The following is a 59,002-nucleotide window of genomic DNA, read 5'->3' as shown; positions in this document are numbered from 1 at the left end:
AATACTGCTCGTTGCCCTGCCCCAACCCAATTACACTCTGGTGAGGCGTAAGACAACACAGGTAAAGTCCTTAGAGTCTGGCACACAACAAGCCTAAGTGAAGGTTAGCTATTGTTGTTATTATTAATAACAATGGCTCTGAACTTCCCTGGGGGTCTGATAAAAGCCATAGACTTGCTCCCCAGAAAAAAGCGCACAAGTATACACACACCTAATTTTGCAGGTGATTTCAGGGGATGTGCAGATATTTGTGTAATACTCTGATTAGGACCCACCGCGGTCAGGACACACTCTAGCCTACAGAACAGCTACATAATTTGCAGGTCCGAGTACAAAATGAAAATGCAGGGAGCCCTTGTTCAAAAATTATTAAGAATTTCATGACAACGAAAGCAGAACATTAAACCAGGTGTGGGACCCTTCTCTGCATGGGGTCCTGCTTGACTGCGCAGGTCCCACACCCAAGCAGCTGGCTCACCAAGACCTTAGAGCTCTAGGTCAGACCACTGTACCTTTGCTTTAAGCAAACTCAGTATCCCAAGAATGGAATTTACAAAATGTGCATTTGAAAGCTGGCCACCCATAGGACTCTTATTGAGCAACTACTTAGGGCAAGGTTGTAGAGATCAAACACTTGAAACAAACAAGCCAGAGATCCTGCACAGCAAAGCTTTTGCAGCCTGGGGGGAAAGACCTGCAAATTACACAGCTGTGATGACAGGAATCAGCCACAGTTGCTGTGGGAACCCAGAGGGGGCACAATTTAGGAAGGGAGGAGGTAGGAAAGCGCCCCCAGGGCCTGACTCTGGGGTCAACACAGCAAGATGAGAAGGGTGCGAGGTGTTCTAGGCAAAGGGAGGTGAGAGAGGAGACGATGCTTTGCCCAGACCTGCACTTTCTGTGCATGTGCTACATTATGCCCAAAAATTCCACTTGTGATCCTGCTTTTCAGAAATGCCGGCGGAGAGCAGGAAGCATGCCCCCTCCCTCAGACATGCAGGTGTAGGTATGGGCTGCTCCTTTACCGCAGGCACCATAGAAACAAACCATGGGGAAGCAAATGAGACTGCAAGACCCCAAAAGGGTCACCTGAGGAAATTAACCCTGGGACAAAATGCCACGGAGGCTCAGCAGCAGCCTGGGACCTTGCGATCAGACTCCTCTGGGTTTAAATCCCCTTACCTCTATGTAGCAGCTTGTGGCCTTGGGCCTCAATTTTTTTCATCTGTAAAATAGGGATAATCATAGTATTTACCTAACAGGGTTGTTGTGGGGATTAAATACGTTAATATATGTGAAGCATTTAGAACGTCTTGCTTACCCAACTGCTACATAAGTGCTAGCTATTATCATTAGCAATAGGACTGATAACAATGAAGGAAAAAACACAAACTAAAAAAAAGCAGTTGCAAAAGGGCTCCCAGATCTCAGAGATGGGAAGAGGCTTGGGTGTGGGTGAGTAGGAAGGTTGGAGGCCCTGTAACCATACCCGCTGAAGGGGCAAAAAAAAACTTTGGAATGAGATGACCTTTGATGTATTATAAAGATAGACCTCTGGGTGGAATTGGCTAAGTCATGTAACCTTTGTTGACCTCAATTTCTCCAACTGTGGAATAGGAATAATGTGTCCCACTTACTTCATTGGATAACATACGTGAAAATATTTGGTAAGCTGGAGGTGAAGGTGGTGCTATTGTCTAAGCCACAGGGTTTACTAATGATGTCATTTATAGACAGAATCCTCTTCCTCTGCCTACCCCTTAAGAGTGGGTGCTTCTCAGGTCTCCAGCCTAGACTACTTCTCAGCCCCCATAACCACACCCATAGCTTCAGTAATATCCATGCTGATGCCTAGCATCCCTACCTCCAGCCTGGTCCTCCTTCCCAACCTCCAGGCCCATGTAAAAAGTGCCCACTAGGTATGTCCATGTGGATATCTCAGGCACCTGCAAACTCTCATTGTCCATGACTGAACTCATCATGGCTCCGTATCTCAGTGAAAGGTTCCATGGTCCAGCCAGCAGGAAACCTGGGTGTAATCCTTGACCTCTCCCCCCACCTCTGACATCCATCAGCCATCTGTATGTGCTAATAAATATGGCCCCAGAGCAGCTACTTCTCTGACTTCATTTCACTCCTATTCCCATAATCCAGGACACCTCTCCCTTTCCTAGACTCCCACAACTTCATCACTCATCGGCCTAGAACACCTCACTCACTCCCGTTTGCCTAGCTCTTATTCATCCTTTGGGTTTCCCCTTAAAGGTCATTTCCTTTAAAAAGCCTTCCTCCACCACTCGTTGAGGGCTCCTAGCGCTCTTACCCAGCAACCTGTACTTGCTAAGATACTGCACCTACACTGAGGTCCATTGCTAAACTCTCAGCTCGAGGAGATCACAGGCTGAGTTTCTTCCGCTTACTAGTGTCTCAAGCAGGTAACATCAGGACAAAGAACAGGAGCTGGAAATACTTGTTGAATGTTGCTGAAAACCTTACATGGCTTGCAAAGTCACACTTAGCTTCTTAACTGACACTTCCCCAGACACAGCGCTTACTTTTACAAAACATCTGCTCCTTGCGTTCCGTTTTGGGGTGGCGCCCACAGCAGTACCACACTTTGGACAGTGGAAAGAAACTATGGAAACCATGTCAAAACCCTGATGGCCACTTAAATAGAAGCTTGGCTGGATTCACGTGGGTAGCAGTCTTCGTCGTGGAGCATCCTCAGCTGGAATACTCCTGTTTTGGAGCTGGCCTGGGAAGGGGGGCCGGGGAGAAGTAGTGGGAGGTGGGGAAAAAAGGGCCAATACATTTCACAAGGAGGGGGTTTGAACTGAAACAGCAACATAGCCTGAATGAAAGACTTGCTTGGAGCAGTTGGGAGTGGAAGAACAGTGGGGCTTTTTCTACCCGTGTGGGACCCCAGAACATTCATACTCCAGGCTTCCACTTTTCTATGTGGGCAGAATCAAAATCAATGCTCCCTTTTCAGTTCACCGCGCGGTCACTGTGAGCACCTATACAGAGGGAGGCTGGCGTTTTATAAGTTGAACGCTCTGCACTCCATCCTGCGCAGTGCAAACAGTTAATCAGAACTGCTGTGTGAACTCGCGGATTTTCATTGATTCAGAATAGCTTCAGTGTTTTAATAAATCTAGCTGACTTCATTTCCCTGGGCCCTGAATTACTCTTAAAATAAAAAAAAAAAGTGTGTGTGTGTGTGTGTGTGTGTTATATAATCTTTGAAGGAAGTACTAATACTATTCTGACAATGTTCCCCTGCAAAACACCATTTTCCCCCTGATTATAAAATAACATGCTCTTTGTGGAAAATTTGGAAGTACACAAAGTTGTAAAAGACATAATCACAATCAACATTTTGGTCCATTTCCTATCAGGTTTTTTTCTGTGCATGTAAGTTTGAAATCCTGTGGGGTTTTTTTCCCTCTTAACATAATATCCTATTATCTTTTGTTATTAAAGAAACTTATTGTTTCTTCTTCTTGCTCAAGTATCACAGCTTCATTGGAGAAAATGCTGAAAAGGAAAAAGAAAATTAAAATCATTTGCAATTACCATCCAGAGGCAATGTTAATAGTTCTGCTGTTTGTCTTTTCAATCTCATTTTCCAGGCATATATTTTGGGGAAAAAATTATTAAATGCACCAGGATATTCCTTTATTTGGATGCAGTATGGCTTATGTAAGAATCTCCTTTTGTTAAACATTAAGGTTGCTCTCCATCAATTCTGCTACAAAAAATATCCATCACGACAGCATTTTACATTGTGCTTTTTTCCTTAGAAAATTATGGATTTTCTACAATTAACTTCATACATTCAATTCTTGAAAGAAAACTGAAATAAAGCGACAGGGGAAAAAGTAGTACGTAATTTTCACTTCAGAGTCCATCTCCATTTTAAATACATTTGTTCTCCAAACAGAAGAGAGCTCTTGCATAGAGGGGTGGGGTGACGAAACCATTCTAAAATCCAGATAGATATTTTTTAATGTAATTTAAATATAGTTGATAAAGGAGCGACTTCAAATTTTTGGAAGATGAAATCCAGGGCCAAATCTTCCATGAGTCCGAGCAACAGTTTAAAATAATTTCTCAATCCTAAATTTCCCTCCACATGGCAGAACACCTACCAGTGTTTTAAAAAAAAAAAACTGGCCTGAAGAAATAAACAAAAAGGTGCCACTTCTGAAGTAACACCAAAGAAAGATATAATAAAAAATTGTTGGGTCAGTGATAAGGGTACAGACATCATATGTTTAAAGAAAACAACAAAAACAATGTTAAAAGAAACCAATGACCCTTGAACTACATCTTCAAAAGCATGCCAGAAATACTCCCGTTCTGGTATATGAGCTGGTAGAGCCTGGAAGGGCAGGAAGGATGTGGTCTAGACACTTATGCTATGATTGTTTCTAAGAGATCCATCTCCCTGCTCAGAGATCAGGCCTGGATCCTGGTGTGTGCCTTTTATTTTTCTGTAACCCAAGTACAAATGACTAAAACAAAAGGGAAACCATATGCTTAAAAAAAAAAAATCAGTTGGCTGCCCCTCTGGGGCCTATCTTCATAGAAAAGTACTGTCAGTGGGTCCTACGGATTTTACCATTTCTTTGAAAAATACCCTTTGTGTATTATTATAATTTACAAATCACCTTCACCACCACATTTGGTAACAACCTCACATAGCAGAATGGTCAGGTATTATCCCCATTTTATAGATGAAAAAACTGAGGCTCAGATATTAAATGATTTTACCCAAGTCACATAACTAGCAAGTGATGGAATAATTGCAAAGCTAGGGCTTCTCCTAGTCTGATGATCATCCAGGCCACACCATGTTCACCGGGGCTTTGGAGGAGAGAAACACTTCCAGTATCCTTTTAAAGCGCTGGATGGTGCTCCTTCCAATCTGGGCCCTGACAAGCACTGGAGCAAGGGCACTGTCAAAGGAAACAGGATTCACAGGCATCCATCTCAGATGCTGGGTCGTTTTAACAAAATGGTTCAATTATTAGGGAGGAGGTGAGGAGAAAACATATATCTGAGTTTACCTGGCCGTTAGGAGCTTGCAATCAGTCTTTGGGCAGGGAGGGGTGGGAGGGTGGGGGGGTGGTCTTTGATCTCCAATCTGGCTAGGAAATGAGCTCCTTTCTTCTTCACAGGCTTTATACTGAGGCCTCATTAGGAGTGAGTCCTAGTAGGGTTTGGAGAAAACCCTCTAGATTCAGGCCTGAGCTGCTGCCTTATTAGGGCCTTTTATCTCCCTAGAAAGTTTACTGAGCAGGATTTTCAAAACCTCCCTGGCACATCACCAGGCCCTTCAGTGCTCATGTCCCTGTGTCTCCCACTGCTGTTAGTGCAGCCAACACATAAATCTTCCTCACCCGTCTGTAAGAATTGGATCCCACCAAATGGCAAGCAAGCCCGAGTGTAAAAAGCAATGTAATCCAGTTTACCCCCTAATGTCTTACAGCGAACAAGAAGTACGAAAATGGATCCGTACAAAGTGACAGAATAAGGCAGAACTCAGGGACCTGGATCAGCCAGGGTTGTGACCTCTGCCTTCAACCATGCCATTAAATCGGAAATGTGTCAAACCACGATTGTGAATGAGAAGAGCCCCCCAAGAGCTGCCCTCCATCACTGCTGCAAGCACGCCACCGCCGAGGTCTGCTGTGCTGAACCCATGTAGGCTCCCTATCAGCTCATGCCGTGCTGAACTCGGGACAGGCAAAAGCAACACTCAAGGGAAGCACCACACTAGGGACAACATGAGGCTCAGCTTCAAACCCATGGTGGTCTGCTGGGAAGCAGTCCAGGGTGGGAGTTGGAAAGGTTTCAGACTGACCGCCAGTGATGATGGGCAGTAGGGCCTGACTTGAAGAATCTGGGTACACAGCTGCACTCAAGTCACGTTCCCCCGACCGCGGTCAGGACTCAAAGACTGTGGCATCCTTTCATGTACCCACAGTAACCACCAGCATTGCTTTCTTAGATGACAAATAACGATTAAGGATCAAGTAAGTTGCTCCGATGAGAGAGAGCTTGATCATCCACAAAGGCATAATTCTTCCCTCCCACCCGAGCCCCAGAGCTGGCTCCTGGCCAGTGGAACTCTGAGAGAGGCAGGGTACAAGGAAGAAGTGCTCTAGAGTGGAAATTAGAAAACACGGATCCTACTCCCCCATCTGCCTCTGACCAGCTACGTTAAACTGGGCAAGTAACTCTCCCTGTCTGGGCTGAGATTCCTCATCTATAAAATGATGGGGTTAGCATGTATCACTATGGTCCCTCAACATCAAATCTTCAGTGTTTTCTGGATTCCATGAAATTAGCTAAAGAGGCCTGTTTGCTGGAAATGTAAAGTACAGAGTTGCCTCTCAGGAAAAACTTTAAGTTCAAAATGAAAGCAAAGAAGGAAAAGAAAGAAATGAAAGCGGGAGAGTCAGGTCAACTTGAAACTCTCTTTGGTCATAAGAATAGCAAAGCAATGAGTTCAGATAGTTTGGGAGGAATAGAAAAGTACAAACTGCAAAACAGGAAACCCATTCTTGGCTGGCTGTCAAAGAGCCATGAGCTGCTGAAAGTTTAGATCCATTTTCATTTTAAATTTCTTAAAACTAATAAAGTCCCCAAGTTAGTGGATTATTGAGATGCCTGCTACTGAAACACAGAATTATTGTTCCCGTCCCAGGCTTTTTAACTGCTTGATTTTTCAGTCCTATTTCTGATAGTGAGGTGGTACAAGGAACCGCTGGTTCCGGCTCGTCCCTGTGGCTGGCACCGCCCCTCTACCTGCTTAGCATCATGACCACGTGTTTACGGACAATGGTCAAACGCGGCTTTGAATTATATACCTCCCCAAATAGCATTCCAGCTCTTGAATTTGCAGGGACCCAATTTCCACATCTTTGATTCCTCCAGTGGCTACAGCAAGCACTCAGGTGTTTACCGGATGATTAAGAACAGTACTTACCAGACTCCTCAGGTATCTCAAACTACACAGCCAGGTTAATCCATCCAAGCTACGTTTGGACTACAAAATCATTTTTCAAAAAGGCATTATCCAGAGACAGAAGAGCTTACAGAAATGAGCTTAACAAACACCAAAACCAGATTTCCATAGAGAGCAGAAAAATAATTTATTCCAAAGGAGGGCAGAAATAAGAAATTCATCCTGAAAATATACTTTGGTATAATTCTGGTGGGACAGATTTTCCCTCTGAACATGTTCTCCTACTGACTGCCCCACTGGAGTCTTACTATCATGTAACAGTTTTTAAACACTTCGCTGATTCTCATGTTGTGAGCAGGCAGGAGCCATCTTCAAATCCACAGTTTCCAAGGAGAGAGTAATGTTATTTCTCAGAACAACAGCATTTTCTATCTCCGAAGAGTACATAAACATTTTATAGGGGCAGCACAGTTTAGATTCAATAGGCACATCATTCATCAAAGTGTAAAAAAGGTGACAGGAAAAAATACTGCATTGTAGAATAAGATATTCAAATGTGGTGGGAACGTTTAAGGCAGCTGACAGCCAAAGTGGGCGAGTCAAGGAAGGTGGTCTGGGTATGGAGGTGATTTTGCATCTAGAGGAGTTCTCTTCGTGACCTGCAAAACAAAACCGTTCCAGTAACTGGGCCTTTCCACCAACCTCAGGAGGGCAAAAGGGTAACACCGAGAAAGTGAACCAGGCCAATTATTTTAAATACACAGATGCTCCCTAAATGAAAGTGGGCTCAGTTAACGTGCAAATTCGGGCAGGTTTTGCAGGGCTGTGACAATAAGTCCAGTTACCACGGACAATGCTAAACTGAGGATCCCAAGTCCCGGTTTGACGGTGTCATAGAAAGCAGGAAGAGTGGAGCTGACTGAGACCCGCTGCACTGGGACCTGACAAGTTCCCTTGGGCTTCAAGACTCTGTATTTGCACTTCCGCTCCCACAGGCGGGCAAGCTGGTCCCTGCGTCAGACTCCTAAAGAGCAGGCCCCTTGCTACTCGAGATGGCTCACCGTTCTTGCCACCCCAAGTGTAGGTGACAAATGAGAATTTCTTCTTCTAGAAGCTTAAAGCTGCAACACCACCTTTGCAGAGCTGGCAAACATTTAAAATAGGTATCTTCACACATCAGACTGCTAACAGCGGTCGCGTAACTCCTTCACGCAAAGCTTACTGTATAACGTCTTTATAAATAAAGCCACATGTGCTACTTTTGAAGTTAAAGAGAAAAAATAAAGAGAAAATAAAAGTTAAATAGTGTCTTTAAGAGGTGATTTCCACACAAGCCTCGATTTAGTGGATAAGAAAACAAGCTGGTTGTGGCCCACCATTTGCCAGGGTGTTGAGGGAGGTGCAGGTGGAGTGAGGGGCTAGTTAAGTGGGGATGAGGCACGGCTGTAGCAGGCAGGTCTGGAAGGCTGGAGGTCACAAAGCCCACAGGGAGACCACATGGGCCCTTGTGATTTCCCAAGCCAGTGGGCACACACCCTGGAGAATCCCCAGTGCCAGGTGATTAAATGGCGGGTTTCCCAAGGCTCCAGGGCCAAGGTGCCCAGAAGCAGACATGAGACTGCTGGTAAATCTTACTGGAGCAAGCTGGGGAGGCCAGCCGCCCAGAAGCAGACATGAGACTGCTGGTAAATCTTACTGGAGCAAGCTGGGCAGGCCAGCCGCCCTCCATGGTGGAAAGCACCGGACTGCTGGGGACCCACTAGGGCAGGACAGTGCAAACAGTCAACTGAAGATGTAATTAGAGGACCATTTCTACCACGTACTAAGGAAAATAACCGTAGCAGGCTAGGTAGGGGCAATGACCAGAGCTACCGGTTTCTTCCATGGCTTCATGAAACCTTTCCTCTAATCTCATGATCATTTTCTCTTCTCTTCCTTAGGCCAGCAGAACAGCCCTCTGCACAGACCTCAGTACCAGGCAGATTATTAATTTACTTGAGAATATGTGAAGCAGTGAATCCAAATGTTTTGTGTGTGAAGTTCCTATGAAGAGCATATGGTCAAGGGACTTCCCTGGTGGCGCAGTGGTTAAGAATCTGCCTGCTAATGCAAGGGACACGGGTTTGAGCCCTGGTCCGGGAAGATCCCACAAGTCACGGAGCAACAAAGCCCGTGCGCCACAACTACTGAGCCTGCTCTCTAGAGCCCGCACGCCACAACTACTGAAGCCTGCACGCTCTAGGGCCCGCATACCGCAACTACTGAGCTCACCTGCTGCAACTGCTGAAGCCTGTGCACCTAGAGCCCATGCTCCACAACAAGAGAAGCTACCGCAATGAGAAGACTGCAAACTGCATTGAAGAGTAGCCCCTGCTAGTTGCAACTAGAGAAAGCCTGCGCACAGCAATGAAGACCCAACGCAGCCAAAAATAATAAATAAATAAATTTTAAAAAAACAGCATATGGTCAGACTTCCTCACTGTTTAGGCCTTTCTGGATGAATGAACAATCACAGAAGGGGAAAACAGGTCTTCACTTGTGAAAAACCACACAGAAAGAGGGAATAATTTTCCCTCAAGCTCAGTGATACCAGTTTAAGATTAATGTGAACGAGCATTATGTTCTATGGCATAGACTTGTGGTTTGATTCTGGAGTGAATTAAAGCAGCACATATTCTAATCATCTCTCTGATATGAAAGAGCCATTCTGGGGTGGAGGTGGGGAACTCAACCAAAGGGTCCATGTTCTCATTTTGTAAAATAAAGGAATCACAAGGCTACTTTCAGATAAAACTGAGAATGAAGACAACATAAAAATATTAAGGCTAGAATCAAGAAATCTGTTCAGGGAAGGATGATGAGTGAAAATATATATTTTTTAAACAAAAAAGAAGAGGTCTCATTATCTTTATTTTTTCATTTCAGATAACTTCGCAAAATAATTCCTTCTTTACTCTCATGGTAAGGTATGTATTTATTGTAGGAGATTAACTACAAGAGGTATTTAAGCAACCTATAAAGGCCTGAGTGTTTCACAATTCAAGGCAAAAACAGCAGAGCTAAATACATTTAGGAGAGAAGAGATCTCTGGGAAGCCAAGTGGCCAGGAAAGGAAGTGCAAGGATTTGCAAGCTGGACACTCAGAGAAAACATCAGAAAGAATTAAGAGAGAATGGGCGAGTGGAGACAAGAAACCAGAATGTTCGCTGAATAGTGTGTTTACTAACCTGCTTTCTACATTAATGACTGCGGTAGGGGAGTGAGGCAGGAAAAGCTAAGTAAAGCTAATTAGGTCAAGAGCATGAAAATGGTATGGCTGGAACTAGTAGGTCACGGGGGAAAGTTGTGCAGAGAGCGGCGAAGGTGGTTGGAAGGCAGATTAGGCAGGCCTTGACCACCAAGTTAGAAAGTGGGACAGAATCTGCAGACTAGTCATTCTTATCTTTTGTGGCTCATGGGACCTTTGGTGACCCTGACAAGCTGTGCTGACAACATGTTACATACGGCATTCCAAGCGGCACGTACCCATTAAAATCAGGGACCTTGGGTTTAAGAAAAAGCCCTGCTGTAGCCCATGGAGAGCTACTCAAAGTTTCTGGGGCAAGCAGGATGTGTTTCAGGAAGTGCTATGTCAGGAAGATAAACAGGGTGGTGGTTTGTAGATACCTTGAGTGTAGAGGCAGGCAGACGTGATGAGGAGCCACTGCAGTAATTCAGAGCCGCAGTGACTGGGTCAGATAGTAGGGTCCCCGACAGAGGAACAGAGTACAGAGGCAGACACAAGGGACATTACAGGCTCAACTGGATTCAAGGAAGAGGAGAAAGAAGCAATCGAATGGGTTCTAGGTGACAGGGAACACTGTGACAGGCTTTTTAACCATAAAACACCTTGCACTGTTTTAACTTTTCACAAGTATGGCTTAATTCCAACCTCTCAACAGATCACGAACCCCTTCAGAGTCCACAGCCTCCTCTGAAATCCCCACTCAGTAATATGTACCTCATGACACTCAAATATTTTTGGAATGCATAGAAAAACAGCTTCCTCAGGGCAGAGGCCTAATTACCAATAGTCTATTCCTCTCCGGTCCAGATTTTGTAATAAAATAGAATGCCTGCCCTTTTAGGACTGCGGTAAACCATATAGGCTTATCTAAACATATCACCATGATGTGGTTAACCAACTAACTTACAGAACACTGGTCTGAAGCCATTCCAAGGAGATTCTATACAAGCATCACACCCCCAAAGCTGTAGGAAAATGGGACATCGCAAAAACAGCAACCTTGATGTGATAGTTCCATAAGCATCTCAGAAATCGAGGCTCTAGAGGCAGCCAAGGTTGACAGGGGGCAGAGATGGAGTGAACATAGTTCTTCGAAGTATTGGGTAAGATTTCCAACCAATAAACATAATGTGCTATAACTCAGCCTATCAACATATGAAAGAAAATCATGGCAATTAAAGTGTTCAAAGTAGCAAAGGACCGGCTAGCTGTTTAACCGTGTTGTTCAGGATCAATTCAATTTCATCTGTATAGAATTATTGTTTGAAAGCTTTCATGACTGCTCCTCATTTTTCTCTGCTAAATACCATGCCTGGCTTACACCTCCTACTTTCCAAATCTGGCCTCTTAAAGAATCACATACAGAATTGAACACTTTTCCTTACCAGCTGAGGACAGGCCTAAATCTGGTTTCTACACTCCTTTATCATCCCACAGTTGTGTAAAAGTTCAAAGTTCTAAAAGGAATTTAGCTCATTCTTTGAATCTTACCACCAAGAAAAGTGAGGTCCTGTCTTAAGAGTTCTGTTTATGGGCTTCCCTGGTGGTGCAATGGTTAAGAATCCGCCTGCCAATGCAGGGGACATGGGTTCGAGCCCTGGTCCGGGAAGATCCCACATGCCGCGGAGCAACTAAACCCGTGCCCCACAACTACTGAGCCTGCGCTCTAGAGCCCGCAAGCCACAACTACTGAGCCCACATGCCACAACTACTGAAGCCCGCGCGCCTAGAGCCCGTGTTCTGCAACAAGAGAAGCCACCGCAATGAGAAGCCCGCGCACCACAATGAAGAGTAGCCCCCACTCGCCACAACTAGAGAAAAGCCCACGTGCAGCAACGAAGACCCTACGCAGCCAAAAATAAATAAATAAATTAAAAAAAAGAGAGAGAGAGAGAGAGAGTTCTGTTTGCTCCAATGTTAGGATTAGATTAGATTAGATCTCCTGATGTGATAATTCCATAGGCCTAGAGGTACGGTACTACCACAATCACTACCTCAAACATGGAATCACTGTGACATGATGCTCATAACCAGGGCTACCTGGCTGTGCTCTATTTCCTGCCCTACTGCTTTTAAAGGAACAACCGTTAACATAAGGGTTTCAAGCAGTCCTAGTTTGTGCTGTGGACCAGAGTGCAAACATTAGGAATTCATCATTCAGGTTACAGACACATGAAACTGAAAAGAACGGGCAAATAACACCAGATCCACACACACAGTGTTATTCACTGTGGGCCCCATTTACTTACGGTAAGAGACGGAAATGAGGCTCAGAGAAGGTAAGTGAAAGGCAATGCTAGAATGAAGATCTCACTCTGAGAGGCCTGAGGTTCTCAGCTTTAAACCCCAATCAATACCACCACCTAACATTCACTATAGTTAAGAGGAAGGACAGAAAACAGAACTTGATGGGGAAAAAAAGGGGGCGAGGTTTTTATATATATATATATATATATATATATATATATATATATATATATATATATATATATATCAGATTTTTTTTAAAAAATCTATATAAAAGGGAATCAAAACCCCTTTAGGTAGACAGAACTCTAAGAAAAAAAAAGGCTGCCTACCTATCAGGCTGGCAAAAATCCAGGCTGTGAGGAAATAGAAAGTCACATACACTGTTGGTAGAAATGCAAAAATGGTACAATCCCTATAGAAGGGCATGTAGTAATACCTGGAAAAAGTATTTATACCTTTAACACAGAGATTCTATTTTTCAAGGACTCTAATCTAAAGAAAACTGGTAAAAATACAAAATGTCAACGCACAGGATGGCACTGTGGCTTTATCAATAATAACAAAAGACTGGACTTCCCTGGTGGCACAGTGGTTAAGAATCCGCCTGCCAATGCAGGGGACAGGGGTTTGAGCCCTGCTCTGGGAAGATCCCACATGCCGCGGAGCAACTAAGCCTGTGTGCCACAACGACTGAGTCTGCGCTCTAGACCCCGAGAGCCACAACTACTGAGCCTGAGTGCCATAACTACTGAAGCCCACACACCTAGAGCCCGTGCTCTGCAACAAGAGAAGCCACTGCAATGAGAAGCCCGCACACCGCAACGAAGAGTAGCCCCCGCTCGCCGCAACAAGAGAAAGCCCATGCGCAGCAATATAGACCCAATGCAGCCAAAAATAAATAAATAAATTTATAAAAAAACAAAAAAACAAAAAAACAAAAGACTGGAAATAATGCAAAAGGATATCAATGGCTATAAAAAGAATTAAGGAAGATCTCCATACACTGATAGGATATATTGTTCAGTGAAAAAGAGCAAGGTACAGAATAGCATATGTAATATGATATCTCTTCTGTAACAGCTGTGTGTGTCAGGGAAGGATGGATACACACACACACACACACAATGTATTTGCTTGTATTTGCACAATGAAACACTGGAAGGATATAGACTTCTATGAATATATCTTACATAAATTTTGACTCTGGAAATGTTTTACATATTCCAAAAAATGTAGCCAAAAAAAAATTACTATAAATTGAACACAAAATAAATCATCTTAATCTAACTGTATAACAAATTGATAACCACCAGAGGAAACAATTTCAAGTGACCACAGAAAACAGCATGTTGTTCTTTATTTGTTCTAAGAACAAATAAAGCAGCAAAGAAATCCTAAACTGCATTCAAAAACTTTACGGTTAGTAGTTACATTGGTGTAATTTTGAAACTATGTTATATATATTACATGATAATCAAATTAAGTAATTAAGTTACTTCTTTAGGAGCCAAGATTTTCAGCATATATGAATGATATTCAAGTATAAAACCAAAGAACTCAAATAAAAATCCTGTAATGTTAAATATGAATTAGAAATACTGACATGAACCTGTGATTTTTTTTTTTCTTTTTAAAAATCCATACTTCCTGGCTTTGTCCACTGTAAAGGCTTAGAAGCAACAACACCCCAACAGAAATGAATGCACCTAGCAATCAGATCATGGTTTTTAAATACCACTTCCACTGAAAGAAAAACAGGGCCAACCGGGCTTGAGGACTGACTAGTGAACCAGGGAATCCTTTCAGTGGGAAATTTATTAGAGGAACAGCTGATTCCAAGTCAAGAAACATACAAGAGAGGTCTGGGACACCTTGATGTTGCCAGAAAGAAAACTATCAAAGACTAATATCAGGGCTTCCCTGGTGGCGCAGTGGTTGAGAATCTGCCTGCCAATGCAGGGGACATGGGTTTGAGCCCTGGTTTGGGAGGATCCCACATGCCGCGGAGCAGCTAGGCCTGTGAGCCACAACTACTGAGCCTGCGCGTCTGGAGCCTGTGCTCTGCAACAAAAGAGGCCGCGATAGTGAGAGGCCCACGCACCGCGATGAAGAGTGGCCCCCGCTTGCCGCAACTGGAGGAAGCCCTCGCACAGAAACAAAGACCCAACACAGCCATAAATAAATAAATAAATAAATAAAATTTAAAAAAAAAAAAAAATTGAAAAGGAAAGAAAAGAAAACCTCATTGAATACCCCAGAAGTAACTTGGGCACCAAGTTACTCACTTTGAAAACTAAAAGAGGGACTTCCCTGGTGGCACAGTAGTTAAGAATCCTCCTGCCAATGCAGGGGACATGGGTTCAAGCCCTGGTCTGGGAAGATCCCACATGCCGCGGAGCAACAAAGCCAGTGCGTCACAACTACTGAGCCCATGTGCCACAACTACTGAAGCCCACATGCTCTAGGGCCCATGCTCTGCAACGAGAAGACACCGCAATGAGAAGCCCACACACCGCAACGAAGAGTAGCCCCCCCTCGCCGCAACTAGAGAAAGCCCACATGCAGCAACAAAGATCCAACGCAGCCAAAATAAAGAAAGAAAAAAAGAAAGAAAGAAAAAAAATTAAAAGAAAAAAATTATGTATCCCACCTTTCTTATATGATCTACATTTCAAGGTTAGTAAATAACTCTAGTTGATAGAAAAGTTCATTTTTTAAAAAATATTTATTTATTTATTTACTTATTTACTTATTTATTTATTTATCCATCCATCCATTCATTCATTTATTTATGGCTGTGTTGGGTCTTTGTTGCTACGTGCGGGCTTTCTCTAGTTGTGGCAAGCGGGGGCCTCTCTTCATTGTGGTGCACGGGCTTCTCATTGCGATGGCTTCTCGTTGCAGAGCACGGGCTCTAGGCATGTGGGCTTCAGTAGTTGCGGCACACGGGCTCAGTAGTTGTGGCACACAGGCTCTAGAGCACAGGTTCAGTAGTTGTGGAGCACGGGCTTAGCTGCTCCGTGGCATGTGGGATCTTCCTGGACCAGGGCTGGAACCCATGTCCCTTGCATTGGCAGGAGGATTCTTAACCACTGTGCCACCAGGGAAGTCCAGGAAAAGTTCATTTTTATAGAAATATTTCACCTAATCAAATCTGGAAGTAATAACAAAAACTAGAAAATCACCATTTTTGCAATTTCTACTGCAATGCTTCATTCAGGTTCTGGTCCCTCCTTTACACCTGGAGGGACCAGAACCCACTGATCACCTTGGCATCACTAACGACCAGACAGCCAGACATCACGTCTCTCCTGATATAAGGCAATATGAAGTTCACAGAACCACTTAAGTACCCTTGCCAAAAAAGCTGAACCTGAATCTAGTCAAACGTTTAGCGCTAACCTCCAGTTAACATAATAATGGAGACTGAAGAACAAATGAAATGACAGGCTTTCTGACTCTTGGCCAGTGAATAAATCATTCCACTACACCACTCCTTACTTCTCTGATCCTCAGAAGCAAACGAAACCTGCAATTTTGAGACCAATTTTCAAAAAGCATCTGTCTCTCACTGTCCAAAGCATTCACAGATGCCCTTCATCTAAAATCTATCAGCCACTTAAAGTTGCTAAATCTCAAAATACCAAGTACAAATAGTCACATTCCTGATCTGTGTCCGAAAGACCACATGCAAACACAATTTATTTAACTGGCTGGGTAAGAATACAATTTAAAAGAATCTTATGGATAAATCCTTTGGTAAAAGTGAATGGCCTAAGTTCCAAATCTATTTCTGCTATTCAGATTGTGTTTGCTTTCAGCAGCCTGCCCTTGCCAAGTGTTAAAATGAGGAAAAGTCCAGGCAAACTCTAGCTGACCGATTGACAACACTGATGTGAAAGGTCAAGGGCATAGTCACCTCAATGACTGAGCACTGGAGAGCAGGTCTTCTTACTCAAGGCCAATGATGCTTGAGGTACCAGATGGTTTCATTTTTCAACTGTGGTCCAAAGAGAGGGTTGAGTTGGGCCAGAATTGCAATCAGCCAACTAAAAAAATAATGGGGGAGGAAGGACAACAGAAAGTGGTGAAATCATGTTGGAACGGGACCATTTTAAATTAGGATGAGAAAAGTGCTTTAGTAGAATTTAAATCTATTCTGTTCAGACCAAACCTTCAATACACTTAAAGTTCATAAAACACATTGTGCTAATGAGAGCATGTCTTGTAAGAAAAGCCTTCACAGAACACACCCTCCCTTCATTTGATACATTACTGACAAAGCAGTGAGGCTTCATCATAGTATGTCTCTGTCTTTTCTCTCATTTTCTTAATTCCCTTTCCAAGTAGTCAAGATTTCCTGAATTCATATGATATTGTCATCTCAGAGTGTTTTTGCCTAATCTCAGTTTATCATCATCACAACTTCCGGGCTCAGGAAAAATCAGTTTACTTTACTTTATCCATTCTCCAAATGCTAAGACCCACAACCAATATGACACATCCATTTTTACTGGTATAGCCAAGGTTAAATTTCAGCCCACTGTCTCCCAATTAGACTGTATCACTTGAGCACCCCTTCTCTCATCACCATCACCACTAAAACGTGTTACATATCTTTTGGGCAGTAGTGGAGCTGAACCAAATGGGCATCTAACTCCCCCTGCTTACTTCAGATCTAAGTAACAAGGTATTCCTCTGTATCACAGACCGATTATGGAGGAAGCATGATGGTGTTACATATTTACCTCAGGGTTGGAAGTGCAAAACAGCACATAGCCAAAACTGTCTTTAAAGTTTTCTTCTACTGCTCACAAAATTCTGAATAAATGGTTTTGTATCTGATATAGGAATTCATATACTCAGTGAAGTCTGAGAATCACTGAACTAAGACCAAAGCAAAGAACAAAAAGAAAGACAGTAAAAGATTTGCAAATCATATATCTGATAAGGGGCTAATATCCAAAATATATAAAGAACTCGTACGACTCAACAGAAAGACAGCAAATAAACAGCTGGCTATTCAAACCATTCCATGTTTTACTTTATTAAACAAATATTTAATGAGCACCTGCTAGGCTCCAGGCCCCAGCAATACAAAGGAGAAAATGAAATGCTACTGCCCTCACAAAGCTTATGGAATGTACTGTCAGGAAGGAAATAAAGTGAGGCGAAGTAATAGAGAATGACGGAGGTAGTACTCCTTTGATGGGGTGGTCAGGAAGGCCTTTCCAAGAAGTTACCGCTTCAGGCGAGCCCAGAATGAAGCAGAACACACAGTGCCTTTAATTCCTATTCAAAATACATGAGTTTTTATTTAAATTAGAAATTAGACTTGCTCTCGTCTGGGGGAAGGGGGTCTGGTAAACAGGCCCAGACTCCATCCACTACTGATCTTGGAGGATGGATTTTAGCATCATAATCTGATACCGCTGTCCTCTCTGCATGGGATACAGGGAACTGCTGTCTGAGGGAAAGGAGCTATCCTGCCTCAGCTATCCTGTAGTCTCCTTCTACAATTTTAGGACTTTAAATTCCCCTAGAAGAGGGGAACTAGCCAAATGCAACCACTGTCTGGCTGGATCTCTTTTCTTCCATTTGCTGTAATTTTTAGAACTCTTCCAATCAAAGGATCAAAAAGCTGCTTCTGATCACCAATGATCAGACTGCTGGAGAATCTACCAGCGCCAGCAGCTTCCCCTACAGAAACAATGTACCCGCCCTCCCCACCCCAGCCCAACAGAAGGTGGTTCTGTGACAGGAAACGTGACACCTGAGGACATCCGGCCAAGACAGCTACCTCAAGCTGACTCACTTTATAAACAAAAAATTCAGATGAGACAATCTGATCTGTCCTTAGAACTGCAATATTTGATGCAAACAAAATACCCATACTTGTAGTTGAGGTTTAACATCTACCTGAAAAGAAGAAAGAGGAGGGTAGTACAGGCAGACACACTGAAGAGCTGTGACTGCAGTGAACAGTAATGGTGCAGAGCTGAGAGTCATGGAAAATTCCACACAGACCCAGGACTTTCCCGATCCCAGCAGGCAAGGGAAGCAGACAGTACAAACAGTCGTTCGTCCTTTCAGGACAGACTGAAATACTGGCCAGTGCTTAGAAATGCTAAATAAAAAAATATGTTACAGCCTCGCCTCTGTCTCCTCTCTTTACCAAAAATGTATAATACTGAATAAAAACACCATCTCCCAGTACTTTGTACGATGTGGGATAGAGATGCTTCTGAATTCTGACTTCACATTATAATCACCCAGGGAGCTTTAAAAAAAAAAAAAAAAAAGATGTTATACTTCACAAATGATCTTTCTTTTAATTCTCCCACAACATGGTTAAGGAAATTGAGGCAGCGAGAGGTGAAATGATTCGCCTGTGGTCACAGTACTAATTAGGTGGTAGCAGCTCCTGAACCCAAAATCAGGTCAGACTAAGGTTCTTACAAAAGTTACCTTCTGTACAAAAGTTACCTTCTGAAATATTTTAACTGACAACAGTTCAGAAAGCATCAATCAGTTTAGCTAAATCTAAACTGTCTGGGAGTTAAGGAAACAAAGAATCCATCTGCTAACTATAGATGAAGTCCATCATGAGCCTTTGGTACCTGAGGTAAAGAAGAAATATCCAGAAGCAAGAACGAAGTCCACTCTGCTTGCTCAGATCAGTATTCGGAAACTCTTTTGAATTTAATTTTACGTACTATTTTTCATGTTTCAAATCAAGTAAAACATCTTACTTAAAACAACAACAACAACAAACCAAAGTTCAAGAAAATTCCTTGGGAAACAGCCCAGGTCAGTTCATTTGAAATTTCCTGGAGGAAATTCCCCCCTCTAACCAGCTGAGCTCTGCGTCTGCCCTTCTGATTACTGCCTGACTTCAGATTTTTCTTTAAAGCTGATAAACACAGCGGGGAGAACTGGAAGGAGAAAAAAAAAAAAATCCACTCTGAATTGATGGAAGTGGGTGGAGAAAGAGATCATATTCCAATGAATCTATTACTTCATGTGTCCAAGAAAATAGAACTAAATGTACTCTTCATATTTGCCCAAACTGTTCCACATGTCTCCACAACCTGAAGTCCAGCCTAATAAGCTGAGCTTATTCAAACTACCGAGGCAGCTATGGCACGGTAGCATCTTTCAGAGAACTGAAGAGCTGGAATGCACCAGAGGTCAAGTTCACGTTCCTCATTTTAACAACGAAGAAACTATGTCCTAGGGAGCTTAATACTCCCACAGCGAATCAGGGATAGAGCTGGAAAGGGAACCCAGGCCTTCTGAGTCCCATGATACCAGGCTGCTTCCACAGGGTATTAAGGATGAAACAGATCAGGCAGCCTAGGAGTTCCTCTTTTATTCCACAATCATTTACCAATGCCATGCTCCAACGTCAGGCCCTAAGGATGCCCAGAGGAATCAGCTGAGGGGCCAACCCCCCCACCCTGCCCCCAGGGGCTCATGAGCTTGTGAGAGACAAACCAAGGGTGGTGGCAGAGTATGCTTTGGAAGAGAGAGGCAGAGGGTACTTCATCTACAAACACTCCTGGCCACTTATCATGAGCTCAGCTCTTGGTTATTAGAATTCTTCAAGCACAAAATACGTCCTCCCCACAGAAAAGGCTATATACCGAGCTCTCTCAAATCCTGCTTTGTTCTTTTGTTCCACATTCAGATATGAGAACAGGGAACAGAGGCATGGTTACTTCCCAGTGATGCACAGGTCAAGCGGATAACTGCTCAGCTTCCCTGCTGGAATAGGGAAGTTCGGCTAGGACTTCTCTTCTGATCTGCTGTCCCTCCAGCGAGGGCCATGATAGGAGTAACCTCTATCAGTGGGTTCCTTAAGAAACAGCAGAGAAGTGACTTGCCCTGTCTCTACCGAGATGACCTCTGTCAAATATCCTTATCCCAATCCAACGACGCAAATTCTTTCAAGGGCAGCAATGTTATTATACACTATTAGAAAATATGGGATTCAGTATTAGATAGGGTTGGATTTTAATTTTAACTACATCAAATATTAGTAGAGTGACTCCAGGCAAGTGAGCTTACAACCCCGAGCCTCAGTTTCCCCTTTTGTAAAATGAAGATAATAATCCCTGCCTCAAGATATTAAGAATTAAAGGAGAGACCTCCCTGGTGGTCCAGCAGTTAAGACTCCACACTCCCAATGCCGGGGGTCCGGGTTCGATCCCTGGTCAGGGAACTAGATCCCGCATGCTGCAACTAAGATCCCATACGTGGCAACGAAGATCCCACGTGCCACAACTAAGACCTGGCACAGCCAAATAAATAAGTAAATAGATTAAAAAAAAAAAAAAAAAAGGGCTTCCCTGGTGGCGCAGTGGTTAAGAATCCGCCTGCCAATGCAGGGGACACGGGTTCGAGCCCTGGTCCAGGAAGATCCCACATACCGTGGAGCAACTAAGCCCGTGCGCCACAACTACTGAGCCTGTGCTCTAGAGCCCATGAGCCACAACTACTGAAGCCTGTGTGCCTAGATCCTATGCTCTGCAACAAGAGAAGCCACCACAATGAAAAGCCCGCGCACCACGACAAAGAGTACCCCCCCTCGCCACAACTAGAGAAAGCCTGCACACTGCAACAAAGACCCAACACAGCCAAAAATAAATAAATTTATATGAAAAAAAAAAAGAATTAAAGGAATAATATATGAAAGTGCTCCGTGTAGTAGCTGACAAATAGGTGTTCAATAAATACTAGTTATTCCTTCTCTTTCTCTGTGAGACAGCTAAAAATGCATTCAAGCCACAGAATGAAATACAACCTATTTTACTTTACAAAGGAGTTTCTCATGCTGCACTGAGTCATGCTCATCTCCACCTCCTCTCCCGCCCCCACCTGCTCTGCAGTAGGCAGAATTCTAAGATGTTGCCCAAAATTCCCATCCCCTTGTGTACACACCCTGTATAAACAGGGGATGGTGGATATGCAGGGACAGTCACTGCCGTGATTAGATTATAAGATACAGCTGGCTTGACAGAGAAAGACAAATACTGTATATTGCTTACATGTGGAATTTAAAAAATAAAACAAACTAGTGAATATAACAAAACAGAAACAGACTCACAGATATAGAGAACAAACTAGTGGTTACCAGTGGGGAGAGGAAGGGGGGAGGGGCAATATAAGAGTAGGGAATTAAGAGATACAACCTATTATGTACAAAATTAGCTACAAGGATGTACTGTACAACACAGGGAATATAGCCAATATTTTATAATAACTATAAATGGAATATAACCTTTAAACATTGTGAATCACCATGTTGTACACCTGAAACTTATATAATATTATACATCAACTATACCTCAAAAAAAAAGAAAAAAAGATACAGCTGGCTTTAAGGGAAATTTCCATCAACAGATGTATGGATAAAGAAGATGTGCAGGGCTTCCCTGGTGGCGCAGTGGTTGAGAATCTGCCTGCCAATGCAGGGGACACGGGTTCGAGCCCTGGTCTGGGAAGATCCCACATGGCGCGGAGCAACTAGGCCCGTGAGCCACAATTACTGAGCCTGCGTGTCTGGAGCCTGTGCTCTGCAACAAGAGAGGCCGCGATAGTGAGAGGCCCGCGCACCACGATGAAGAGTGGCCCCTGCTTGCCGCAACTAGAGAAAGCCCCCGCACAGAAACAAAGACCCAGCACAGCCAAAAATAAATAAATAAATAAATTAAAAAAAAAAAAAAAAGATGTGCACACACACACACACAATGGAATATTACTCTGCCATAAAAAAGAATGAAATAATGCCATTTGCAGCAACATGGATGGACCCAGAGATTACCATACGAAGTAAGTCAGACGGAGAAAGACAAATATCATATGATATCACTCATATGTGGAATCTAAAAAAAATGATACAAAGGAACTTATTTATAAAACAGAAACAGACTCACAGACGTAGAAAACAAACTTATGGTTACCATAGGGGGAAGGCGAGGGATAAATTAGGAGCTTGAGATTAACAGATACACACTACTATATATAAAATAGATAACCAGCAAGGACCTACTGTACAGTACAGGGAACTATATTCAATATCCTGTAATAACCTATAATGGAAAAGAATCTGAAAAAGTATATATATGTGTGTGTATATATATATGTATATGTATAACTGAATCACTTTGCTGTACACCTGAAACACTGTAAAGCAACTATACTTCAATTAAAAAGAAAGAGAAATTACCCTGAGTGAGCATGACCTAATCAGGTGAGCTCCTAAAAGGGACAGGACTCTTCCTGATGAAGGACATTTGGAGTGCGTGTATCACTTATTGATTCATTGCCAATCATCTTGCAATGCACCCTTTAATATGTGCTCTGTAATAAAAAACTGAATCCCTTTTTCTCCTTTAAAGTGAGCACGATGTTAAGCTTTCTCAGTAGAGGTAGCTGGAGGGACATAGCATGGGCTAGAAGTTGGGGGAGTGGGCATGAGGACATTTGGTGGAATCTGCACAGGCTCTGGCCCAGAACACGGTTGCTCTTTGATCTAGAGACTTGGCCTGGAAATAACCTTTCTGCAGCCCTCTCGACATGAAAACCGGAGCCCCTGCTTGGCCTACATGCTTTGAAGTCCTCCTGCTCACACTGGCACAAGAATTCCCACTACACACCCAGGCCACTGATCTCTCCAGCCTGCTCTGCTGCCTGCACTCAGAGGGTGGCCAACTGCTTGCCCAGCAACTCCAGACCAACTCCAGCCTAGCCAAACTAATGAACTTCTCTGCTATCCGGTGGGCTGAACTACACCTTCTCCAACAAGGTCTGAATTTTTTCCAAGTTTGTCCTTGCTTGGGTACTCTCCCTGAGTCCTAGGGTACCATATGGAGTTTCCTTCTATCTTATAGTTACTCTTCTGACATAGTGAATAATTATGTTAAATTTCCTGTGTTTAACCTACTGTGTGGTTGCTATCTCCTTACTGGACCCAGACTGCTACAGGATGAGGGGATTTGACACAAGGGAAGAGTCTCTCTTGCTAGCTTTGAAGATGGAGGAGCTACATATCAAGGAATGTGAGTGTCATCTAGGAGCTGAGAGCAGCCCCCAACTAATACCCAAGCCAAGGAAATGGGACCTCAGTCCTACAACCACAAGGAACTTAATTCTGCCATAGCCATTGGAGTTTGGAAGAGGACCCCAAGCTCCAGATGAGAAGGCATAAACTTACTTTCCATTAACCTGATGCCAACTCTATCTCTGCTATGGCCCTTTCATTACTACAATACAAAAATAGGAATATGCCCTATTTTTGCCAGCTCTAAACTTGAATTATCTTTTCCTTTCTTTTCTCCATACTTTCTATACTAGGCCTTTCAGTTCAAATTCTCTTATCTGCCAAATTATAAATGAAAAGATTATATGGTCAGAGTAAGAAAAATAAACCTTTTAATATAGTAGATAATAATATGCTGGGACAGGTACCTAGATTTCCTTTCCACTATCAACAATCAAGACACCCAAATATTTTACATGAATCCGTGAGAGAAATGTAAGCAAGTCTCAGACCAAAAAACTAAGTGAAGGCAAGTACTCAGAGAGGAAAATAAAGAGACTACAGGGTGCATTCCATACTTTTGAGAGCGTACACTAAACCAGATTAACTTGAGCTTTTATTTTCAGACATCACAGGGCATGAAAAATGGCAGACAAAGCCCAGGGCCCATTGAAGGTAGAAAGTCTAATGGAAGTTTCACCCACACACCCCAAAAAAGCTGAGACCCCAAAGGGTTCTGTCTCAAGATAAGGAAAAATCAAACAACTCCCTTAAGTGGAATGCTAGGAAAATCAACTGTCTCAAATACAAACACCAAGAAGGAAGGAGAAAAACACTGTCACTGAGAACTGGTCTTCATGAACTTCATGTAGCCAACTACATGGTTTTAAAAAAGAACATACCAAGAATTTTACTTAATTTAATGCCACACTCGTGATGGCCTTAGGCGCCTGGCAGAAGCAATGTAAATACTTTCTGGAAGAGCCCACCCTCATACCAGGCCCCAAAGAAGTCATACATATAAAACTATAGGGAAAACAGAGAATTCCCTGGTGGTCCAGTGGTTAGGACTCTGCACTTTCATTGCCGAGGGCCCAGGTTCAATCCCTGGTAAGGGAACTAAGATCCTGCAAGCCGTGTGGCACAGTCAAAACAAAAAACAAAAAAACACTATAGGGAAAATGGACAGATGGCAGTCAAATATAACTAAATGCATATGGAAACAAGGCACCATGAGTGAGAGACAGAAAAGAGCAGACACAAACCTAAAGGGACTTCAGATAATGGAATGATCAGATATGCACTATAAATAAACTGTCTACTATGTTTTAAGAAATAAGATACACTTAAAACACGTGCAGGGAGAAAGAAAGAAGGAGGAAAGGGAGGGAGAGGGGGAAGGAGGGGATAGGGAGGGAGGGAAAACAAAACTATAAAAGCAGCAAAAAGAACTTCTATAGAAATGAAAAATATAATACCTGAAAATAAAAAAAGTCAACAGGTAAAGTTCTGGTTCTGGTAATAGCAGAGTAGCTTATATCAGACTCATTCTATAGATAGTAATTATAAACTCTGAACAAAATATGAAAAACAACTAACTGATGGTACTAAACAGTGTCCAAAGCAGGTAGAGACTAGAAGGGATTCAATCCTTGAAAGAAGGAAGGAACCTTTATACAGCATTTCCCCTGAGGACACTGTCCAGTCCGTGTGAAGCTCAAGCAAAACCCTGCAGTCTTATTGGCTTGAGGTATCAACAGATGAAGTTCAGAGCTGCCAGAGCAGTTAGGAATTAAGAGGGGAAACCACAAAAAAAGATGTGTCACAAAGGGGAGCTCCAAAACCTGTGTATAAATTCCCCATAACTCCTTGGCTCATCCCTGAACCATGAATGCAAATGCCAAGGACTGGTGGAAAACACCCAGAAGGCCGAAAAAACAGAGCAGAGATTTCCACTGCTGCGTACAACAGCGAAAGAGAACTTGGTAAACACCTCAGACTTTCCACTGAAACCTCAGAAGGGCCACATCTTAACGGAGAACTCACTCTAAGGGCAAAAACTGAAATAGATCTGCCCCAACAAAGTGTAAAACCAACCCTCCACAGGTTTAAGGTGATCAATTAATAATTTAACTGTTTGTTAGAAAAAATTTAACGTTTTTCAGAGGAACGAAGTTGAATCCAGAATGTCTATCATCTACAATATCTAGCATTTAGTAAAAAACACACATGCAAAAAACGCAAGAAATGTAATCAACAATCAAGGACAAAGGAATCAACAGAAGCTGAGTCCAAAATGACACAGAAGATGCAGTTAAAAGGTAATGTCTCTAAAGTAGGTGTGGCCTGCGAATGGCTATGTACTAGAGGGCAAGGAGCTGGAGTTCTATCTGAGGAAAATCAAGGCCCAGAGAAGCAAAGAAATCCTCCTCCTTCCGATGTTAGCTCATGTAATAAAGGTGTTTATTGATCTAAAACAAACTCAAAACAAAACAGCATTATAAATATGTTTAAGGACTTAAAAGAAAACTTGGCTATAAAGAATGAACAGATTGGGAATCTCAGAAAATAAGTTAAGACTTTAAAAAAGAACCAAATGGAAATTCTAGTACTAAAAAGTATAATATATGAACTGAAAAATACTTGGATGAGTTTACCAGAAGATTGGAGATGATAGAAATAGTGAACCTGATGAGAAAAACAGAACCTATCCAATCTGAAGAAACAGGGAAAAAATATTGGAAAAAAAAAATCAAACAGTCTAACATAGGTGGAATTGTAGTCTCAGAAGGAGAATGAATAAAGCAAAAGAAAAAAAAGTAGACTATAGGCTGAAATTTTCTCAAATTTGGTGGAAAACATTAACTTAAAGATCCAATAGCTCAGCAAACCCAATCAGAATAAATTCAAAGAAAACCACACCTATGCACATCACAGTAAAACTATGCTGAAAAGCAAAGATAAAGTGAAAATCTTGATAACATCCAGAGGACAAAGAATGCATAAAGAACAATTATGCAAATTACAGCCGAGTCCTCAACAGAAACAATGGAAGCCAGAAGATAATGGAAGAGCACCTTTAAAGTTGTCTGAAAGAAAGAAAGAAAAAAAAAAATCTTGTCAGCCCAGAAAAAAGTCCTTCAAAAATCAAAGTGAAATAAAGACATTTTCAGATAAACAAAACTGAGGGAATTTGTAGTCAAACCTGTCCTGTAACAAATACTACAGGACTTTCTTCAGGCTGAAGACATACCAGACAGAAACTACAATCTACAAAAAGAAATGACCAATTTTAAAAATGATAAATATGTGGGCAAATACAAAAGACTTTTTTCTCTTAATTTCTTTACAAGACATATGATTCTTTAAAAATTGTAACACTGTAGTAAGGGTTTTACAACATATAAAGATGTAAAATATATGATAATAGCACAAGGATGGGGAGTAAATGGAATCATATTGTTGCAAGATTGTTACATTTTACCTGAAATGGTTCAATATTAACTCTAAATAGATTGTGAAAAGTTAAGAATGCATGTTGTAATCTCTAGAGCAACATTAAAAAAGAAAAATACAAAAAATAAAGGAAAAAAAAGAAAAATACAAAAGTATAGCTAAATGCCATTGGAGGAATTAAAACAGAATACTCAAAATATTCAATTAACCTAAAGAAGGGCATAAAAGGAAGGACAGAGGAACAAAAACGAGCTGAGACAAACAGAAAACAATTAACAAAATATTGAACCCAAACCTAGCTATATCAATAGTTACATTAATTGTATAAGGAATATCCATTTGCCAAAAGGCAAAGACAGTCAGAATGGATAAAAAAGTAAAAACAAGCCACCTACTGTCTTCGAAAAGGCACATTCTAAATATAAAGACACAGACACAATGAGCATAGGAAAGGTGGTATGGTTATTGATCAGACAAAGTAAAAACTGAGTTAAGGAGTATTACCAAGGATAAAGATTGATATCTTATTAATATAATGGCAGAAATGTCAATTCATCAAGAAGACATGACAGTCATATATATGCATGCTCCTAATAACAGAGCTTCAAAACATATGAAGCAAAAAAAGGATCTCTCCTTTAAAAAGAGAAATAGAAAAATCCACAATCATAGCTGGTGATTTGAACACCCTCTCTCAGTAATTAATAAAAACAGACCAAGAAAAATCAGTAAGGACAAAGAAGATTTGAACTACCTTGACCTGATGTTTACAGAACACTCTACCCAACAGCTGGAGAATATACATTCTTTTCAAGTGCACATGGAATGGTTATCAAGATAAGACCATATGCTGGGCCATAAAATACGTCCCAATTTCAAAAGACCTAATATACCTTCTGATAAGATATCTAGAAAGATGCCAAATATGTGGAAATTAAACACCACAATTCTGAAAATGAAAATACAGCATCATCAAAATTTGTGGGGTCTAGATAAAGTGATGCTTAAAGGGAATTTTATGGTATTAAACACTACATTTAAAAAGAAGGAGGGACGGACTTCCCTGGTGGGGCAGTGGTTAAGAATCTGCCTGCCAATGCAGGGGACATGGGTTCAATCCCTGGTCTGGGAAGATCTCACATGACGTGGAGCAACTAAGCCCATGCGCCACAACTACTGTGCCTGTGCTCTAGAGCCCGTGAGCCACAACTACTGGGCCCACACGCCACAACTACTGAAGCCTGCACGCTCTAGGGCCCGTGTGCCGCAACTACTGAGCCCACGTGCTGCAACTACTGAAGCCCGTACGCCTAGAGCCTGTGCTCCACAACAAGAGAAGCCACCGCACCGCAATGAAGAGTAGTCCCCGCTTGCCACAACTAGAGAGAAAAGCCCACGCACAGCAATGAAGACCCAATGCAGCCAAAAAATTAAATTAAGTAATTTAATTTTAAAAAAATAAAAATAAAACAAAAATGAAATAAAAATAAAAATAATAAAAAGAAGGAGGGACTGCCCTAGTGGCACAGTGGTTAAGACTCCGCGCTCCCAATGTAGGGGGCCCGGGTTCGATCCCTGGTCAGGGAACTAGATCCCACATGCATGCCACAACTAAGAGTTACCATGACACAACTAAGGAGCCCACGAGCTGCAACTAAGGAGCCTGCCTGCCACAACTAAGACCAGGCACAACCAAATAAATAAAATTTTTTTTTAAAAAAAGGGAAGTTTAAATCAATGCTCTTAGTTTCCACTTTAACAGGCTAGAAAAAAGAGCAAATTAAACCCAAAGTAAGGAGAAGGGAAAAAAGAAAAGAGAACTGAAATAAATGAAGAGATATACCATGTTCATTATCAGAAGACTCAATATTGTTTGCTCTCTCCAAACTGATCTATAGAGTCAACACAACCCCAATTAAAATCTCAACAGGCTTTTTTGTTGTTGTTGAAACTGACAAGTTGATTCTAAAATGTATATGGCTATTTTAGAATAGGCAAAATAAACTTGAAAAACAAACAGAGGACTTACATTTCCTGATTTCAATATAAAGCTATAGTAATCAAAAGAGTGTGGTATTACCATAAGGCTGGACAAACAGATCAATGAACAGAAGAGACAGTCTGTAAATAGGCTCACACATATATGGTCAAACCATTTTGAACAAAGATGCCAAAGCAATTTAATGGAGAAGGGAAAGTCTTTTCAACAAATGGCGCAGCGACCACTAGATATCTGTATTGGGAAAACAAAACAAAACAACAGCAACAAAAACAAAGCTTGACCCCACCACTTTAGTGCCTGTGGCCCTTGGAAGCAGTCTTGCCTAACTGCCAAACCCTCTCCAAGGTCAGGCTATAGCGGAAAGCCTTTAGGTCCAAGTCCTTGCTTAATAAGATAAATGATAAGAAGAAGTTCAAAAGGTCTCATATCTTTGTTTACCTCAATTTTTGCCAGAAAAAAATTTTCCACACCTCCCAGGACCATCTAATATGACCCAAATCCCATTCCCAGACTGCTCTGCTCTTCTCAACACTCGATCCAACTTCGCTCCCTTTCGTTTCTCCCAAACCCTTGCACTGTGTTCTCTGTAACTTGGTCAGTGATCTGCCACTCACACCTTCTATCCTCGCACTTCCCCAACTCCAGCATCACTGAAGCCGGGCTCCCCCCTGAGGCTCTCTCAAGCTGAGAAGGCTGCTTATTCTTACAACAGATAGCTCAGGCTTTGGCAATGGCGTCAATAACTTCTTTGCTCCCTCTGCTGCCTGCAGACAATTCTCTCCCACTCTCATGAAGAACTGCCTTCTGCTTGGGTATGCGTGCCTACTGACTTTACTACCCTCTCATTTGTCCCAGTCACTCCTCCTCATCTGACAGAGGAGGCTTGAGTTTGCCCTTTGCTGGCTCTTCCTCATCTCTACAACACCTAAACGTTGGCATTCCTCAGGTTCGGCCCTAACCCCTCTTCTCTTCTCTCGCCATCCCTTCCCTTTGGTCAGGTTTCTCAACCTTAGCACTACTGACATCTGGGGCTGCATAATTCTGCACTGGGGGGAGGAGGGCTCCACTGTGCAGTGTAGGATGTTCAGCAGCATCCCTGGCCTCTACCTACTGGATGCCAGCCCCATAGAAAACCACTGCCTTAGGTAATTGCATGCACTCGTATGGCCTCCGATCTCTCTTCTTATATCCAGTTTCCTATTTGGTATCTCTTAGAAGGCTCACAGGCATCTCAATCTTAGCACGTCCTCAACTGAAGTTTTGTTTTGAAATTTGTCCTGTCCCAAGTCTTCACCATCTCGGTAAATGGCCCAATCCAGAAACCAAGGACCCATCGCTGATTCCTCCCACCTCCTCCACTTGCAGGACCAATAAATTCTACTCCCAAATTAGTTCTCAAATCTGTGCACCCCCTTTATCTTCATTATCACCACCTCAGACCAAACCACAAAGATTCCTCACCTGAATGAATGCCGTAACCTCCTAACTTGTGGCCCTGCTTCCACTCTGGCCTCCAAGCAGTCTGCTCTCCACAGAGCAGCCAAAGTGGTCATCCGACCAAATCACTCCGTTATTTAAAATCTGAAAAGATTTCCTATCCACTTAAAATAAAACCTAAACCCCAAGCCCATAAAATCCTACATGACCTGGCCCTCACCTAAATCCCAAACCTACCACTCCTCGCCTCACTATTAAACCCCATCACACTACCCTCCCAGAACATTCCAAGCTCCTTCCTCTCAGTGCCTTCGTGTTTGCAGAAGACCCTGCCTCCAGCTGCCCCCATGGCTGACTCCTCCTCCAACAGGCTTTCTGTGACGGCTCTCAATAAACCCTCCCTCCCTCCCACCCCTTCACTGTTCTCTATCACAGCACCCTGTTTGGCTCCTTAAAGCACCTTCTCACTTTGTCTATTACAAATCAAGAACAGTTTTGCTGCTGCTGTTGTTAACCTGCTTGTCTGACTCCCCTCACTGGACTGTCACCTCTAGGAGGGCAGGGACGTGGTTCTCTATCATATACCCAGGAACTGGCACAGAGTAGGTAATCTACGAAATGCTTACTGGTTGAATACTAGGGGAAGATGGGTAACAAAGCTGTGGAACAAACAGACAACTATAAATGAGAGATACAAACAGAAAAACCTACTAAGGCAACAAGCAAATTAGCTAAAACAGAACATGGCTTCCTCTGGCTATCCACCTGGGAGTTCCAAGCTGAAAGGAGCAAGGGCAGGAGGACTTCATATCTCAGGAACAAATTTAATTTTAATTACCCACTGTTTCCCAGGACTGATGCCGCTATTTCCTTTTATTAGCAGACATCACCAAACAAGACAGGAGAGAGACACACAAAAATTACCAATCTATGGGGAGACAAGACAGACATTTCACCTATGCCAAACACATCTCCTGTCTGAAGGAGCTTCAAAGCTGGAGGTGAAGACAGAGCCCACCAACCAGCTAACAGAAGGTCATCATATACAGGTGCTTCTACTGGCCAAAGGTGAGACAATTTGAACACCAAAGGGATATTAATTATACTGGATTGAAATACATCAAATATGTTTAATTGTATCAGATCATAATGATACTAACACAAAACAAAAATCATTATTCACCACTGGAAGATGCTAAGGAAACAATTTATTATTTTGAAACAGGTAAGCAGAGAGAACAGCACACATATATCCTAGCTTTTCTTTGTGAACTGTTTTTCAGTTATTCGAATAACAAAATAATTGATGAAGTGAATCTTTATGGACATATTCTAGCTAATGAATAAATAAGAAGTTATAGAAATAGAACATCATCAGTGATGCCAACAACACAAAGAAAAATCAGACGTTATGTACCCCTGATGAAAATATCAACACCATTTACAAAACAGACTTAACAAAAAATTGAACCTGAATGTGATCTAGCCCCTAAGTATGACTACCAACTTACAGGAAATACAGAAGAAAGAGGATTATGTTAAATGACACCATGTGTATGCAGTTAATAAGGAACAGACTCTGGAAAACTATGGGGCAAACAATCTGGGTTTTTTTTCTATTAAAATATGCCAGGGGGCTTCCCTGGTGGCGCAGTGGTTGAGAATCTGCCTGCCAATGCAGGGGACACGGGTTCGAGCCCTCGTCTGGGAAGATCCCACATGCCGCGGAGCAACTGGGCCCGTGAGCCACAACTACTGAGCCTGCGCGTCTGGAGCCTGTGCTCCGCAACAAGAGAGCCCGCGATAGTGAGAGGCCCGCGCACCGCGATGAAGAGTGGCCCCCGCTCGCCGCAACTAGAGAAAACCCTCGCACAGAAACGAAGACCCAACACAGCCAAAAATAAATAAATAAATAAATTAATTAATTAATTAAAAAAAAATATGCCAGGAAAAAAAGAGATTTGGAGAAGAAACCAATAAAGAGAGACTTGAAAGACACATCCGCTAATCGCAATGCAGGGTATTTATGAGCATCTTCATTCAAACAAACTGTAAAATAAATATATAAATAAAGTATATGAGACAACTAGAGAAATTTAAATGATATTTGATGATATAAAGTAATTAACTTTTTGTGTGTGATAATGGTTTGGGGCTATACTTGAAAAAAGAATGATGACCTTTTAGAGATATACATATATTGAAATATTTACAGATAAACTGATGTCTGGGATTTGCTTCAAAAAAATCTGGGGTGGAACGGGAAAGTGTGTAGGGATGTAACAAGATTGGCCACAAGTTGATAATTTTTCAACATGGATGACAGGCATGTGAAGGTTCGTTCATTACATTATTCTACTTTTGTAGAGAGCATACAGTAAGTTTTAAAAGTCCAAAAACAGAAAGTTTAAAAAACAAAACAAAGCATGCTATAGTAAAGAACATTCTAGAAACTGACTAGCTGTGGGTACTTGGTGGGAAACCAAAGTGAAGAACCCTGGCCCTGGGAGGTAATCATGTCCTGTCCCCAAACTGGCTCTAGAGCCAGGACCAAAGCAAGGCTGGGCTCAGCTGTGGATCTGCAAATTCCTGGACACGTAGGGGAAAGTGTCTGAAGGCTGTGCAGGTCCTGTGTGATGGGCAGTATTAGGGGGCCGGAGAAGTGAGTGAGGGGGACTCGTTTGGGGGCCACAGCATAGGGGTTTGGGGGAATGCGTAGATGAGGAAACCTCTTTGGGAAGTGATTGGCGGCTTCACTGGCTCTGTTTGCTGTCTGTCTCCCCTCCCTAAAGAGGGCAGGGAAGGGACTTCCCTGGTGGCACAGTGGTTAAGAATCCGCCTACCAATGCAGGGGGCACGGGTTTGAGCCCTGGTCTGGGAAGATCCCACATGCTGCAGAGCAACTAAGCCCGTGCACCACAACTACTGAGCCCGCGAGCCACAACTACTGAGCCCGCGTGCTGCAACTACTGAAGCCTGCGTGCCTAGAGCCCGCGCTCTGCCACAAGGGAAACCACCGCAATGAGAAGCCTGCGCACCGCAACGAAGAGTAGCCCCCTGCTCACCACAACTAGAGAAAGCCCATGCGCAGCAACGAAGATCCAATGCAGCCAAAAATAAATTAAAAATATAAATAAATTTATTTAAAAAAAAAAAGAGGGCAGGCAGAATATTTCTGCTATATATCCAGTGCCTGGTACACAGTAGGTTCATTATAGTATTATTAGTATATATTATTATTAACAATAAATAAGTTGACTGAATGAACTCTAATAAGGCCCAATAAAATAAATGCTACAAAGGCAATGTAAGCAAACTGTGCTTACAAGTAACATATAGTTCTTTGAATTAAAATAATTTATTTTTAAAAATCACTGATAATACTACATTTTTCTTATCCTTTGTTATAAGTTTTCACACACAGCATCTTATTTAAAAATTTACCAAACCACACTACAACATAATCAGGCCAAATATTATTCAGCCTAGCAGAACCAAGGTCTCCTGGTCTCCTAGTTAACATTTCTTTTCCTATATCACTCTGCTGGTAAGATTTACAATTAGTCAAGTGCTAAAGATACAGCATGTTTTCCAAGAAGCAATTGTACCTTCACAATACAACACTAAATTTCTAATTTACCCCTAGGATGTGAGTTTTGTAACTCTGGGTAAGCTACAACATAACCCGACATTAACAACTAACCAAAGACCAAGAGAAAGTATAGAATAGTAACTAAAAGGCCTGTATGCTTAAGAAACAAAAGTGATCTTGTGCCTTAGAGAGGAAACCAGATGTAGAGCATTCAGACTTTACTGTGCTGAACTAGCAACACAAGCTGGTTGTACTGGCAGAGATCCTGATTTATTCAGAGCTCAAACAAGGTTCGGCTGGCGGAATCTAACCTTGAACTAGAACAAACTGGAAGGAGGGAAAAAATGCCACAAAGAGAAGGCAATTCAGAAGTCTATGAATGTATTTCAAAACATGACTTTGTTTAGGAAATCTAGTTTCTTTGGGGGTGTCTTATTGCAAATGAGGTATTTTCAAAAAACTATATGTACTAGTGCCAAACAGTAAAGTGTCCTTTGAATTTCAAATTAAATTTATTACAGAATCCCACCCCTTTGTGGAATAAGGTATGTGAAATACTTGGGATTTGAATTCCACCTGTATGCTTCAGGCAGATATTTTGCTAAATAGGATATATGATCAGGTTTCAAAGAAACAAAAGAAAAAAACAATTGCATAAAGTCTATACCACCCAGCTCATTTCCCCATAAAATGGCCTCCAGAAGCATTTAATGTTGGAACACTGTGTACTAACTTACTTTATTAATACATTGATGACAGTACTGACCCACTGTCAATAGAGCAGTCACCAGCACATTGGGACAAAGGAAAAAAGCTAGACAGCAAGAGGTAAGGGCTCACAGACTGCCCTCAACTAAGCTACTAAGACTCAAAGTGACATAATTTCCAACCAAGTCCAATTATTTTATTTTATACTTGAAAATGAAGATAGGAGGCGTGAGATTGACAGGTCTCCTGCCTGTTTTAAAGACAATATCAGGGGCTTCCCTGGTGGAGCAGTGGTTAAGAATCCGCCTGCCAATGCAGGGGACACGGGTTCGAGCCCTGGTCCGGGAACATCCCACATGCCGCGGAGCAACTAAGCCCGTGCGCCACAACTACTGAGCTTGCGCTCTGGAGCCCACAAGCCACAACTACTGAGCCCACGTGCCACAACTACTGAAGCCCGCGCGCCTAGAGCCCGTGCTCCGCAACAAGAGAAGCCATGACAATGAGAAGCCTGTGCAGCGCAACGAAGAGTGGCCCCCGCTCGCCACAACTAGAGAAAGCCCGCACACAGCAACGAAGACCCAACACAGCCAAAAATAAATAAATAAATAAATTTATTTTTAAAAAAAAAAGAAAACTTAAAAAAAAGAGAATAACAGGAAAGTTAACCAGATTTCAAAGACGATGGAGGACCAGAAAGTCACAAAACATTTTAACCTCATCTTGGTTTAATCTCAAGTCATTCCTCTGCGCAATAATTTTGTCTTTTTTTTTTTTTTAAGACCCCACCACTAACCTTACTGCTCATGCAGCAGAGATCAAAGGAATGAAAACAAAGGCTTTTTCAATTACAGGACCACTCCTTGGCTCCTGGATTGATTAAGAGCTCCCTTGCTGGAATTTCTGGAGGAGATTCGGTAGGATAGGCTGGTACTCAGTCACCCCTACTTAAACGAGGAATTCTTGATGATGCATGTACTTCTTCTCATTTACTCTTTAGAGCTAAACACAGCTAGGATAAAAATGCCCTCTATTCGCTACCTGTCAGACTTCCATTCTGGGGGCTGAGCTATGACCTGAAAAAGCCTCTTTACCTTTCTAAACAAAAAGAAAAGACTAATCAAGCCAACTGCATATAAAGTCTCATCACATAAGCACTCGTATCGAGGCAGTCAAACAACATCATCATCATTTAGCCAAACTTCTATAGTGCTATATGTATGATTCAGCTTTAAACACTTCAAGTTGCACTGAAGCAAGTGACCGAATGGCCAGATGGCCAAAATTCATGGTAATAACTCTTTGTCAGGGGCAGAGTTTGATCTATGCCAACAACCAGAATTGGCTCATACCCACAAACCTCTTTGAAAAACCTTAGTGCAAAAGTCCCAGGATACAAGAAATTTATAGATTCAGAGCCACGGCCTTTCATCACAGGATTAGAATGCTGCTTCCTACCACATGTGGGCACTAAGCAAGAGCTGGCCGTCACCAATACTTTCCATACAAGGAAGTCTCAGGAAGCTAGCAAGCTCTCTTTAAGAAAAGAGAATTGCTGGTTCTAAACTCTTAACAAGCAATCCCTAAAAGGATAAATTCTATGGTATGTGAAACATATCTCAATTAAAAAAAAAAAGAAAGAATAGTTCAACTGGGACTTCCTTGGTAGCACAGTGGTTGAGAATCTGCCTGCCAATGCAGGGGACACGGGTTTGAGCCCTGGTCCGGGAAGATCCCACATGCCACGGAGCAACTAAGCCCATGTGCCACAACTACTGAGCGTGTGCTCTAGAGCCCACGAGCCACAACTGCTAAAGCCTGCACGCCTAGAGCCCGTGCTCTGCAACAAGAGAAGTCCCCGCTCGCCACAACTAGAGAAAGCCCGTGCAGTAATGAAGACCCAATGCAGCCAAAAATAAATAAATTAATTAATTTAAAAAAAAAATAATAGTTCAAATGCAGTTTTGCCATTTTTAACAGTATTCCAAAAATATATGTTGAGAAATGACCTCACATATCCTAAAGCTTTCATTCAAGTTTATATAATCTATTCGAACAGATGCCAATTATCATACTTTGATACAGTGTATAATGAATTGCTTAAAAAAATTACCCTTACTGTACTCAATCACAATTCTAGCTCAACGTCCATTCATGAGATAAACAAAAGTTATAATAAAGAATGGCAGGACTTCCCTGGTGGCGCAGTGGTTAAGAATCTGCCTGCCAATGCAGGGGACACGGGTTCGAGCCCTGGTCCAGGAAGATCCCACATGCCGCGGAACAACTAAGCCCATGCACCACAACTACTGAGCCTGCGCTCTACAGCCCATGAACCACAACTACTGAGCCCATGTACCACAACTACGGAAGCCCACGCGCCTAGAGCCCGTGCTCTGCAACAAGAGAAGCCCCGACTCGCCACAACTAGAGAAAGCCCACGCACAGCAATGAAGACCCAACGCAGACAAAAATAAATAAATAATAAAGAATGGCTTTATTGGCTTCATAGTGAGATATTTAAGTGAAATGAGTAGGCTCAAATACTTCACAGTAGTAAAATATAAAGCAGTACAATGACAATTTCTGGTTAATTGTATGACTGAAATTTGTGCCAAATAAATTACACTTGTATTGCCAGAAGAACTGAGCATCTGTACAGTTCTTAGGTAAATATACTGAACATAGGAAAAGTGTTCTTTTCAACCTTAGGATACTATTTCTAGATGTTACACCAGGAACAAGCCCCAGTGAAACAAAAATGTAAAGTTTCATGACAATCATGCTCCATTTATTTAACTTTTATTCACACATATGATAAATACCAGGAATAACTGCTTATTGTTTTAGGAAAAAACTACTTACAAGAGATAGCAGCAAACGGAACAGGTCACCAACATGGTGATGATAACTCTGGAGAAAAAAAAAAAAGTGCAAGCATTAGATAACTAGCAAACTATGCAGACTTTGCAGGAGGTTTAAGTTCCCTTCCCAGGTGATCAAACCTGGCAAGGACTGCACACCAGGAAAATGCATCTGAATCTGTTCAAACACCAGTAGACAGCAGGGTGCCCTGGGGTGCACACGGCAGAATTCTACGGAAGTCATTAACATTTGTATTTAAGGGAATGTGTACTGGTGCCACAGTTTAGGGGTCTAATCCAAACCCATCTGAAACTGAACACAAAAGGCTGTAGTGGTAATTAGCTGTGACATCCAAGTAACTGCCCTATTTGGTAGTATTCTCTGCAATGAAATGACACTATACTGCTAAAAATGTTACTGAGTCCAAGCTCGCTCTGCTTGCCGCACGACAGGCCAATGAATCGGAGACGAGGTGTTGAGGCAAGAGATACGACTTTATTCGGAAAGCCAGCAGACCGAGAAGATGGCAGACTGGTGTCTCCGAAAAGCCATCTTCTCTGGGTCTGGATGCCAGTTTCTTTTATAGAATCAGAGGGGGAGAGGCGGTGAGGAAGTAAAGTAAAAAGGCAGAACAGAGAGGGAGAGGCGGTGAGGAAGTAAAGTAAAAGGGCCATCAGTCTTGCAAAACATCTCTTGGAATGACCAGCCTCAGTGAGGGGATGTGTTAGTTTCTTCTTTTTTGCAGCCATTCACAGGTGAGCAGGGCTAGCAGAGGGACAGGGTTCCCTGAGGCAGGCCATTATGTATGATTATAATAACAAAAGCAATGAAAAGCAAAGGTTAAAGTCGAAGAAACAGATCCAACGTGGAGTCCAGACTTAGCTCTTCCCTGTTACAAAAGTATGACTTTCTAGCCTTGACCTCTCTGCATCTCCATTCCTGTCTGAAAAACAGTTAAAACTGGATCTCTGATCAGCTGAATTTCAACATTTAAAAATTGAATTCATGATATTCTTTTCCCATTTCTCTTTCCAAATCTAAATCTCCTACTCCAGAGAAGCTCTGCCATTTCCACCCATCTGACCCACCCCTCCAATCTGTCATCTTTTTACTCATGCCTCCCCTGCACCTTCACAGTCACCAAATGCTGTGGATTAGTCCTTTGAAGCAGCTCTCCTTATGTGGATTTTTTTCCTTTCTATTCCCATCGTTAAAATCTAAATTCATCAGGTTTGCCTGGCTAACTGCTGGCAGATTCAAAACTTTCTTCCTTCCCTTTCATTCTATCCATACAATCTTTCATTCATTCCTACAATCACCTTGGGTTAATCTTTCTAAAATATTCCTTTCATTACATCACTCTGCAGCTTATCACCTTTCAGTGCCCCCCCCATCATCCACAGGCGTGATTTCCAAAGAGGGGGTCTCCATACCCCATAGAGTAAGAAAGACTATTTCCTAGAAGGCAGGGAGCAAATATCTGAACTCCTATATATATTATGTTTAACTCATCCTTTAGAAATTCTGTGTGTGTGCATATATTTTCTGTAGTTAATACATTGGCTTGTCCATTCATTCATTCAACAGATTCAGAGTGACTTGTATGCACTAGGCTCTGGGGAGAGAGGAGTGAACAAAAGGGATGAAAACCCCTGAAGTTTAGCAAAGCAAAGGTTCCTGGTGAGAGGGTATCAGGCATTTAAAGAGGACAGAGGCCGGTGTGGCTGAGCTGAGCAAGGACAGCCTGGTAGGAAGTGAGGTCAGAGGTATCTGGTAGCCTCTGAAAGGAAAAGGGAAGCTATTTTGGAGGGATTTGAGGAGAGGACTGACAAAATCTGACCCAAATTCTAATAGGATCTCTCTGCAGGGTGGAAATAGACTAGGGAAGAGAAAGCAAAAGGAAAAGCAGAAAAACCAGTTAGTGGGGAATTGCACCAATGGACCAGTCTGGTAGCAGTGCCTGTAGTGAGAACTGGTCAGACTCTGGATATATCCTGAAGGCACATTCTTCAAAACATGTACCTTATAGTACATATATAAATAGGTATTGGGGGTTACACATCATGTTTATTATTCTCCATTCCAAGCTTCTGCTCATCTTCTTCCATTCCCCTGCCCCAACCTGGAATCCCTCCCTCAGTCTTTCTCTTCCCCAAAAGACCATCTCAGAGAACGGAAACAGCTGAGACCCCTTTGTACTACTTGATTAATAGTTCGATATCAAAAGCTCCCTCATGGGAATTCCCTGGTGGTCCAGTGGCTAGGACTCCGCGCTTCCACTGTGCGGGTTCGATCCCTGGTCAGGGAACTAAGATCCCGCAAACCGCGCGGCGCAATGCAGCCAAAAAGAAAAGAAAAAAAAATTTTTAATTAAGATATCAGTTCCTAATGTGCTTCATTAAAATATCAGTTCCTAATGTGCTTCTTCTAAGTTATTGCCTGCTGAAGAGTTTAGGGGTGAAGTGTCATAATGACTGCAATTTACCTTCAAATGATTCAGCAAAATTATGTATGTATGTATGCACACCTGGATTCATAGACAAAGCAAATATAAAGCAAATATGAATATGTTAGCATTATTGAATCTAGGTGGTGTTATACAACACCTATACTACTCTATTTTTCTGAATGTTCAAAAATGTTATGCCTGAAAAAATTGGAGCTGACTGAACTGTGACACTAATCCCTGCACTCTGTCCCCATTCTCTCCCCCACAACTACTGCTAAGGGAGCCACTGTGAAAAAATCTGAAGCTTTTAGAGAATCTGTGGATTCCTAAAGAGGAGAATGGGAAATCATGAAAAATAGGAATGGTCAGGAACCAGTACTCCAAGTACAGACTTCATTTTATCCAGCCCTTTTTCAGTTGTAGAAAAGATGAGAGTAAGAAGCTTGCTTTAGGTTATACATAGATTCAGAAGAGTTTTTTCCCTTTTGCTCCCTTTTTCCCCCAGCTTCATGAGGTCCTGAAAACCTCCTAATCACCCAGGTTTCTGCATTCTGATGTGTAGGGGTCTCAGAGAAGAGGATTTAACAGCAAAGTCTCCTTTCTTCCCTTCTCACACAGCACCTTTACTTATCTCCTTAATGAAAATGTTTTTAATTTTTCAAATCAGAAATGCTCTCCCACGTTAAAAAGTCACTGTAATCCTTGAATCAATTCAGCTCCTTCGTCTATTTAAAAAAAAAAAAAAATCACTTGCAGTCTTTTCAGAAGGTAAAGGGGAACTAATACTAATTCAGTACTAATATTTCCATTTTACAATGAGGAAACAGGAACATGGAAAAGTTAACTAAACTATCCAAGGTCATAGGGATCATCCAGCTGGGAGCAGTGTTTCTCAAAGTGTAATACAGTAACTCCTAGGAGACACCTAGTGTTTTAAGACCTGCTCAATCCTGCCAAGAGCAGGAAATACAAGGACTGAGGTGGAGGCTATGAATTAGATCCAGATAACATATCACTAGCAGGTCAAACCTGAATAGTGACGCTAGGGCTAGAAACTGAGTAGCCCATGGACCACTGGAGGCGTTTCATTACCCTGGGTAACAGCAGTGGCATCAAGACCCAAGGCTGGGCATAGTGGGCCCCAAATGGGGGTCTTCAAGAAAGGAGTGGTCAACACTACCAGAACATTAATAAATGTTTTCTGAGTATGAAGGCTGGAAAGGCAGACAGTGGGTAATGAAACAGCTGAAGACAGAAACACAACAAAGCAGTACTATGTTGTTCTCTAATTCCAGTAGGAGAAACAAGTCCAAGGAATTAAATTTGGTTAATACAAATTGTTTTAATAACCCCAGAATTCTGACACTCTAAATCATCTATTACAGGCTGGAAAGATGACCCTATACAACTGATGCTAGGGGTGGGGTGGGGAGGAGGAACCTAATACAACGAAATGATAGAAATTCATCTACCATTTTTCCTTTTTGAACAAATTATGATTTACTTGTAAGCTCGATGGAAGTAACAGGTCTAACACAGTTTATTCCAGAGAGCAAAAGGGGTTCAGGTCACAAAACATTAAGGAAGTAATAGCATTTTCTTTCCTTTAATAAAGGCAATAGACTTATCCACTCAATAACTCTTTATTGAATGCCTACTATGCACGCAGAGCACTGTGAAGCCACCAATTCGTTTCAAAGAATAAAACAAGAGATGGTGTTCCCCCAAATCTGTGACTTCAGTCTAAGTTTCACCCCACATGATCTTGCCGCTGAGAAAAAATGACTAAAAGGCAAAGAGGAACTAGAAAGAGGGTGTTCCAAAGCCCCTTTGAAGATAAGACCCTGTTTCATACTACAATAAAAAAAAAGTTTACTTACAAAACAGATAAAGCTCTATTTAGCAAAGAAGTCTGGGGGAAAAAAGTCTTTCTTAACCAGTCATTCTAAGAGCTTGTTACACTCCTATACAAGGGCTGGAGAGCCCTTGGAAAGGTATGACGCAGGGGTTTCTAAACAATACCTCCGACTCTTTGGTAATTAATCTCGCTCTAGATCAAGCCCCAGCTAGATCCTGGCGCCCACTAGATGCAAGGCCTGGGCTCAACGTTGTTGCACAAGCTTGTCCTGTGCAACTGCGACAGCCTGTGGGGCAGAGAGATCAATTTCTGTTTTATTTATTTGATCCGTTCCTTTAAAGTTTAGGCAAACGAGGCCTCATTTGGGTGGAGTGCAGGGCTAAAGGGGCGACAGCCGTCTAGGGACGAACCCCAACTTCTCCTTGAGTCGGTATAAACCCATTTCCGACTGCAGCCTCCCCACACAGAGACGTGATGAGAAAAAATTCCCCTACAACTCCTTCCCAAGGAGGGTCCGCCGGAAGTCACCCTCCTCACGCTCAGGCCGGGAGGCACTGAGGCTGCTGCGATAAGGAAGTCGGGGGGCTGCACGGGGGTCGGGGCCTGATTGGAGGGCAGGATCACCCGGGCAAGGTCTCCGACCGGTGCGGGGTCGCCCCCTCCCCCGCCCGGCTCTGCGGGTCCTCACCGCGCGTCCCTCCCCAGGCGGGCCTGGCCCACTTACCCCCGGTTGGGACCCTTAGGGATGAACCAGGGCACCAGGAAGCCGACGAAGCCCCAGAACACGCTCATCACGATGAGAGGCACGGTGAGGCCGGTATACGCCATGGCTGCTGCGGGAGGTGCCAGCCCCTGCCCCGCCGCCTCCCTGCGGTCCCACCCGGAAGTGTCAACACCGGCCGCGTGACCTGCGCGCGCAAAAACCCGCCTCCCGCACCCCACGTGACCTCGCGCCGGACTCCGCCCCGCCGGGGACCGGGAGACAGAGCCCCGCCCTCCCCCGGCCGGTCTTGGGGTTCCTGCTCCTTTGAGGGACGTCGGTCACCCCAGAGCCCCAGAGGTAGGGGTAAGTCACCAGGGGCTCAGCAAAGTTTTCTGATACGAAGGTGACCCTTTTAAGAAACGAGTGTAGTTATTTACAGCTTTATCTTCTTATGCAACAAACATATAAAGAACTTAATAGTAAGTTTCTGTTCAGGCACTGGGCCATGAGCTTTAAGTGCTTGAGTTTGTTTTGAACACCTCACGACAGCCTATGAAGTCGTTTTCATTATTATCCCCACTTTGCCGTTGAAGAAACTGAGGCCCAGGGAGGAGGTTAAGGATCTTGGCCAGAGTCACATAGCTACTAAGTGGCAGAGCCAGGATTTAACCTTTGACGGTGTGATTTTCAAGGCCAGTGCTCTTAGCTACTTACCTACTGAATGACTTGTGCACTGTGCCAAGTTTGGGGGTTACAGAAATCAAACAGACACCGCCTCCCCTCAGGGAGTTCACAGGCTGGTGAGATGGACTTGTGAGCAGGCCACTCAATGCAGTGTGAAGGTAGAGTGGACCATAGTGCACAACTTTTCCATCCCAGCCAGTCCTGAGCTGAGCCTTGAAAGAGGAGTAGAAATTAGCCAGAATAGTAAGGAGAAGGTAACATGGAGTTTCAAATGCTTGCCAAGGATTTTCACATACGTTCGTTGTAGTATGTGACAACCTTGGAACAGAGGAACCCAGTCTCAGAGAGGTTGACAGGGCTCTCAGGCAGAAGCAAGATGGAAAGCAAATCTATAAACCAATCCAATGTGCTTTACCCTGGACCATGGTTTCCCTGCAGTAGTCACATTTCCTTACCTGGAATTGCCTCCTGATTTCTTTCTTCATTCAACTAGAATGGATTCCTGGATTAAATGGGAAATTGGACCAAAGATCTTTAGTATCTCTTGAAACACGATTCCAAGCCTTTACCTGAAGGACAAGGCAGGAAACTAGTTGGTCTCCTTCGTGCTCATCCTGCCCCCCGCAACAACTCAGTCTCAACAGAAATTCTATTGTCCTTAAGTTCCAGTCCAGGCATCACCTTCACCAAGACCTATTTTCATTCTGTTATTGCATGTCTTGTGGCCTTCTACTTGTTTGTGTGCATAAATTAACCAACCCTCTACTAGAGGGCAAACTCCTTGATTATGGGCACTGTTTAACTGATCTTTGTTCTTAGAAGCACTTTATACATAGAATGTGCTCAATAAACACTTGTACAACTGAATTGAATAGTTAAGAAAGGGTGAAGGGCTTCCCTGGTGGCGCAGTGGTTGAGAGTCTGCCTGCTAATGCAGGGGACACGGGTTCGAGCCCTGGTCCGGGAAGATCCCACATGCCGCGGAGCAACTGGGCCCGTGAGCCACAATTACTGAGCCTGCACGTCTGGAGCCTGTGCTCGGCAACAAGAGAGGCCGCGATAGTGAGAGGCCCGTGCTCCGCGATGAAGAGTGGCCCCCGCTTGCCACAACTAGAGAAAGCCCTCGCACAGAAACTAAGACCCAACACAGCCAAAAATAAATAAATTAATTTTAAAAAAAAAGGGTGAAATCAGCCAGAACTAAATTAGAGAAAAAAGTTTGCTCTTTCTTCCCATTTCTTTTTTTAAAAACTTATTTCTAATCGTGGCAAAATAAATATACATAACATAAAACTTACCTTATCATTTTTAAGTGTACAGTCCAATAGTGTTAAGTATATTCACACTGTTGTACACCTGATCTCCAGAACATTTTCATACCCACTAAACAAATCCCCATTCTCTCCTCCCCCCGCCCCTGGCAACCACCATCCTACTTTCTATTTCTATAAGCTTGACTACTCAAGATACCTGATATAAGTGGAATCATAGAACATTTGTCTTTTTGTGACTGGCTTATTTCACTTAGCATAATGTCCTCTAGATTCATCCATGTTGTAGCATGTATCAGAATTTCCATCCTTTTTAAGGCTGAGTAATATTCAACTGTATGTATGTACCACATTTTGTTTCTCCATTCATCCGTGGTTGGATAGTTGGGTTGCTTCCACTTTTTTGGCTATTGTAAATTTTTTTCCCCTTTTTAAAATAAATGCAGATATTTTTAAGTTGATCTTGGTAAGTCTAACTTTTGCCTTGCCTTCTTGGCAGCCTCTCTGAGAAGCAGATGTTGGGGAGCACTGTTCAGACACCAGTTCTGTCGAAATCTGTTTCAGCCTCTGTGAGAGAGAAAAGTCTTTAATCTCGGTATTATATTTGTGGGCTAGTATTGGCCAATAGCTCCCTCTATCAGTCAGGCTGTCCAAAACATTTTATCACATGTTCCAAGTGAAAACTGTGGAGAAGGCCAGGAACTAGGATTCAGTGACCCTCTGAATGAAGAAATATTCTCTGCTTTCAAGGCATTTAAAGTCTCCTGCAGGAAATAAACCAGACTTTGGGCAGCGTGGTCCCAGGACTGCTGGGGAGTCCCTGAGACTCTCCCAGGGGGTCCACCAAGTCCTCTCTTTTCTAACTACCAATCTGTGTGAGGTTGAATTTTCTTCCTTTGCTTCCTTTTCTTCCAAAACATCATATTGCAACAGACTGAATGCAGAAGCATTGTAAGAATCCATTTGCCTTCTACTAAACCAGACATGAAGGAATTTTGCAAAAATGTAACACAATGTCACTCTTTTTGCAACATTTTTTTGTTTTGTATTGGAAAAAATAGTTATTTTCCTTAAAAATGTTATTTCTGTTAACATGTTTTGGGTTTATTATTTTTTTAATGAATTTAAAATAAGTCTTAAAATTTTAATGTCTAATATGGTAAATTATATTGATAGATATAACCTTCATAAATAAGGTCTTTGGGCCCTCAATAATTTTTAAATTAGAGGAAAATTCTCGGAGGCAACTTCAGTAGGACGAAATAAACAAGAGTGGACCATAAAACACTACAGCGCAAACCCCAAGGAAGCCCTAAACAGGCATGCAGGGTTACAAAGCCATGGAGTCATAAAGCTCCTTTCCAAGTTGATTGAGAACGTTGGAAGTTAGTGGAGAAGCTGAAATTCCAGCAGAATTCACTACTTGTTTGCTCTGCACATATGTAGGGAACATGCACTGCCGGCAGACACCACTGATAATTGCAGCTACCATTTCTCGATGGCCACGTGCCAGTCATTAAACAAGGTACTTTGAATCACCTGTCTCATTCAGTGCTCACAACACCTAATATAGATGTTATTAAATCCATTTTACATATTAAGAAAGAGAGGCTCAGATTCGTAACTTGCCCAAAGTCTAGCTGTTTTAAGCAACAAAACTGGCATCTGAATGTAGGTCTTCGTAGCTCCTGTTCTTCCCACTAAGCCATGCTACCTCTCCTATTTCAAATAGTAAGTCAACCAAAACAAAACAAAAGCAAAAAAAACCTTAAATTATACACGACTTGACAAGATAGAGACATCTAAGGCCTAAGATGAGACCTTTAAAAACCTGTTGCAGAATTAGCTGCCCTCCTACTAGGGATAGGCTAGGATGTGGTTGATTTAATTATTTCTGATGGACAAAGAATATTTTATTTATTACTGATGCATGTTTATATTGTAATTATGGTGTTCAGGCTATACATCAACCTCATATAGTTATTTAAATTTGGATGACCTGCTGTTCTCATGAAGACTTCTTTACAGATCAAACTTTGAGTAAAAACCCAATCATATATGCACAGAATATTTCTAGAAGGATACAAAAGACTGGAAACAGTGACTGCTTCTGGGGAGAACTTACTGACTGAGAGTCAGCGTGACAAGGAAACTTACCTTTTTTTTTTTTTTTTTTGGCCATGCTGAGCGGCTTGTGGGATCTTAGTTCCCCAACCATCCCCGACCAAGGATTGAACCCATGCCCCTGCAATGGAAGTGCGGAGTCCTAATCACTGGACCACCAGGGAATTCCCAGGAAACTTACTTTTCACTGTATACCTTTTGTACCTTTTTATGTTGTACTATATATATATTACTTCTTAAAAAAAAAAAAACTAATTTAAAAAAACAATGAACAAAGACCCAAGCCATTACCAGATTGGAACTGCTCAAAGTCTGTAGCATCAGCAGAGTATGAAGGACTCTTGGTTAGTACAGTTCTGCTGGGTTCCCAGAAGATTTGGTTACTTATTTGCCTACCCAACTCACATGGAAACCTCTGTAGCTGAACATCTCAACCCAAGTGCACTATGAAAGCAGACATTCAGAAGCAGTTATGTGAAGTTTAAAAGTTTGGAGTCTTCCCAAAATAGCACAAGGGGACTCACTCAAGTAAATGGACATCTGCAAATTTGATGAAAAGGTCAGTAGGAAACTGCTTAATTCAAACTCATTCCAGGAAACATGCTAAAAACCCCCAGGCCAAAACCTTGATAAGCAGGCCCACCCAGCTGGCATTCTGCAGTCTCCATTTCCTGCAGCAGCCCAAACATTGCTGCCTTTAAACCCTCCCCCTTTGTTCAAGAACCAGCATTTATCCAAACTCCCTGGAGAAAAACTTTCCCCTCTGCTCCTGCAGACAAACTGCACTGCCAATCTCCTCAGAAAGACAATAGCTAGCATTTGCTGAGTTCTCTGTGCTTTACACGCAGTATCTCAAGTAGTAAGTCTGACAACTCTGTAAAGTAGGTTCTCTTCTCTTCCTTTTTCTCTTTTTTCTCTTTCTCTTTTTCTTTTTCTTTCTTTCTCCTTCCTTCCTTCCTTCCTTCTTTCTTAATACATTTATTTACTTTATTTTTGGCTGCATTGGATCTTAGTTGCTGCGTGCCGTCTTTCTCTAGTTGCGGCGAGCGGGGGCTACTCTTCGTTGCGGTGCACGGGCTTCTCATTGCGGTGGCTTCTCTTGCTGCGGAGCACGGGCTCTAGGTGCGCAGGCTTCAGTAGTTGTGGCACACGGGCTCAGTAGTTGTGGCTCATGGGCTGTAGAGCGCAGGCTCAGTAGTTGTGACGCATGGGCTTAGTTGCGCCGCGGCATGTGGGATCTTCCCGGACCAGGGCTCAAACCCGTGTCCCCTACGTTGGCAGGCAGATTCTTAACCACTGCGCCACCAGGGAAGTCCCAGAGGTAGGTACTCTTTTCATCTCAATTTTATAAATGACAAACCTGAGGCCCAGAGAGGTTAGGCCATTTGCCCAGGGTCACACAGCTAGGAGCTGACTGAGCTGGGATTAGAGCTCTCAATTGATGTCAAATTCCTGCTCTTGATCATGCACTATTATTCACATGGCTGATGATAAAAAGCCTGGTGTGACTTGGGGGAGATTACAGCTCTCAGAGCTCCTATCTAACCCTTGTATTGAACAAAGTTGCTGAAAAGAAACCAAATCTAACTCTTAGGAAATATAATTTAGGCTTCATGGTGAGTGTAATGGCTGGAGCCTAGGGCCCAGACCAGCCATCAGAAGATGTCATCCTACTACAAATATAATCTAGTTTGAAATCTGACTTTTATGCAAATTTGGGGCCCTGAAACATGTGTTGTTCGAAATGAAGACAAAACCTCAAATTAGAAAAATAAAGCACAGCCCTCACTGGTTGACCTACTTGTTATGCTCCCTAGACATACAGTTCAGTGTGCTAACATAGCCACCATGTTTTGGGCACCTGCTCTATTTTATGTGCTCTGTGTATGTATACATCCTAATCCACAATTTCCCAAATTTACCTAGTCATAAGCATCATTACAAGGGCCATATGAAAAATACAGATGCACATGAGACCTGACGAGTTCTCTCTTCAGACGTACTGTATCACAGAATCTCCAGGCAAGAGTTGGAGACTATTTTAGCAACCACCCACGTGACTCCTAAAATCAGGGGAATCTGGTGGACTGCTACTTTTTCAGCCTTGAAGATCAGCGTTTCCAGCTTCTTACCCAGACTAGAGAAACAGAGGGTCATAAAAACGGCTGTCTGAAGACCAGAGCAGGACTTGAATCAAGATCCGTCTGGCTACAGAGCCAGTATCATTCCGCCTACTCTTAAATCAATGCCACAGTCAGAGCATGCGTACTGAGTTCTGTGGTGTGTGATCTTAGCGATCTTCAGTGAAAAATCATTCCTTCTTTGAGTGCAAAGTGAATGTCAGAATTTGAAATAGAAGTTAATTGAACAATAATAGCGATATTAGAATTTATACACTCACACTTGCAAAGTGTGCTCAGAAATAGCCCATTTGATCCTGGCATTTTATTTCTGCATTTTCCATGAGACAGGAAGGCAATGAAGGTATTACCATCTTTTTACTACTGAGAAAATGGAAGCTCAGAGAAGAGCTGTTTGCTCAAAGGCCTTTGACTGTCCAGTGGTAGAGCTGGGATTGGAGCTTGACGACTGGTGACAGTGCTTTTCCCACTAAGGACTAATGCTTTTACTGCTACAAATATGTAAATTCTTCTCTGTTCTATATAAATGTGTAGGCTCTTGTCAGACTCCAGGAAAGGGCTGACTTAAGAGCAGGAGGAACACCAGAGGCAGATGGCTGTGGGAGGTGAATGTCCTTTGATGCACCGAGGCCTGGGTTCAAATCCCAGCTCTATCTCTCATGCTCTCTGGGATTTGGACAATTAACCTAAACTCATTTTCTTCACCAGTCAAAATGGGAAATAACTGATTCAATCAACATTTATTAAGAAACACCAGAGTGTCAGATAAACCCTGTGTTACTAGAGAGCCATAAAAGGCAATAAATATGTTTTGGAACAAGAAAACATGTCCAATTTTCATAAAATTATTAATCGAAACAGCAAAAGTAGATATACAGAGCCACATATCAATAACGAAACAGGAAGGAAATGAAACGTTCCAGAGACACCTCGAAAAGTTTCAAAGGAATACACACCAGGCAAAAGAATCTACAGATAAACTGTGGTTGCACAAAAGGTTATATTCATTCCTGCATTTTCTCAATAAGTTCTTCCTTATATTTGCCTTTCTCTTTTCCAACTTGTCGAGATTTGGCTTTGCGTTCAAGAATTTTTTTCCGATCTTTATCCAGTTTTAGCCTGGTGATAACCACCTGTTAGCATGAAAGAATAAACAGATATTGAATTTTTTTTTTTTTTTTAAGGAGAAAGGACTTATAACCACAATTAATCTTATACAGCAGATCTTCCCTCGACAACAGCAGCTTGGGTTCCTTCTTCTGCTACCCAATGCCCAGCTCCTAACTCTTGAGGATCTAGAAGACCATTTAGATAATTTAGTGGTACGAAGTGTCATTTAGCTTGTGAAACATTATACTACCGACATGGATGGTTTGTCTATCCATGTTGGCAGTATAATTTGCCCTTGGCTGGCAAAATGCATTGTTTTAAAAATACCTGCATTCCCACCAGCTACTGGGCAATACAGAGATCATAAAGATGAGTGAGACCCAACCATTCTGCCCTTAAGGATCTGAAACTCTGGAGGAGAGACCCTACAATACAACGTATAAAATGGGAGGTTAAAGGAGGAACAGCATATTCCACCAGGTGGGTGTGAGGGCCGAAGGAAGAGGTGTTCTCTCTTCTCCCTCTGGACACTCTCTAGTGGTAAAGTGATGCCTGGAATGCCTGGAACACTCTTGCTACCAGCTTGCAGACGGGGCCTTCACCAAGGATGACAAAACAGTAGGGAAAGGAACTGGATCTCTTACGATATCACTAAGCCAGTGAACCAACCAAGCCTTCCTCCCAAGGAAGCCCTTACCATGGCCGCCTGTGCAGACAGTACCAACAGCCAACAACTCTAGTAGGAATGCTATGCTACACGCCCACTACCACTGCGCAGTCCCAGGCCATACCTTGCTTGGGTGAATGCCCACGTGGACAGTTGTGCCATTAGCCTTCTCACGCTGCACCCGCTCGATGTAGATGACATATTTCTTTCTGTACACCTGGACTACCTTGCCAATTTGCTGACCTTTGTAGTGTCCTCGAACCACCTGAGAGAAAATACAAAAGAGAATTCTCCCCATTTCTAATGCTTGAACATCATAGTGAGGAAACTAATTATCAGGAACACACAGGCTAAAAATAGAACTTTTTGTATTCAGGCAAATTTTGAATTTTGATTCAATCAAAATCAGCTGGGTTTGTTTTTTTTTTTTTTGGTATAAATCTGCTTTGTATTATTCTAAGTCAGGTGGAAATTCTTTGCCTGTATTTTTTTCTTCTCTTACCTGAACAAAACATTCCTTGAACTAAGATGGTCATCACATGACTAGTCCTGAGAGTAAAAAAATATAATCGCTGTACATCTAAAACTAATACATGTTAGGGACTTCCCTGGTGGTCCAGTGGTTAAGAATCCACCTGCCAATGCAGGGGACATGGGTTCGATCCCTGGTCCAGGAAGATCCCACATGCCGCGGAGCAACTAAGCCCGTGCACCATAACTACTAAGCCCACATGCCACAACTACTGAAGTCCCTGCGTCTAGAGCCCGTGCTCCACAACAAGAGAGCTACTACTACTAAGTAGCTCTACTAAGTAGCTCTACTAAGCCAACACATTGAGAAGCCCGTGCACTGCAACGAAGAGTAGCCCCCGCTCGCCGCAACTAGAGAAAGCCCACGCGCAGCTATGAAGATCCAGCGCAGCCAAAAATAAATATTAAAAAATAAATAAAACTAATACGTGTTATATGTCAATTATAGCTCATTTTACAAAAAGTAAAATAAAAAAAAATATATAATCACTCTCAAGATCTAAACAGAGAATGGTTAAAGAAATTATACTTAGTAACTGAATCACTTTGCTGTACACCAGAAACTAACACAACATTGTAAATCAACTATACTTCAATTAAAAAAAATATTATATTGAGATTCTCAGGCAACCATCTAAAACCCATGTTTTCAAAAAACAATTTATGACCAAGGAAAATGCTCAAGATATGACCTTTAGAGAAAAAATACAAGGCTATATATATAGTCTGAATCTTATGTGTATACACTTCATATATATATATATGGCATGTAACATGAGATGAAGATATATCCAAATGTCAATAATGGTTGCCATTAGGAAGGAAGGAGAATTACTAATGACTATTTTTTAATTTATGTTCTTCTAAATTTCAAGATTTCTACAATTAATACAAATATTTTATAGTCAGAAAAAAAATAAAACGTTAAATTAAAATCTCGTGGGCTATTTTTGCAACTAAAAATCAGCTCATACTCCAATTCTATTCAAAAACCAACTAGATTATGGTTTCCCTAAAGGCAGGAGCCTATTAAACAGTAGCCATATAAGCATAGAGGAAATACTACATGTAAAGAATTGGTGAATCTCAATACTCCTAAAATGTCTACCCACATTGTTCAGCTTACTCACCAGGGTGATTTTCAGGTTGAAAAGACAACAGCCATGCATGCCTCACTGAAAATCCACCACAGTCTACGTGACCAGAGACCCTCACATGCAAAAAGTAGGTGAAAAAGCCCCTATTAACTATCATCCTGATTGAAGAAAGATGTTAATAAAAGGAGTCAAAGGAACACCCGTGATAAAGAGAAGTGGACAAATGCTAGACCCAGCGAGGAGGGAGACAGGATAAGACTCAATCGACTGTGGAAAGGTGAGGGAGAAGAGGCGAGGATGACATCCAGAGTCTGGTTGGGCAACTGGATGGATGGATGTGCCTTTTCCAGAGGCATGGAACATGAAAATTCCATACACAGCGGGAAGGCCAACTGGGCTGGTGACAAAGACCTGCGAGTCATCCAAGGAGATGGCAACTGAAAGCCTGATTTTACTTAGGGAGCTGGTGGTACGAGAATGTAGAAATCTGAGAAAAGCCAACATTTTGGAAGAGCTTATGAAAGAGACTGAAGTGGCCAGGAAGAATGGCAAACCAGGAAGTGTGGTGTTAGAGTAGCCAAGACAAGAAGGTCAAATGCCCTAGGATGGTCAGCTACTGGAAGGATAGTAACAGCTGACAACAAGCTGGTCACTGGTGGTCATGGCACAGTGCTTTCGATGGAGTGGTGGGATGGAAGCCGTTACAATAAGGCAGTGAGTTCACCGGAGGTGAGAAGACGAAGGTGAAAAAAGACTGACCCAAGGAGCTTGGATCTGAAGAGGATGAGAGAGGACACATGTTCAACGTGGATGTGAAGTTAAGGGATAATTTTCTATTTTTAAAGAGGGGGAAACACGAATATGTTTAAATGCTGATGAGAAGGAACAAGTATGGAGGAAGAGGTAAAGGAAACTGTAGAGAAAGGGGATAATGGATAGAAGGATCTCAAGAGGGGAGAAGAGAGTGGTGGATGTCACATGCAGTGGCAGCAGGATAGCTTACACAGAAACAGGGATTTCTCTTTCACTGTAACAGGAAAGAATGAAGACGGGAGGGGTGCAACTGCAGGTAAGTCAGAGGGTGTGGAGCCGGGAGTTCTGCAAGATCCTGGACAATAGTTCTAATTTACTCTGTAAAATAGGAGGCATAGTCAACTGCTCAGAGAAAGGTAGGTGAGATTTAGAAGATCCCAAGAGAGAAAAGGCAGTTTTAACAAACCTAATTGGGACGATTTTATTCTCCTGGTCAGAGAAGTGCTTACCCAGTATGGCCTTTGGAGTTAAGAGACCTGGATTCCTGGCTCAGACACTCATTTTCTATATTATTCTTTATTACTTTACCTGAGTTTCATTTTCTTCATATCTAAAAAGGAAACCATTCATAACCCCACAGGCATTAAAAAAATGGCAGCTCCTTCTCCCCTGCCCTCCTTTTCTTTTTTTTTTTACACATTTTTAAAAAAATTTATTTATTTTATTTATTTATTTTTGGCTGTGTTGGGTCTTCGTTGCTGCGCGCGGGCTTTCTCTAGTCACGGTGAGCGGGAGCTACTCTTTGTTGTGGTGCGCGGGCTTCCCGTTGTAGTGGCCTCTCTTGTTTCGGAGCACGGGCTCTAGGCGCATGGGCTTCAGTAGTTGTGGCTCGCAGGCTCTAGAGCGCAGACTCAGTAGTTGTGGCACATGGGCTTCAGTAGTTGTGGCTCGCAGGCTCTAGAGCGCAGACTCAGTAGTTGTGGCACATGGGCTTAGTTGCTCCGTGGCATGTGGAATCTTCCCGGACCAGGGCTCAAACCCATGTCCCCTGTGTTGGCAGGCAGATTCTTAACCACTGCACCACCAGGGAAGCCCCTGCCCTCCTTTTCTTTATCTCACCTTCCAATTCCATCCAGTCAACAGTTTTCATCCATTCAATAAATATTGACTGTGCCCCTGTTGTGTGCCAGGCTCTGCACTGAGGTCAGGTAACAAAAAAGAAAAGTTCTCTGGCCTCACGGAGCTTAGTGTGATGGGTAGTAGGCAGTTAACAGGTAAACATGCAAATATATAATCCTAACTGGAACAGGGCACATGGGAAGATACTGAGATGATAAAAAATGGTCTATGTCATATTAAGGTGATGCTACATGGTTTTACATCTGCCAAAACTCACCCGTGCATTTCACTGTATGTAAGTTATGCCTCAGTTTTTTTTAAAAAATGATCTCAAATTGTGTTCATTGCTATGAAAAAAGAATAAAGGATGCTATACTAAAATACTGAGTAGTATCTGGGAAGGCTTTTCTGAGGAACTGACATTAATATAAGACCTGCAAAAGGAGGAGTTAGCCAGGTAAAGGGGAGAAGAGCACTCCAGGCAGAGGGAGCATTCTGGACAAAGACGCAGAGGGAGAAAAGATTTAGGTGCATTTAAGGACCTGAAAAGACCAATGTGTTTGAAGTACAGAGCATGTGGGGGATAATGAGATGAGGTCAGAGAATTAGACCTGGACTGGCTCACACAGGGCCTTGTCAATGATTTAGATTTTACAGCAAGCACATCAAGCACCACTGATAGGTTTTAAGCAGGATCTGATTTGCAAACAATGCCACTCTGTGGAGAATGGACTAGAGTAACAGTGGAAGCTACAGATGCTTTGAACTAAAATGGAAATATAAAGAAGTGGTCAGATTCAAGACGTATTTTGGAGGTAAAATCAACAAGACTTAGTGATCGATTAGAAGAGAGGGGTTAGGGAAAGTTAATAATAATTTAAAGGTTTATGGTATACCTAAGTGGGGAGATACAAGTGTCACTTATTGAGGTGTGAAAGATGGGAGGAGAATCAGATTTTAGAGCAGTGGGAATATCAGGATCTCATGCATAAGAAGCTTGAGATGTCTGTGAGATATCCAAATACAGATGTTCAGCAGGCAGTCAGATCTACAGCTCTGTGGTCAGAACAGTAGTTTGGACTGGGATGTAAAAGAGGAAGGTGTTAGCACAGAGCAGACATTTAAAACTTTAGGAATAAATATTACCACCTAGGTAGACCATGTAGGCCAGCCAATGGAAGACCAGGTGCAGGCCCTGACGAACTCCAGCATTTAGGGACCAGGCAGAGGAAACATAGCCAGCAAAGGAGTCTGAGAAGTTGCAAGTAAACTGTGAGCCTGAAGTGTCACAGAAGCTAAAAATAGAAACTATTTCAAGAAGTAAGGTGGTGCAACCTATGCCAAATGATGCTGAAAAAGTCAAGGACGGGGCTTCCCTGGTGGCCCAGTGGTTAAGAACCCGCCTGCCAATGCAGGGGACACGGGTTTGAGCCCTGGTCCGGAAGATCCCACATGCTGCAGAGCAACTAAGCCCGTGCGCCACAACTACTGAGCCTGCACTCTAGAGCCCACGAGCCACAACTACTGAGCTCGTGTACTACAACTACTGAAGCCCACGCACCGAGAGCCCGTGCTCCACAACAAGAGAAGCCACGGCAAAGAGAAGCCTGTGCACCGCAATGAAGAGTAGTCCCCGCTTGCCGCAACTAGAGAAAACCCATGCGCAGCAACAAAGACTCAACGCAGCCAGAAAAACAACAAAAACAAAAGTCAAGGACAGTGAGACCAAGATGTGACCACTGAATTTAGTCATAAAGAGGTTGGTGGGGACTTCCCTGGTGGCGCAGTGGTTAAGAATCTGCCTGCCAATGCAGGGGACACGGGTTCAAGCCCTGGTCTGGGAAGATCCCACATGCTGTGGAACAACTAAACCCATGCGCCACAACTACTGAGCCTGCACTCTAAAACCCGTGAGCCGCAACTAGTGAGTCCACGTGCCACAACTACTGAAGCCCATGCGCCTAGAGCCCGCGCACCGCAACAAAGAGAAAGCCCCGCGCAGCAACAAAGACCCAATGCAGCCATAAATAAATACATACATACATAAATACATAAATAAATAAATAAGAGGTTATTGGTGATCTCAGCCAAAAGCAGTTTCTGTAAAGTAAAGAATCCAGATTTTCCAGGTCTCTTGCAAAACTGAAGAATCTGACAACAACTGAATGTAACTGAAGAGTCTTCATTTCCCTATCGCAGCAATGGGCTGAGGGTATATGACTATCTCTTAAAAGAGCCCACTTCCTTTAATTTGCCTAACTAGACCCTAGAGGCATTTGCAATCCCCCCATTCTAGAACATGTCTGATGGGAAGGATCCAGGAGAGAAGAGGTTGAACCATACTTCTGAATTATTTTTTTCTACGCTATTCCTGTCACAATCTCAGCCTAACTTATCCCCTGCTTCCAATCTTTTCCTCCTCAAAGCTTCAGAGTCCCAGTGCCTTAGGTGATCCACCAAATCCCTTACTTCATTCTCTAAAACAATGGTTCTCAACTGGGGGAGGGTGGCAGGGGTGGATTTTGCTCCCCAGAGACACTGGGCAATACCTGGAAATATTTCTGCTTGCCATAACTGTGAGGAGGTGCTACTGGCATCTAGTGGGGAGAGACTAGGGATGCTGCTAAACATCCTACAGTGCCCAGGAGAGCTCAGCACAACAAAGAATTATCCAGCCCAAGAAGTCAATAGTGCTGAGGTTTTAAGAGGGGCCTGTAGGTCTTGTGCACTGTTAGTGTTCTAGGGAACACTGCCTGGGAAGTGCTCAATAAATATTCCCTCAAGGAATGAACATAGCCCCTGTCTATTTTACTCACCCTCACTTCCCCTCCCTACTACACATCCTAATCCTAAGCTCCAGTCACAGAAAACAGAGAACTTATACTTTCTCACATGGGCTGTACTCTCACAATTTCAGGCCTCTGACTTGCTGCTGCTTCTCCATTCTCCCCGCCAAGTCCAGCACCATCAAATGCCCAGCTTCCACTAAACTCCATGATACCAAAACCCTACTCTTATCGCAAAACATTCCCCTGCAAAGTCTGGTTCAAATAGCCACCCTGGGCAATGCCTGGCAAACTAGCAGCCTCGCAGACAAAGTAAGAAAACAAGAGTTTTGCTTGGCTGGGACAGTATATTTCTCAAATTATTATTATTAAAGAATTGAGTTGGAATGCTCTAAATTAGGCTGGACAGGCGCTCTCTGGTGACTCTGGGCCCCATCTCCGGTCTAACACATCTGCAGGGTCACATCACCTGCCAGTCCTCCACGTCCAAGCACACTCGACGTTCTCAGGCAGAGGCGGCGCCCGAGCGCCACGCAGCTGGGTAACTAGAGCCCGGAGGACACGTACCTGGACCTCGTCGTCCTTGCGGATGGGCATGGAGCGAACGTTGTACTTCTGCCGCAGCTCCTTGGAGAGCGGAGACGACATGATCTTCCTGCGCACGTGGGAGGGGGCATTGAAGTGACGTTTGCGGTTTTTGCTGCGGTCCGAGGTCACGAAGGGGTTGAACTTCATGGTGACGGTCTGCAAAGAAAGGCAAGGGAGAGAGCGAAGGGATGCTCAATGGGGTACCGGGACATTCTCTCCATCCGGGCCACTTCTCCCATCCCCGCGCAAGGGCTCTAGGGAGGTGGCCTCGGAAGAAAGCGACTGAAGGAAAATGAAGTATGTGAAGGCTCTGGGTGTTACACAGAGCAAGGCGTACATGGGGAGCACATGCTTGACTAAACGGATGTGGGGCGAAGGTGGCCCTGGGACCTTGAGGCTGACTGAAGGAGGAGGGCTCGGACTGCACGGTTGGGGGTCACGCAGAGAGATCTCTAGGGAGGCATGCAGCCCCTGCACTCACCTACCTGGCGACCGCAGAGTTCAGACCCTGGGCGCGCAAAGCCGGAAGTGAGGCTTCCTTGCCGCGCAAGCGCAGAAAGAAAGCAATGCTCCATTCCTATCGGAACGAAACTGAATAGCGCCCCCTCAGGCATGGGGTGGGATCGCAGTGCCTCGTTTTCGGGGGCCATGGGAGCTCTAGGCGGCTCCGGGAGTCATGCCTGGAACCCGGTGACTTGGTGCCGCTGAGGAGAAGGGGCCTGCAATAAAGGCTTGTTGATGTTCTTTTAATAGGTACATTTTCAGTAGTCTCTCTCCTACCCCAAACTCTTTGCCCCTGTTACCCTCCGCAGAGGTCGTCTAGGCGTATGGTAGGGGGGATTTAACATTGCTGTAAATGCAGTCGGCTAACTTGCTTCTTCAAAATCACCGAGGAGCCTGTTCAAAATGCAGATTTTTGTGTTCCACCAACAGCCCTGCGAAATCAGACAGCGTTAGGTCGGGGTCAGGGGCTCTGAATTTAGAGCAAGCACTTCCCCTCACCAAAGATTTTGAGGCGCACCCATGTTTGAGCGTCATTACAAACCAACCACTTGGCTTTGCAAAACTTCACCCCAGTCTTTTAGCCCTTTTTAGAAGAGCTGGAGTTGTAGTGAGACCTGAACCCAAGTGCCTCTTCACGTTGCTGGACCTTGGCTCCTTATATGTGAAATGGGGATGATCTTAAGTAGATGACTCATAGAGTTGTTATGAGGACTAAATGAGTTAATCCGTTTTATGTGTTTAGAACAGTGTCTGGCGCATAGCGCTCAATTACAGCCAGCTATTATTCCTAAAGAGAGCGGAGGCCTTGCTCCAGGACAGCCCTAAGGACAGGCCTCACCAGAGTCAGACTTTTGCCATTAACTCCCAATGACGCAAACTGTAAGCTTTCCGTGTTTGATGTAAACACGTGCAATGCGCCATGCTAACTGAAGCTGTGCTCTCTCTCCCCTTTTAACTCCGTTGAGAGTCTTCTTTAAAAGCCTGCTAGGGCAGCAGGGATT

General features: G+C 43.0%; 2 protein-coding genes across 4 annotated transcripts; both read right to left on the bottom strand.

Annotated features, from left to right (window-relative positions):
• Positions 1 to 7,138: 7,138 nt before the first annotated feature.
• ATP6V0E1 (ATPase H+ transporting V0 subunit e1) lies at positions 7,139 to 42,828 on the bottom strand. Its single transcript, XM_061188476.1, has 4 exons — positions 42,648 to 42,828; positions 37,617 to 37,664; positions 16,432 to 16,561; positions 7,139 to 7,635 (listed from the first exon to the last, which is right to left on the bottom strand). The coding sequence occupies exons 1-3, from the start codon at positions 42,749 to 42,751 to the stop codon at positions 16,468 to 16,470; spliced, it is 246 nt and encodes an 81-aa protein (XP_061044459.1). The 5' UTR covers positions 42,752 to 42,828; the 3' UTR covers positions 7,139 to 7,635; positions 16,432 to 16,467.
• Positions 42,829 to 49,180: 6,352 nt separating this feature from the next.
• RPL26L1 (ribosomal protein L26 like 1) lies at positions 49,181 to 58,055 on the bottom strand. Of its 3 annotated transcripts, none has more exons than XM_061188474.1 (4): positions 57,979 to 58,012; positions 57,477 to 57,653; positions 50,748 to 50,888; positions 49,181 to 49,979 (listed from the first exon to the last, which is right to left on the bottom strand). In XM_061188474.1, the coding sequence occupies exons 2-4, from the start codon at positions 57,642 to 57,644 to the stop codon at positions 49,851 to 49,853; spliced, it is 438 nt and encodes a 145-aa protein (XP_061044457.1). In that variant the 5' UTR covers positions 57,645 to 57,653; positions 57,979 to 58,012; the 3' UTR covers positions 49,181 to 49,850. The 3 variants fall into 3 exon arrangements, with proteins under 3 accessions (XP_061044457.1, XP_061044458.1, XP_061044456.1); XM_061188475.1 differs by lacking the exon at positions 57,979 to 58,012 and adding an exon at positions 57,835 to 57,940; XM_061188473.1 differs by having other exon boundaries at positions 49,182 to 49,979; positions 57,983 to 58,055.
• Between the last annotated feature and the right edge of the window lie 947 nt (positions 58,056 to 59,002).

The sequence above is a fragment of the Eubalaena glacialis genome, chromosome 4, assembly GCF_028564815.1.
Source record: "Eubalaena glacialis isolate mEubGla1 chromosome 4, mEubGla1.1.hap2.+ XY, whole genome shotgun sequence".
Lineage (NCBI taxonomy): Eukaryota > Metazoa > Chordata > Mammalia > Artiodactyla > Balaenidae > Eubalaena > Eubalaena glacialis.
Note: the sequence above shows the minus strand (reverse complement) of the source record. Positions and strands in the feature narration are given on the sequence as shown.

Excerpts from the sequence above, each read along its gene's own strand:
- ATP6V0E1 (XM_061188476.1), bottom strand. The coding sequence starts at position 42,751 with ATGGCGTATACCGGCCTCACCGTGCCTCTCATCGTGATGAGCGTGTTC. Across the intron at positions 37,665-42,647 it reads CCTAAGGGTCCCAACCGGGG|AGTTATCATCACCATGTTGG; the intron begins GTAAGTGGGCCA and ends TTTTTTCTCCAG. Across the intron at positions 16,562-37,616 it reads TCCGTTTGCTGCTATCTCTT|TTGGCTGATTGCAATTCTGG; the intron begins GTAAGTAGTTTT and ends TTATTTTTTTAG.
- RPL26L1 (XM_061188473.1), bottom strand. The coding sequence starts at position 57,644 with ATGAAGTTCAACCCCTTCGTGACCTCGGACCGCAGCAAAAACCGCAAA. Across the intron at positions 50,889-57,476 it reads GCAAGGACGACGAGGTCCAG|GTGGTTCGAGGACACTACAA; the intron begins GTACGTGTCCTC and ends ATTTTCTCTCAG. Across the intron at positions 49,980-50,747 it reads TGGGCATTCACCCAAGCAAG|GTGGTTATCACCAGGCTAAA; the intron begins GTATGGCCTGGG and ends TCATGCTAACAG.